Below are 70,330 nucleotides of genomic sequence, written 5' to 3'. Positions count from 1 at the left end.
TCTCCTCCCAAGAGTCACTGTCACTTATTTTTGGTGATAACTGTCTTCTGTTTCCTTTTTGAATATTGTTGCCATAGTTCCCTCATGTTTGGATGTGTATTGGCTTCTAGAATCCTGTGAAAGTAGTGGCAAAACTTTAAAAGTTGGTTCATTTCCTCCCCTCTGTTCTGGATTTAGAACTGGATTCAGATTACTGAAGCCCATGCACGGACTTCTGCTAGCACCACAAGGCTTCCCACCTCCCCCATCAATGGCTCTGGGGTAGTACAGCATGCAGCGAGCAGGGAGAAGGGGAGATCCACCAGGCAAGCAGGAATTCCATCAATGCTGCTGGGTTGTTTGGAACAACACAGCATTGAATTCCTCTCAGTTTGTACAGTAGCTAGAAACTACAGCATCACAGAGATTGGTGCATAGTTTTGATACCCTGTTCTTTCGAAGCAAGTTTTATTTAACAGGCTTTTTTGGGGAAAAAATCCAGAAGCTACTGTTTTTGTCCATCTATTCCAGACTTCCATGCCATAGCACAGAACTGCACTTTGAAAGTCCTCCTCAGTTTTGCAAGCAGTTGCTCATGTACAATGGGGAGCTGCTGCCTGAGAAACTCAAACCCACAGCCTCCTGGGTGTGCTGAATTAATTGTGCAGTTCTTTAGATCTCAGTCAGCCCTTGTGTTTAAAGTAGAGCTCTTAATTAAAATTCTGCTGTGTTATTCCCAAGGGTAGCTTTTATGTTCTATGTCTGCTATTTGATTGCTTAGATAGTTTGTAGTCAGAATGTAATCTCTGAGCATGACCTTTACAATGCACACTAGCCATTGCAGTTTTTCAAGCTATCCCAAGATTTTTCAAGCACAAAAATATTTTTTACATAGGAACTTTCCTTCTTTTACAGTCATTGAAGAAAAAAGAAGGAAAGAAGAACTTCTCGCTAAACGTGTAGAGCTGAAACATGACCGAAAAGCAAGAGCTATGGCTTCACGGACGAAGGACAATTTCCGTGGCTATAATGGCATTCCTGTTGAAGAGAAGCCTAAAAAGAGGCAAGGCCGTGAAAACAGTTCTGAAGGGAACACAGAAGGAGGTGAATGCATGACAGGTGATGAAATGGAGCAATTTGAATATGATCAGACAGAATCTGAGCATGAAACGGAAGAATGTGAAGAAAAGCCATCCAAAGCACCAGTGAAGCCAAAGGTGCCTCCCAAAAGTGCACCTCCAACATTGAACTTTAGGGATCTTTTAAAGCTGGCTGAAAAGAAACAGTATGAACCAGTTGAAATAAAAGTTCCTCTGAAAAAGACAGAGGAAAGACCCATGACAGCAGAAGAACTGAGAGAGCGAGAATACTTAGAGCGGAAACACAAAAAGGGGGTTATACTAAAAGAGAAAAAAGCTGGGAAAGAAATAAAACAGGTCACTATGTCAAATTCTTCCAAGAAGGAATTTTTACAGAAGGAGCACATAAATGCTAAGCCCAGTAAGCATTCAGCAGACAAACATTCCTTGTCGAAAGGAAGCCTTTCCTCTCAAAGTGGTACTGACAAGAAATCCAAGGGACCAGCTTTAAATGAAAAGCATTTGAAGTTGTCATCTGCCTCCAAACCCAACCCTTCTGAGAAAGCAAAACCTGCACATAAGGTCCCATTGAAAAGCCCATCGAACAGCAGTCAAATTAAATCAGCATCTAATGGGGGTGGGAAATCTGGACCTAACTCCCATACCCCAACTTTGAAAACGACTGCAAATGGAATTCTCAGGCATCCATCTACTAAAGAAACTGGTCTGAAAAAAACTACTAGCCAAACAAAACCATCTGGTGCGGTTCCTTCCCAGCATGAAGGTGTTAAAAATGTCAGCTCCAAGCAAGCAAGCCGCAATTCAGATGCAGGAGGACCTCTTCCACGAGCAAAGAGCAGCTTGAGTACAGGTCCAGGTCGGCCAAGCAGCAGTTTGATTGTTGGACGTGGACCACAGGGCAATAGTTCAGGCATGGGACCTGGACGATTAGGTAGCGGCTCGGGAACAGGGCAACGAAGCAGCAGCTCAAGTGCGGGACTTGTACGGCCAGGCAGTAACTTAGGTGTGGGGTCTAGCAGACCAGGCAACAGTTCAGGACCAGTGCGTTCTGGAAGTAGTCAAAGCATAGGACCCGGGCGACCAAATACCGGTAGTCTAAATGCAGGACTGGCAAGAGGTAGTAACTCGGGATTGGGACCAGGCCGGCCAAGCACCACTTCTGTTGGAACTCTGAAACCAAAGTGTACGGTAGTATCAGAAACGATCTCTTCTAAAAATCTGGTACCACGACAAGGTAGCGGACAAATGAATGGAATGAGGCCATTTCCACAGCAGAGACCCAGGATCCCCCCACAAGGTATCTTTAAAGTTTGAACAAAAAATAAATAAATGAAAAAAATCCTTCCAGTAGCACCTTAGAGACCAACTAAGTTTGTTCTTGGTATGAGCTTTCGTGTGCATGCATACCTCTTCAGAAGAAGTGTGCATGCACACGAAAGCTCATACCAAGAACAAACTTAGTTGGTCTCTAAGGTGCTACTGGAAGGATTTTTTCATTTTGTTTTGACTATGGCAGACCAACAGGGCTACCTACCTGTAATTTAAAGTTTGAGTTTATGAATAGTTTGATATGTACTCTTTGTTTCATTCATACATTTGTTGTCTCACTGTAGCTGTTTTGACTTGGGGTTGCATATCTTCCAATCCAGTGCATGTTGCTTGAATGTGAGTTCCATTGAGTTCAGCGGTAGTACAGTACTCCGAGAGTTTGTATAGGATCTCATTCTACTATGAACTTTGTAAACAAAAAAAGCAAAGCAAAACATGGACTGTTTTTCAAACTACTTTGATTGCTCCTCACAAACATATGTATGGTAGAGTGTAGGAAACGTTGGACAAATTTTATGATCTTGTTAATGTCGGGTACATTTATGTGATTTCTGGCTTCTACAAGTTCATGCAAATTCAGTGTGAACAGGAAAGGCTGTAACAGAGATACTGTGGTTGATATTATTTCCATGATTGATTTAAGGGTAAGAAGCTCCCTTGATCTGAAGCATAGGAATCACTCCAGTTGGGGGAGAGCAGAGTTGAGCTTTATTTTTCTTGGAGCAATCCTTTGCCAAGGCAGACGGGATTTCAGCTTAATCTTTGCAGCAGTCAGTAGCCCTTACTCTCCCATAACAAAGGTTTTCTTATTCTAGATTAGCTTGCTGCAACTCCAGTGCTTGTGCTGTATGAAGAAGTGATGTCAACCATTTTGGAGAGGGAGACAGTGCTGGAATGCTGTAGATGTACACAGATAATGCTTTGCTGCTAAGCACAAATCATCCTTCGCCTTACCCTACTTTTCCAAATCTGGGCCTAACATGTCAAGCAGATGGAATTAAGTGCAGATTTTGTGTTGTAGTGTAGAGAAACTGCATGGGAATTATCCCCCCCCCCCAATAACCCAGGGCTATTCAACTAACCTGAATGTTGGAAGATTCAGGACAGAGAAAAGAGAACTACTGCATACAGCACATAGTTGAACTATGGAATTCATTTCTATAAGATGTGATGGCCACCAACTTAAATATGTTAAAAGTGAATTGGAAGCATTAATGGAGGATAGAGCTCGCCATGATGTTCTACCGCCGCTGTTGGAAGTGGTGCACCTCTGAATCCCAGTTGCTGAGAATCACAAGTGAGGAGAGTTCTGTTGCACTCAGGTCCCACTTGCAAACTTTCTATAAGCATCTGGTTGGTCACTGTGAGAACATGATGTTGGGCCAGTTGGGCCTTTGGCCTGATCCAGCTGGACTTTTTATGTCCTTGTGTCTGGTACATAATAATCTGTCTGGTACATAATAAGCTACCTAATAATGCTTGAAGCAAAAGGCCTGGTAAACACACCCCATTTAATATTCCTATTATGAGGAGGATTTCAAATTTGTATTCCAAGAGTAGATTTGTTGTGTTGATGCAATACGCCCTTGCATTTGAAAAGAACATTTCTTTTTGCCAAGCCGTTTACAGTGATCCAACTAAATTAGTTACTTAAATGAGTAAGTAGAGGGGATGACTAACTTGTGTGCCTTCAGATGATGATGAACTCACATCAGCCCCTGTCAGCCATGGCCAGCAATCAGAAATGATGGAACTTGTAGTCAAACAACATTTGGAGGGCCAAAAGTTAATCTGCCCCTGCTTTACAGCAATAGCTGCCCAGAATGTAACCCATGTAAAGCCTCATGAAGTGACACTATTAGCTAGTGAAAAACCAATGCAGCACAAAAAGTAAATGTTGCAGTGGGTTTGGAAGTGTGTATTACATGTCTGAATTTCACCCCTTAGGATTTCCAAGGCCATCTCTTCCACCTATTACTAGTAAAAGGCAATATGAAGATGATGAAGATGAATACGATTCTGAAATGGAGGACTTTATAGATGATGAAGGAGAGTCCCAGGAAGAAATCTCTAGACATATTAAAGAGATATTTGGCTATGATCGGGCTAGGTGAGAAAAATTACTTTGCATCATTTTATACCATTGTGTAGTTATGACAATCTCTATAACATTTATGTAAGGTGCATAAATAAAGTTTTCCCCGATACAGTTTCATAATTTAGTTGGCTTGAGTACTTTCAAAATTAATCAGGAGCTGCTTAAGAAAACATAGTTTGAGCAAAAGTTCTCAATTGTTTCTGTCAACTATAATGAAGGATAAAAAATATGAATGTGCATGTACTCAAAAAATGCAAGAAAAGGGCTGATATACTACTATATACAGCCTATTCATTTACTAGTATTTTTCCAAAGCATATGATTACTGAGACTAAAGGTCCCACCCCTGCACTGAAAGGAACTGACGTATAATTATAAGGTTACTTGAAACATATTACTGTTTTATTTAAATGCATATACGGTTCTGGTTCTGAAGCACATGCATTTATGTATTATAGCAAAAGTGAGCATATTGCATTTCCTTTTGCTTATTACCTTCAGATATAAAGACGAAAGTGATTATGCCTTACGTTACATGGAAAGCAGCTGGAAGGAGCAACAGAAGGAAGAAGCCAAGAGGTAAGCAGAAGTTAAATCTATCCACTTCACTCTCACAGATTTTGGTCATTCATCAAAAAGGAACAGTTCCATTAATGTGATTCCAAATAATGATGAGTTTGGAATCATTGTGAGCCATGGCAAGCAATGTGAGCAAAATGGTTGAAGTCCCTGTCAAGTGACCTCAAGTGAAGGGGAGGCTTTTGGGGAGAGAAGTTGTGGAAATGATTCAAAGTCAGCCATGAATATATTGGCATACTGTGGAGATCTGCACATTTTCATCACAGTGCTGTCAACCTGAAACCAAAAGCCATCCATAAAATTGAAATAAGTGAGGACAATGTGACCAACTTGGTGGAGAGATCAACTGGGATATTATTCCTGATGCATTCTTACCCATCTTTGTTAGTGCATAGACTGTAGTGCCTCATCATCCATGCTTGATTAGATGATACTCCCTGGGAAGGCTATCAAAGACTGTAGCTTCCTCAGAAAGTCAGTGATCTCCTGAAAACAGTTTTAAATATTGGGCCCAAATGGAGACAATGGTTTCCCCCCCCCCATTACAAATGTTGTTCTACTCAGCAAAGCTAAGACGATTATATGGACCAATTACTGCTATTGTAAGTTTTTAGCGTGCTTATTTAGCATATATTGAAGCTAAGACTGTAATTCTTGTACAGGGTGAGTGTAACTAAAATCTTTATTTTGCAGCTTGAGGCTTGGAATGCAGGAAGATCTAGAAGAGCTAAGACGTGAAGAAGAGGAATTGAAACGAAAGAAGCAGGCAAAGAAGCTGAGAACACATTAATCAATTTGCCATAGCTATGGTTTTCTTGTTATTCTTCCATTTCTCCCCACCCCCACCCCCATTCTGCTGCTTGTTCCAAATTTCAGCTTTAGTTGCATATGAAAGGGTAAAAACTTGAGTAGAAAATGGAAATATAGAAATATGGTTCTTTAATTTGACCCACAAATTCATATTTTTAATATTTGCCAATGCTTCCTTTTTATAAAATAAATGCACTAATTGAGAATATAGATGGAATTAAAGTGGAAATGAATGTTACTATTGCCTAAATTAGTTCAAGGATGCCAGCAGACTACTGACTGACTATGCACTGGCTTGCAAAAAGTGGGCCTTCACACCAGTACGACAGCCTGCATTCTTCATTTTACTTTAAAATGGAATAATGTTGTTTGTATCCTGAGTCAAGATTCTTAAATGTCATTCTTCCCATTCAGATAAAGCACAGATTAAAAAATTGTCACTGCTGTTCTTGATGTTGAAAGCAATATTGACCTGTATTGGAGAAGATTATTTGAAAAAGCAATGTTATCATGAAAGGTCATGAGCATTGTCTTCGCAAACTAATAGACTGAACCTATCCCCTAGAAGTATCTGTTGTGGAATAAACAGACAGCAGTGTCTGGCATGAAGAAAAAAAGAAAACAGCATCGTACATGCCAACAGAAATCTCATCCTGCCCCCCTTGCAAAACTAACTTGCTGGTTCTAGTAATATAAGGCTGTTTCTCTGGCTTCTTGAATTCAGTAGAGTCAGGCCTTGGGAAACCCTGTATCTATTCCCATGTGTTTGAAGTCTTCCTTGAGCTGATAAGAGTCAGTCCACTGCCTGATGTTTTCCTCTCCTGCTGTGCAGAAGATAGAATTGAACTACTTCGTGTCATTTAGAAATTATTTCAATAAGAAATGGGACCAAATGATGAGTTTGCCTTGTAGGTCTGGGATTTCATTGCCAAAAATAAAAATAGAATTATCTTGGGAAATGCAAACTTACATTTTATATAGATATATAATTTCTATGACTTTGGCTTAACTACATTTTAGGAATATTTTTAGAATATACCCCATTTTTTCAGTCTCCATTTCTAGATTAAGTGCATATTGCATAACAACCCCAAAGCTTGCTGGTATATATTACCAACTAGTTTATACCAAAATAGACACCAATTCAGTCTACACCCCTCTGATTGTAGGCATCTTTATAGTTATTCTGAACAGTTGTTCAATAAAGCAGCTGAATAGATTCCCCACAAAGAAACAGACCTTTAAAGTTTGTCAAGAGTTCATTTTTGTTGGTTTTTGAAAGTTTGGTTACGCACCAATTTAAAGCTACTACAAAAGTAACACAGTAATTGTATGTTACAAAAAGTTCTAGGTTTTCCATTTAAAAGAACTATGCTTTGGGATTTCAGTGTCATGTTTCATGTATTTTATTACTCTGGTGTCCATGATATGCTGTCAAATAAAAATAAAAAAAACTATTATGTTTGCTAAAAATTGCATCATCAGGCCAATAATGAAGAATATGATATTATTCTAAAAGCTAAAACTAAGGTTGGACAGTGTAGCCTGATTAGTGTTCTAGCGGAGAGGTGTTCTAGCAGAGGTTGGCTACAGTTTAAAGAATCATTGGAGGTGAAATTGTAATAAGTAACAGGAATGAATGAATTCAGCCTTCAAAATGGGAAGTGGAGTTTAATCAGGAGAATTAATGTAAAGAAAATAAAGAACCTTTGCATATAAAATCCTTCAGCCACCCCTTTTTTGTTGTTGGGTGGTGTTTGCTGAAATGAAACTATTGGGCAGTTGCTACAATTAGCATGCAGCTGAACTGGAACTCTTAACTTAAAAGTTACTGTTTTCACTTGTGCTATTTCCCCCCACTTGTCTATGTTACATCTTGCTGTGGTTAATATATACACACATGAATCTGGGAAATGCACACATTTGTCTTTTTAATTCATTCAAGGCAATGACTGTTGGAAACATGACCAAGCTGCTGTTCATTCTATAATTATTCTAATGTGAGGACGTATCTTAATCATCAGCCCAGGTACAGTCCTCAGCAAGCTGAATAATTTGTAGTACCAGAAATCTTAACAGAAATCTTCATTATTCACATGCATGTTTTAACCACGTCTTGCAAGTTCTGTTCAAGACTGTATTCTGAAACATTTCAGTGTTACTTGTCTTGTAGAAGATAACATAATCCATATTGCCAATCTTCTTTTATCACTTTAGAACTTCCAAAATAGAAACTTGCCCTGAACATGAGAGTGATCATGCATTCTAGAGAATAATTGTATTCTCTTTTGAGATGATGAGCTGTTTAACATGTCTGTTTGCATTATTTGCGTATGGCAGGAAAATATTTTTCCCGTCATTTTTCTTGGTTCTTCCCCTTAAATAAAAATATCAATTACTTAATGGTTCATTACTCAACTAGAATATTCATTTCTTCCAAGGCATATACAACACTGAAGCAAAAGAAACAAATTGAATATTTTCCTTTTGGAGGTGTCAGGCTTTTATAGAGAGGTCATAGATAGCATTAGCAGAGCTCTAGTCTAAGTTGCTGATTCTGTTCAGTGGAATATGTGCCTTTTTTTAACATACTTTAATATTTCCAGGAATGTAGGATAAAGAGAATTCTGCTGTCAAATATGTTTTGTTGATGCTTGATCATGTGAAATAGAATAGTTTGTTTATAAAGTCCTTCCAGGTCTTGTATTGCACAACTACAGTAGTTAGTATTTATTGATATTGCTGCGTAAGTAAAACTGAAGGGCACTTTGTATTTAATTAAAACTTAATTTTGCAATTTCCTTATATGTATTTTATTAAGGCTGTACTTACACTTTTTACAGCAGTATCTGACAGAAGCCAGGGCAGCAAGTTTCATGGAAAATCCTAGCAAACAACTCTGATTTACAGGTATTCTTTAATTGGGAACTCTTTCAAAATGTATAAAATATTATTTTTTACAAGCCCCTGATTTTTATCCAGCATAACTAATTTTTATTTGGCTTTGGCTTTCTGTAAATTTAATTAACCCAAAGTGTATTTCTACATATATAGCAGGAGACCAAAACACTGGAAAGAAAATACAGTCTTGAAGAGACGAGTAAATTAATTGTGATGACTATGTTGGATTTCTATTTATTTTGTTGAGTCAAAGTACTACAATCATGTGTTAGCATATAACTGAGGATGCTTCTAGATTCCATGTTCTTTTTTGTGTGAAGCTCATTGTGTTTAACACAATGTGACAAATCAGGTAAAAACTGTTAACCTTATTGTTTTTTTCTGGTGCTGTCAGAGTGTATGCTTTTGCACATTTGAAGTGCAGTTTGAAAGCAAATTATGTATATAATAAATTACAGACATTAAAACATTTTATTGAATTTTTCACTGCTTTGTGTTAATTTGTAGGATACTTTAAAATACTATGGTGTTCCTTCCACAGGACTCCTTGCAAAATAGTCTTTGATCCTTAATGTTTGCACTTTCATTCTGTTATTAAGTGTCTGAGCCACGCAGAAGCTGCTGGAATTTATTAGAGCATATTACAGAGTATCAAAATAGCTGAGTTATTAAATAGCAGATCAAATATTAAAAGTTTTAATTGGATGATGCCGTTTCTGACTACTTTTGTCATAGTCACTAATGTTAGGGAATAATATTGACTGAGTTCAGTACAAATACTGTGCTATAGTTCAGTAATGTATCTTAATGGAAAATTAAAAACTGGAAAAGGAGTTGCCCATTGAGCTGTAACACAGCATATATCTGTTGAATTTCATCTTGATGGCTTTAGCCCAGTTAATACAAAAATCAAAAACCTCACATCATGCTTGCCATATCACGACTGTACTTTGTATTCTGTAATTGCTTCCCTAAATCAGTGAGGGAGCCAAAGAATCTTAGATGTTAAACTGAAATAATCATGCAAGCCCTCAGCATGACCCTATGGCCTCTTCCCCTTCATCCACACTTTTAGCAGCTTCATTTTGGTACTCGAAGCCACCTGCCACCCCAGATACCTTCTGCACAAAACTGAGTTGAATTTATATTGGGGGGGTCGGGGGGGGAGCAAAGTGGTCATGACAAAACTATAGCTAAGCCACACAGCTAATTTTAAAGAGCCAGATGCATGTATTGAGAGTGCTGCGTTGCTTTAAGACGAGGAACCAGTTAGACATTCACAGTGTCTGCTGAAATTCTCAGAGGCTGAAGAGTTTTCCAACTAAGAATAGCAAACAAAGGAAACACAAAAGGCATCTGCAAAGACATTCTAGACTTCAGATAACTAGATACTTTGAATCATCAGGCCTCAGGGTGATGAAATTCACACCCCAAAGGATGACCATGGAAGATGTGCAGGTTGTTCCCACAGAAGATAACAGGATAGACACATTTTATTGAAGAGAAACAAAAAGACTTGATATTTTCGAGTATGAAATGACATTTTCATTAAATGAGAAAACTTCTCAAAGGTTTTCTCATGGACACCTGCTTTCTCACACAATCACCATAGACCGTAATAATGAATCCAGTCCTCCCAAGTATTTGATATGTGCCAAAATGGCACCATCTATAGACAATGGGGTATTGGCGTTCCAGGTTACACCAATATTTGTAAAGTACAAAAAAAGAGGAACGAACCAAACAGCCTTGCCCAATGAGGACTGAGTATGCTGGAATGTAGAGTCTAGGTGGTGTGGATTGAATGAAGTGTCTGACATGCTCTGCAACATTTTTCCCAGTAAAATTAGCACTACCTTTGATGATGTAGATGCAATAATCTGGACTGTTCTCTGCTAACACCTTATGCTCTGGAATTAAATAAGTATTTATTTAAGTCCATCTCCCTATAGGCTTTAATAGCCTATAGCAGGCACGTCCAACTCCCAAGAGACTGTGATCTATTCTGAGTATAAAAAGACTAGCTGTGAACTACCCGTTATCATTGCCAGGAGTTGTTGAGCTTTTTTAAGGGGAGGTTTGGCCAAAGGCGATCACTAAACTTCATGCTGTGATCTACCTGGGACACCCCCAACGATCTACCTGTTGGACATGCCTGGCCTATAGGCTATATACTCCTTTATGTGTGGCTTATTATACAATGTTTGTTTCAGAATGCTAATCAGCAGACAATAAATAGGCATGCTTTTTAAAATGTTTAAACTTTAAGAAGTTTGTTGCTTGCTATTGCAGTATTTAACTTTCACATTTTTGTGAAATGCCTTCAAATCTTCATGGGAAAGGCGGCACATGCATTAAAAGACTAAATAAATCATTCCGCAGACATTAACCTTTATGTCTTTTTCCACCCATTATATTTTCAGAATAGTGAACACCAAGTGAATTTTGCTACTGCAGGTAGTAGGCAATTTTAAAAGTACATAGTCCATCAGAAATCGTATAGGATACGAAACGTTCTATGTGATTGTCCCTTAAATAGAAGCATAATCTATTTCAAATTGCTCTTATAGCTTGAAATCCACTTTGCCCTGTGCATCGTGGAACGTGGTAACATATTTGAAGGTCCAGGTAACTTGGTCATAAACATATAACATGATGCTGTGCAATCAATTTATGTGTTACCAACAACAGAAACAATATGCTTCATTGCCTTCAGTACTGCAGTAAGCATTAGCTCCTGAAACTCCTTTCTTGCTGGTGTTTTAAATAGCACTTCTGAACTGGAACATCTGTGTCGCTCTTAAAGAAGATGGGAAGTCTGCCCTGGGTTGTGTTCCTCTAAAGGACAATGCCAGTTAATGCTTATCACCTTCGTTCTTTGCCGGTTCAGCCTGTAACCAAACAAACAGAGTATTACTGAAAAGTTTGGAGGGAAGTATTTAACTCTTCAACCAACATTCATAGAAAAAGGGCCATATGTTGAGGCTTGACTCAGAGGCTGAGTTTATGGTGTGCAGGTACAAACTGGTCTAGGGATAACACCTTCAGCTTTCCTTTTGTTCCTCTTCACTAGGCGATTCAGCATGAGAAGCAAATCAATTACCTGGACGCATTGGGTCAAGTATGCATAAGACCTTATTTGCATAATTTATGTTATTCTTATTCTTTTACATTGTTTATTCTGGTTTTCAGAAAAGAGATATGCAGGGCTTAGATACTCAGCACATCACCAGGCACTGACCACTAACTTTCAAGCTTAACAGCTTTGCAACCATTGGGGATAGAAATCAAAACTGAGACGGTCAGGAATCTGATCTGTGCCCTGTGCCATTTGTAGGTTGAAACCTGAGAAGAGCAAGTAGAATTTCACTAATGCACCAGGGCTTATCTGGCTCCCCCCCCCCCCAAGCCCCTGTGGCCTCTCAAGGGACACTCTGGAGCAACATATGGGACGAATGCAACAGGATGGGAGTGACAGAACCATGTTTAATCTGCCTGTGAGTTGTCATTAAATCAAATTTGTTATAAAAGTGATTAAATGGAAGCTTTCTGGGGCATGAATAACTAAAAAGTAGATTTAACCTATTTTGTGGGTGTGCACAAATGCAAAATATTGTACAATATTTGAAATATTTTTAAAATATTTTTATACTATGCACTTTATCCCTTCCATCTAAAGTTTACTCAGTAATTAGAGTTAACTATGATGTTGAGTTTTAAATAGGCTGCTGAACTACTTGAGGACAGACACATCTTTCCCAAACCATATCTGTGTTTCTCTTGACTGGGCCAAACATTGGAGCTCATTTGATCTGAGGATTAGTGCAGAAGGCTAATGGGACTTAGTGAGCCAAACACCTCAAATGCTAGTGGATGGAGACTAGGGGCAAAGTGTGTGTGTGTGTGTGTGTACAAACACCACACAGTTTGCCTGTGCTCACTAAAGTATCCTGCTGCCTTCAGATGTGGCAGTGTTCAAGTAAGCTGTGAAGATCTCCCTGTGCTTTTGCACCACCAGACACACAATTCTCATAAAGTTTACAAATCCCCAGATTAATGATTGAATCAATTCCACAGGACATGTGACGTATGCTGTTCTACTGTATACAAAGAATGTGTGAATCTTTGCTTGGGTGCGGACAGTCCATCATCTTCTTGCCTGGCAGTGTCTGTCCCACTCCCGCACAAGATGCAAGGAGAACAGGCTGCTTTTTGCTGTACGTCTATACCTTTCTTGAATAAATCATCAGAACTGTTCAATTTTCATGTCTTTAGAATCCTTACTCGGAATTCCCACGTATCTTGAACCCCCATGAGTTTTTCTCCAGCTCTGAGACTGTAAAGGTAAAGGTAAAGGACCCCTGACAGTTAAGTCCAGTCGCGAACGACTCTGGGGTTGTGGTGCTCATCTTGCTTTACTGGCTGAGGGAGCCGGCGTTTGTCGGAAAACAGTTTTTCCGGGTCATGTGGCCAGCATGACTAAGCCGCTTCTGGTGAAACCAGAGCAGCACACAGAAACGCCTTTACCTTCCCACTGGAGTGGTACCTATTTATCTACTTGTACTTTGACATGCTTTTGAACTGCTAGGTTGGCAGGAGCTGGGACCGAGCAATGGGAGCTCACCCCGTTGCGGGGATTTGAACTGCTGACCTTCTGATCGGCAAGCCATAGGCTCAGTGGTTTAGACCACAGTGCCACCCACGTCCCAGAATATAATAGCAAACAGTAAAATTAAATAACAGTAAATAATAATTAAACAGTTAACACTTATCAGTTACAATAAAGAATTACTGAACTGGTATAATCAATATAAAAATTGATTGTTTTTATTATCCTTCTGAACTATAAGGAAAGGGCTGTCTCACCTAGAGAAAGGCTTAATAATTAATAGGTATTTTGGAATCAATGAAATAAAGTTGTAGTTTTAAAAAGCTTTTAAAAAGCTTCAATAGTCTCCATCAACACCTGTAACATGCCTTATCAGTATGATTAGTGGAAAATGTAGGACACATCTAGTATTGCATATGGGTTGGGGCTCGTGCATATCTCCTCCTTCATGCTTAGGGTAATGTTTGGGCACTTCTTTGCTTAATACAGCACCCCATATATTCTCATTGCCACAATTCCCTGGATGGTTTACTGTGAGGTAATGTGGCTTATATAGGTTTACACACATGTTCTAAAGGCACACAAGTCTTAGCTCTATTTAAAGGGTGGGGCCATTTGTCCTGATGGTGACAGTTAAGTACCTTGGCATGATGAGGGTGCTTTCCTATTGTCTGGGTGCAAAACCACATAAAACAGTGGACTGAACACATCCTAAGTTTGTAAGAATCCAACTCTTTGGTTTTGCATCAAACAGCAAACTAGGGTGACATAGTGCAGCATTTCCAACTGGTATTTCAAAGTTTACTCACCTTAGCGTTTGGAACTCTATGCATCAGATGCAAAGCCAAAAGGAAAATCAGCCAACCAACAACAATCATTGTACAATTTCTCAGAGTTTTCCCACTTACGGAATGTGACTTGATATGGCTAATTTTTAAGGACAAAAGAAAATCACCTTTCAGCTGATTTTAGGCAGCTCAGTACTTTGGCTTTCTTGGTGGCTATTTGTGATGAGCCAGAGTGTGCAATGAACTAGATTGTGACATCATTTGTTATGTAACAATTGAGTCAACCAGGATGACATCAGCAAAATGGTTTCTCTGATAGAACCAAAGGCATTTCAGATAGATACAAGAGTTACAAAAGTTTTTGTTTAAATACACTATTTCATTTTGGTTTGGAGTTTTTATAAGCTACATTTACAGGGGTGGGGGTGGAGAATAGTTTCAAATCAGAAACAAAATTTAAAAACTTAAGTTTCCTTAAGTTAGTGGTTCCCAACATTTTTAACTCTTGGGAGTGGTCAGCCAGTCAACTTCAGTTTTCTCTCCTATTGGCCACCAGGTCCATGCAGAGAGGAGGGGCAGCAAGGTACACTTGCCCCAGGCCTTGGAGGGCTAAGCCAACCAAGGATACCTCACCAGGGACCAGCTGGCGCAATGGGCATAACAAGCAGAGCAGCTTGCTACTGGGGCTGCTGTCATTGTGCTATTTTGTGAAGCATTTTCTCTTTTCTTACCAACTATAGCACCATTCATGCTGTGGAAATGGAATGTATGGGTCTGGGGTCTGCAAGGCCTGAGCCTGTTTGTATCTTAACACAACATCTCCCATTGGGGTGTAAAAAAGCAGAGTCAGCATGAAGGCAGGTGAGGCGTTGAAAAGTGAAAAGGTGAAGGGAGTATGGAATGGTTATGGGGTTTTGACCAGCACTGCTGTTTTCTGGTGTTCCTTTCAAAGCTACCGTATTTTCCGGCGTATAAGACGACTGGGGGTATAAGACGCCCCCCCAACTTTTCCAGTTAAAATATAGAGTTTGAGATATACTCGACCGCAGAATCTCCACCCAGCGTATAAGATGACCCCCGACAGGTGCAAAAATATTTTAAATACAGTGGTACCTCTACTTACAGACGCAATCCATCCGCATAGAAAAAAAGCCGCTGGAAGGGGGAAAAGGGGAGGCAAAGCAGGCGCTTGAATGCGCCTGCTCTGCTTCCCTTTCCCCACTCCCAGCGGTTTCTTTCGGCGGGGAGTGGGCCAGTGAGGAGGGGGCGTCATGCTAGGGACAAGCGTGATGCCCCCTCCTCACTGGCCCGCCTCTCGGGCTGAAAAACAGCTGCTGAAAGGGGGAAAAGGGGAAGCAGAGCAGGTGCATTCAACCGCCTGCTCTGCTTCCCTTTTTTCCCCTTCCCGCGACTTTTTTCGGTGGGGGGGTGGGCCAGCAAGGGGGGGCATCACGCTTGTTGCTGGCATGACACCCCCTCCTCGCTGGCCCGCCCCTCGCACAGAAAAAGCCGCTTTCAGCGGCACCCACGTGCGTCGTGACGTCACGACGACGTCACGACGCACACGTTGTGCCCCTCCCCCAGGGGGGTGCCTCTGCACCACCCCCGCCCCAGGCAGCGCAGAGGCTTCCTCCGCCCCTGCATTTCCTAATATAAGAAAACAAAATAAAACCTGCATACAGCAACAGTGTTTTGTGTTGTGTAGGCTCCTATGATGTAAGTAATGGGCCCTGCCTGCTAGCCTGGTCCCTAAAATACCACTGGTTTGCTCGTGTCTATATATAGGGTGCCTACATTCTGCATGGACTGGTTGCATGGCAACATGTGCAAATGGCTTTAGATACCTATTAGGTCCATAAATTACCATATAGCATGTATTCAACACAGAAAACAGCCACAATTTGTTGTTGACAAAGGACAGCTGGACATCTAAAGGGTCCCATTACCTTCAGTAGCTTAGGGCCTCATCAAACCTAAATCCGGCTCCAGCCTTGGGTTCAAGCTCAGGCTTCGCGCCTCGCCGGGGGGGAGAAGCAACCCGCTTCCCCACAAGGTGCGGCACCGCCGCTTCCTTGGCTTAAAACCCCCTAGGCAGTCTACCTAAGCAAGGGGCGGGCCTGGGGAAAAGGAGGAACTGGGAGAGGCCGCGCGGCCGGTCGGCTCGCCTTTCCAGGCGGGCCAGCAGCAGGAAGCGGCGCTTGGGCCTCCTCCTCGCGCGGGCCGCCGGCGATGGAGTTCTCGGAGGAGCAGCTGAGGAAGTGGCTGAGCAAGGCAAGGCGGGCGGCGGCGGGATGGGCTTGCGCGGGCGCTTCTCTCCGCGCGCCGGGTGGGCGGCCCGAGGGAGCGACTCCCCCCGTCGGCTTCCCATGGGCGCCGCTTTGCCGTCGAGTCACTCGGGATGTCCCCGATGAAGAGGCTGTTGCAAGCTGCCTGCCTGCTCACCACAAGTTATATGTAGGGTTGCAACATGGCCGTGGCTGAGGGTGGCTCTTTAGACTGCCGAAATATGTGTGCCAAGTTGCCAACGCTGCCGGCAGGGATGTAAGCAAGGCCTCATCGTAGGGTGTATTTAGGGCACAGGCTTCTGCATGCAGCGCTCCTAGGTCAGCTGCCCTGGAAATGCAGAACTTGCTCCTTGACGCAGGGTGTAGGGATCTCTAGAAACCTATCGCACGGCAGCCCTAGTTGTCATTCAGGAGGGTCACAGGTTCCCCATCTCTGCTCTAGCAGCAGAATCCTATGTATGTGGCTCTGAAGGAAGCCCAGTCTTCCGTGTGTTAAATACGTGTAATCTGTGTTGCAGTTATGATGGCAATAATGTTTGGAAGGTGAGTTCAAAGCTATGGCTGCCAATGAAGAACTGGGAGTGCACTTAGAGTCATATGACATCAAGTGACTGACAGGCAGCTCTTCCTACCTGTTCAACTAGCCCTGTGGAGTAAGGTTACCAGATTTTTTTCAATGAATCCAGGGACACTTTTCAACTTCAGTGGAATTCAGTGGATTTTATCAGGGGACTGATTTGTAAATCTGGGGACTGTCCCCAGGAAACAGGAACGTCTGGTAACCTTACTGTGGAGGAAACAAAATACCCTGTAAAAAAATTCCTTCCAGTAGCACCAGATACTGGTATCTGAAGAAGTGTGCATGCACACGAAAGCTCATACCAATAACAAACTTAGTTGGTCTCTAAGGTGCTACTGTAAGGAATTTTATTATTTTGCTTCGACTACGGCAGACCAACACGGCTACCTACCTGTAACTTACTGTGGAGGGTTTGCCAATTCTGGATCTGGCCCGATTCGATTCCCCACCCCTGCTTTACATACCCGGTACTTAAAAGTGGTGTGTGCATGTTTTAAAGAACAAATGTGAGCAGAATTTTATCCATAGTGCTTTAACTCAATGCACATCTGAAAAGGTACTGCTAACAAAGGTGAAATTAAAGGAAGGTGCAGTCATTCTAATAAACGCAGATCTACACAGCATGACTTTCACATGGGAATGGGCTGTATTGATACTGAAGCGAATTAGGTTTCCAGTTCAGAAGAATCAGTGGTTTAGACTTCCAATTTCAGCTGTGAAGCTAAATTGCTTAATAACGATGACAAGTTTTAAAGGCAGGGTGCATCAATATAATATTGCTTAAAATAATAAAATTATCCTTGTTCTTTCTCCAGTATAAATTCCGAGATCTGACCATAGAAGAACTGAAGAGCATACATGAGTCGTACCCAAACACCACATTTGCCATGAATACTTACAGTAAGAGTAACGTCTATTATTTTGGCCCATTGGAAAAATGATTGTGTGAAAAATGTTGTTGTTTTGTATAGTGATTAATATAAAAGTTTGAACAGCAGTCAATGCAAGTAATTTCAAGTAAGGAATCCACTCCAGTTACTTACGTTCATTATTGACAATATTATCTGCAGCACAATCCTATGTATATTTACTAGAAAGTAAACCCACAGTATTCAGTAGGGCTTACTCCCAAGTGAGTGTGCTTTCACCTTGTGTAAAAATTTTAACCTTCAACAGTTAAGTCAGGCATCCCCAAACTCGGCCCTCAGGCTGTTTTGGGACTACAACTCCTACCATCCCTAGCCAACAGGATCAGTGGTCAGGGATGATGGGAGCTGAAATCCCAAAACAGCTGGAGGGCCGAGTTTGGGGGTGCCTGAGTTAAGTAATCACTTTACTGTTGCTCCTTTATGAAGTTTGGGGTGGTAGAGTGAGCTTTGTATTGGTTTGCTGCTACTTGCTGCCAGGAAGGAAAATAAAGCAAATAGCAGCAAACCAATGAAGTTGTTTTATTTTCCTTTCTGGCTGTATTGTATTTTACATGCTCTTTTTATTTTGCTGTCGTGATTTCTTTGTTGTTTTAAAAAGACTGGTGTGTATAAACATTTAAAATAATGAGTTATCTGGCTCTGATATCAGATGTGCCCCTTATGTGACACTCCCTCTGGCTGTGTCCTGCTGCATACTGAGATGGAGAGGGGGAGGGCACAGATCTCCACAGTACCAACCTGCTGGCAGGAGTGCCGGATACACTCCACCAGTGCTTTTGCACTGTGCCAACCTTAGCAGCGTCTCTCTCCCCCCCCCCCCCCCGGTCACAGTACACAGCAGCTGTGCAACCAAAAGGTGCTCAAGTGAGCAAGGCAGTCTCACTGTGCTGTCTGCTACTGACAAAAAATGTAATCTATAAGTGCATACAAATTAATGTTCTGAACTTTATAGCTTTTAAGGATGGTTCCCAGAAAGACCTTTTGAATTGCAGTGGCACTGTTCCAGTGAAATACCAGGGTAAGTTGTTCACTATATTTTTGTTTGCTACCCAATAATACATTGGGAAGTGCAAGTGGGATGGGATGTTTGGGGCTGGGTAGTACCTCTGGTGGGTGACACATCATGCTCCCTCTGGGGGAGTTTGTCCACCTTTGGTTCCCACCCTTTACTCATATTTCATCTGTGGCTCCTAGAAGCTGTCAGCATGAGACAGCAACCACACCCCAGGAAACAGCTTTGACTGGCCGGCTAAACCATGTGAGGACATGTGAAGCCAGGCTGCAGTGGATTGAGCAGACAAGACCAATAGTGGCTCTTAAAACCACAATAGAATAGACTAAAACAACTTAAAACTCATACAAACTTTCTAAACATCTTGTTTAAATAAGAACGTCTTCAGCAGGCACTGAAAAGAATATGGTGACGACGCCTGTTTGATATCAATTGTATATCTTTTGTAAGCTGCCCTGAAAGTATTTATAATGATGGGCTGCATATACATTCTTTAAATAAGTAAATATATCAAACCAGGAGTGGATTTTTTCTGTGTGAAAAGACTGTGAACTCAGTTCTGGCATTTAAAATAAATTTCTGGACTGTATATGTTTGCCTTCTTAGCCTATGGCTCCAGATCATGGACTTTGGGGTTCTAGTGAAAAACAAAGCACAATAGATACTACAATATGCCCACCCATGTGTGAAATTTAAGAAGTATACATGACCAGTCAAGAAGCAGTGGTTGTTGATAGTTGCTTATGTTTTGTATTTTGACAGGTAATTTGTACAACATTCCAATTTTCCTATGGATTTTAGATTCTCATCCTTTTACTCCTCCAATCTGCTTCTTAAAGCCCACTGCAAACATGGGGATTTCTGTAGGAAAGCATGTAGATGCCCGGGGAAGGATATACTTGCCCTATCTACAAAACTGGAGTCATGTAAGGGATGTCTGTGCATGTCATGTAAAATAGTATTATTGCTTTACTAAAATCGGTTTACAGTGTTTGTCTTAGTCTTAATTTAATGTCATTCATATTGTGTACCTTAATTGTGTAAAAACGTGCCTTTTAACATGAGCTGTCATCATGCCAGATGCAATGTGAGAGAAAGTAGAGGCTATTTTATTGGACTAGCAAAAGTTGTGTGTATTTATAGTGATGGCCTGCAGGTTCTCTGTCAGCAGAGGCATGGCCAACCAGCATTATTGCAGGGGGCAGTGTTTTGTCTAACAGTGCCCCCCAAACAAAGTGCTTTACTTTTTCATTTCTATGAATGACTGGCAAAAACCGCACTTGCAAAAGAAAAGGCACTCAGAGTTTCCCACGGGGATGGGTCATGATCCTCTTACGCCCCTATCCCTGTAAGAAAGGCCTGCTCCTTTCTGTGTAGCCCCTATCTTGATTCTGCTTCTCTGGGGAAAAGTTTTTAACTGGCTTATGTAGCTATGAAGGGGGAAATTTGATAAGGCCTATGCACAGTAATTGTACATAAAGTGCTTCAGATTTTCAGTCCATTTAGGCATGTGGAGAGCTGCCCTTTTTTTTCCTTTTAAGGCATTTTTGTTCGTTATCTAAAATTGTGGTACCAGGCTACGTTAAAGGCTCTGGTACTGACATATAATCTCTACAGCTTTGGACCAGGTTCCATGAAAGAGCACATTGCCCTTTACACACAAAGTGGTTAGCTGTGTTTTATGGAAGAGTCTCTCCTTTAAGTCTCTAAAATATCAGGAGCCCACAATAACTGAGAGCAGACATTTCAATGTGGCTGCCCCTGTTTTGTGGAACCAGACAGAAGGCCTTCTCAGTAGTGGCGCCCGCCCTGTGTAACACCCTCTCATCAGATGTCAAGGAAATAAGCAACTATCCTTTTTTTAAAAGACATCTGAAGGCAGCCCTATTTAGAGAAGTTTTTAAATATTTAATGGTGTATTGTTTTTAATACTCGATTGGGAGCCGCCCAGAGTGGCTGAGGAAACTCAGCCAGATGGGTAGGGTATAAATAAATTATTATTATTATTATTATTATTATTATTATTATTATTATATTGAGATACAACAGGTGCCTGCTGCCTGTAGTTTCCGGAAACTACTGAATACATTTTTGTTTCAAGAAGCTTTTCCAGCTGGATTTTTCATTCTGTTTTGTTTCTAAGTCTCTGCCTTAAAATGTTTTGTTAGTGATGTTTAGGAACCTATTTTTAGTTGCTCTTGTTGGAGGCTTGCAAATCGCTTTAAGACTTATGTGAAAGGATATCATAATAAGATGAGGAGGAGGCTAATTGTTGTTATATATGTTTCAGCCGCAGTCCATGATCATAGGGTTATTAAAGGAAATGAGCGCAAAATTTGAAGAGGAGCTCCCTCTGTTCTCATTATCATCTTCAGATGCAGCCAGACAGTCAGAGCTGCTCTCTTACATTGCAAAAATCACTGAAGGTATGCATCATCTTTGCATCATCTTTGGGAATTTTCTGTGCAGGATTCAGTCATTGATAAACGGTGGTCATTGAGGAACAATAGCAAGAGATGGCTATCATCCTCCCATTATCCCTGAAGCATCTGGCTTGCCATTGTGAGAAATGGCTGAACTTTTGGTCTGATCCAACAGGGCTCTTCTTCGGTTTGAAATTAGCGTTCATATGAAGAAGGCTGTACAATATGTCCTTGTCCTCCACAGACCACCATAGTTTCATTTAAACCTTTTTGGTTGGTTTGTTCCATTAGATCCAGTCATTTTCCATGCAACTTTCCAAGTTGAGCGCATTTGTTTATATTAATGACTATATGTTATATGTTATTTTAGGTGAAGACAACATTCAGTCCAAGGGAGAGGGAAAGAAAAATGATGGAGGATTTAACAAAGTTACAGTGATTGGAGCAGGTGATCTGGGCCTTGCTTGTGCACTGGCTATTTCAGCAAAGGTATAGATATATACTTTACGTGAAATGACCACTGTGATTGCTTCTGTAATGATTCCAAACTGGGATAAAATAATTATTCTTGAAAATATCTAGGAACGAACAACTAGTGCTCTCTTCTCCATGAAGTAGGTTTAAATTAGGATTGGAGCCGATGGATTGCCTAAGCAATTAATAGTGCCATCTTGTGTGTCTTTATTCAGAAGTAGGTGCCATATGCATTTACTTTGGAGCAGGCCTGTTGAACAGAGTGGGATGTATTTATGAGTAAGCCTACAAAGGACTGCGCATTGAGGGTCTATTTGCATAACTTCTCAGCACATGGTAACCATAGCTTTTAGTTGGCACATGCTGTCTTAAACTGTGTATTTTCCAATAGCACCAACAGAATTCAGCCTGTATGGACTTTTAGCAGGCTAAAATAAGCAGCTGGAAAGCTACTAGCACAGTTGCTTTCAGCATGGATCTGCCACTCACCTGCTGCCCTGGTGAGTTTTAGATTGCTCTGTGAATCTCTCAAGCATTTTGTCATGATCCAGGCATCCTACTGAGTTCTATGGAAAGGATTTCAGTGCATGTTTAATGCCTGCCGAATTATGCCCCTGACCATCTTCAGGAGAGCCTGGCTGCTGGATCAAGCCAAAGGCCCATTTAGTCCAGCATCCTGTTCTCACGGTGGCCAATGCAATGACTATGGGAAACCTGCAAGCAGGATCGGAGCAGAGCAGCACTCTTCCCACTTTTGATTCCCAGCAATTGGGATTCAGAGGCACATTGTCTCTAGCAGAGGCAACTTGATGCAAACAGATGACTGGTGTGATGGGAGAGAATAGCTGTTGGCTTAAATTTAACAGCAGTTTATGTAGAAAATAGGATTGTATGTCAGCATTTAAATAAATAAATCAGAGTTGTATTAAGCCCTTTCAGAACACCATTCTATCTTTTCTCCACTGAATAATTACTTCTTTGCTTTCAATTTGTACCAGGGTGTTGCTGACAGAGTGGTTGTCTTGGACTGCTCAGAAGGTACCATGAAAGGAGCAGCTATGGACCTGGAAATCTTTGCCTTGCCTAATGTGGAAATCAGCAGAGGTATTGTGTTAGTTTATGAGATGTGTGTGGTGGTCCCGTCCCGTTCCCCCCCCCCCCAATGTATACTTCAAGTGAACTTTCTAAGTAATTATTGGAATCGTTGGTAAGAACATTTCACTCGTAGCAATAATGTCTGAAAGCACATGAAGGCACCATGTGATGAAGCTAAGGAAGTTTGAGTGTAGCCAGAGCCTGGATGGAAGACCATGTGTACAGATGGGTTCCATGATGAAAGAAAGGCAGGAGATATGTGCCTGAGACACACGCCTGAGAAAGTTGTGGCACAGTGCTTAATTAGCGACTCCTTTGGCGCTGTGGGTTAAACCACAGAGTCTAGGGCTTGCTGATCAGAAGGTCGGCGGTTCGAATCCCTGCCACGGGGTGAGCTCCCGTTGCTCGGTCCCAGCTCCTGCCCACCTAGCAGTTCGAAAGCACATCAAAGTGCAAGTAGATAAATAGGGACTGCTCCAGCGGGAAGGTAAACGGCGTTTCCGTGTGCTGCTCTGGTTCGCCAGAAGCGGCTTTGTCATGCTGGCCACATGACCCGGAAGCTGTCTGCGGACAAACGCCGGCTCCCTTGGCCTATAAAGCGAGATGAGCGCCGCAACCCCAGAGTCGGACACGACTGGACCTGATGGTCAGGGGTCCCTTTACCTTTACCTTTACGCTCGTATGGGTCATATCCAACACTGCTGTTCTGCTTGCACCCTAGAACTTTCCTGTCTTCTCCTCTGCAGCACCTCTTGCATCCTCTGGGTCGGAGAACCCTTTGGAGCAGATTCTGAGGGCATGCGAGGAGAGGAGAGGAAAGGAAGGGGGAGTCCCATTGCACAAGTTGAACTCCACAGCATTGGATACGACCCTGTATCTTTAGATAAAACAAAAGTTTACGTGTCCAGTTCATGGACTTAAAAAAATAAATGAAATAGGTCTTATACTCTAGCCTTGACATGTGCAGAAATTCTTTCTTTGTGTTCTTAGATTTTTCCGCCTCAGCAGGCTCGAAGCTGGTGGTGCTAACAGTGAATTCTTTAGGCAATGCTCAGTCTTATCTGGATGTTGTACAGAGCAATGTTGAACTGTTCAGAGGCATCATTCCTTCAGTAGCACATTATAGCCAACAAAGTGTACTGCTTGTGGCTTCTCAACCAGGTATGGCAACACTTACCTTTTTATGATTTATTGCTCCCTGGATATAATGTGCTTTGTAATGAATATTCTCATACTTAATAAACATATTTATTTACAGAAACTTCAGGGTGTTGTCTGTTTGCTATCTTGTGGTCAAGTATTGTGACAATGTAGAAAACTAGGCCAGAAAGTTCCCTTTTGTGTGTTGTGTATATCTTGACACACATATGGAATAAGTCTTTTGACATTTTCCTTTAGAGAAGTGAGTAACTGGAAAACTAGTACTTCCCTGATTCAAGTTTCAAGAAAGGAGATTCCGACTGAACATCAGGAAGACATTTATGACAGTAAACGCTGTCCGACAGTGGAACACACTCCTACAAGAGGTGGTGGACTCTCCTTCCTTGGAGATTTTTAAGCAGAGGTTGGATGGCCACCTGTAACGTACGAGCTAGTTGAGATTTGCAGGGGGGTGTTGACTAGATGACCCTCAGTGTCACTTCCAACTCTACAATTCTATGGTTTTGTGATTGCAAATATTTGTATACAAGCATGTTTTGATGCAGCATGGTTAATCTCATTACTTAATCCCATAGCACTAGGAAAAGTCTCACTAAAACCAGTAGGTCTTCCTTTTGAGCAAACATGCTTCTTGGGGCATAAATTCTGAGAGATGCCAGTGAAGAAACATGTGATTCTGAAAGATCAAAGCTTATCATCATTTTTTGTTGGAATCTAATAATAATCAGCAGAAATTAACTCTACCAGAACCAAATGTTGTAGAGTGTGATTGTGTTAACCCAATTTAGTGAAATACTTAATTATATTTAAGCAGTGCAAAATAATGCACAGTCAAAGCCACGTCTCCTCGGAAATAAGTACTGTTAAATTAAATGGGCTTACTTCCAGGAAAGTGAGGTTAAGATTACAAATTTACTAAAACATCCTTCATGTTATTTGTTGGAGATGTTGCTATTATTTTTAAAATGAATAGATTTACTGATAGAAGAAGAAGAAGAAGAGTTTGGAGTTGATATCCCGCTTTATCACTACCCGAAGGAGTCTCAAAGCGGCTAACATTCTCCTTTCCCTTCCTCCCCCACAACAAACACTCTGTGAGGTGAGTGGGGCTGAGAGACTTCAAAGAAGTGTGACTAGCCCAAGGTCACCCAGCAGCTGCATGTGGAGGAGCGGAGACGCGAACCCAGTTCACCAGATTACAAGTCTATCGCTCTTAACCACTACACCACACTGCCAAAAAGATGAATGATAACTTGATTGCAAACCTTTATTCATTTGCCCTTTTCAATGTGTTTTTGTCAAATGTACAGTGGAAATAATGACATATGTATCATGGAAGATGAGTGGATTTCCTAAAAGTCGGGTTATCGGAATTGGTTGTAATCTAGACTCTGCAAGATTCCAATATATTATTGCAAACCTATTAAAAGCCCAAATCAGAGGCAAAGATAATTGGATTATTGGTGAACAAGGGGAAAACAAAGGTAAAATGATGACTTACTACTTAGTTTACTATGCAGTTTAGGGTACCACATGTGTACTTTGTATCAGAACATAATTTCAGAAAACATTGTGATTCTTTTATTTTTTAATAGAAGTACTGTATATGGAGATATTTCAGTTTAAATTACTCTTATTTATTTTATGGATAGCCAAGACAAGAGGTTTGTGGTTCTGTTCCAGAGACAGCTTCTCCAGTTCTATATTTTATGCTTACACTCCATTGCGGTGGTGGTTGCTTTGTCATTGACTTCTCATGCAGTTTCTTTGTCTTCTCTGTCAGGTTATTGCACATTCTGTGTTTTCTGTACATCTGTTATGTACTCCTCTCAATAAAATCATACAATTGGTCTCTTTAAAAGCAAAATGGAAAGCACACACTCTACAGAGAAATTATTCCTAAGATAAAAATGCAAACGTTTAAAAACAACATTGGTTGTAATTTTATCTTATTCAGTGGCAGCCTGGAGTGCTTCTAATTCAGTGACAAGTCATCAGGATGAAGATATAGCAAATCAAAATGCCCAGCATCTCTTAGCTAACAGGTAAAACACATAGACATGTGGCAGCACGATCAGAAGTAAGTCCCATTGAGTTAACTGGGACTTATTCCAATATAAATGGATATAGGAACGCAGCCTAATTCTGAATTTTAATTTACACCCTAGTAACATGATATGAAAGGGAAACTTCCATTACTGACCTATCAAACCCCATTTTTATTTGAACACGTTTTGATCAAATTCTAGTTGAAGTTTTATCTGTTAGCAGTGTTATTCTTAAAATATGTATACTTTACTCAGGGTCTTGTACCTGAGAAAGTAGCCCAGTCTAGACAGCAAACACCTTATAAACCATGAAGTAATGACTAAGGATGTTGGGGGGGGAGGGGCAGACACAAGAGTGTAAAATTCCTCACACACGCTTTGCTGCTAGTCATAAAATTAGCAACAAGTAATGTAGTTAGCCTCTGCTTGGCTCAAGAGCTGTTGCCATGAAAATGTAATCTACCGGTATACGTAACCATTTTGCTGTAACCTTTGGCTTGGTCGAAAGCCATCACATGTATTCTGATGGTTTGTTCTTGGCTTACCATTTGTGTTTTGTCTGAGGCAGACAAACCATGAGTCTGGGTTCAGATGCAGTACGAAGCCAAACAAACCATAGTTTTGCATGGCATAGCTAGTGTGGAAGTAGGACAATCATGGGAGGAGCAAAGTAGCCGCATTTTTTTTACTGCAAGTACCCTCACGCTTGCTTGTTCACATTTAGACATTTAGACAGTTTGGCTGGCACAACATCTGAACAAGGCCACTACAAAAATGTGTACCACGCTTGTTGATACGTACGGCGTGTGACGTACGGAGATTATAAAGGGGGCATATTGCTTGCTTTAAAAGTGCATTGTAAATCCTGATTCTTTTGCTTTTATATAGGGCCATGGAAGTTCTGAAAGGAAGAGGCCAAAAATCCTGGTCTGTTGGTCTATCAATAGCTGATCTGGCAGACAGTATATTGAATGATAAAAGGAAAGTACATTCCATATCAACGATGGTGAAGGTAAACATAGGACTGATCTGATTTTGCTTTTTTAGAATAGAGGAAACATTATCCTGTGGGTCCCAGGAATTCTAATATACCCAATACTATGTTTTGCCTTTTCTAGGGATGTTACAATATAAACTCTGAAGTATTTTTAAGTGTGCCTTGTGTGCTGGGAATCAGTGGAGTGACTGAAGTCATCAAACTGCTGGATAAAGGTACTGTGGCACAGGAGCTTCAGTCCACAGCTGCCTCGATTCATGATCTTCAACAGCAGCTGAAACTCTGAATACCAGCTAGGCATAACTTGGTCTCTGAGATATTTGAGAGTTGCAGAAAAGACACTATTGCCTAGGTGGCTGCTAAAAAAAGAATACCTCACAATGTTGAAGCTTTGCTAAATTTGGTGTATATTTAATTATAGGGCATGCTAAAGACCATCTGTCAATGACACTCTTATAATAAAAATGATTAGGCAAAATAGGATGGAAATATGCAAATATTTAAATTCTGTAACATGAAACTTAATTTTCCAAACTTTCTAGATCACGGGTTGTCTTTTTGCTGGATTTTGTACTCTTGGTTGTGTAATTACTAGCTGTAGTAATAAGAAAAAAACAGTATCTCTTCTTTTTCCTATATTGAATGCACAAAACTATATCAGAGTCATCACTATAATCACCACCAGCCCACTTCCTTTTCAAAGTTGCTGTAAATTGCTGACAAGAGGTATCTTTTCAATCAGAGTGACTATTGTTTTGCCATAGGTGATACAGCATTGCCATCTTGTATTTACTATAGAGAACCAGTCTTGTATATATATTACACATTGCTAAAGTCTAAACATAGATGGCCTGGCAGCAAGGTATTGCCTAAAATTAAGGGTCCGTGTTTCAGGCAATTTATAACAGAATGTTTCTACCAGCAAATCATTGCAATAATTCATCTGAAGCTGAAATTTTGGGCATTGCAGATGAATTCTATTTGCTTAGCCTTAATGTGCCGGAAAATATTTTTCTGAACTTTTTGTATGAATCATAAAAGATTTAGATATTGATGTGGGAGAGGGATATATAAAAAATAACCCTGCACTATTACACTGCTGCAGTATATAAAATGTGCATAGTTGCATCGTCGTCTTAAAGGCACATTGGCCAAAATCCAAGAGGCTTGAGGTTCTGTGTGTTCACATCCTCCTTCCTACGGCAGGTTCTTGTAGCTCCTGAAAAGCCACTCTGCAGGTTGGAGTACCCTCCAGTGCAGCTTGTGAATGAAGCAGCCGGGTGGAGCAGGAAATGTTTTGTTTCCCATATGCACACATTAGTGTTTTTGGCTCACATGGGAGGGCATACTGGATTCTGTACAATATTTACAAATTGAATTATACAGGCACTTTATATGGGGAGGACATTATAGAATATAGTACGGCACAGCAAAACATCGTGGTTTAAATGAAATGCTCCCTTTATTCCTATTACGGTATGATATTTTTTAAAAGCAGATTCTTCTCTTTCCACTCTATCATGCTATAAAATATAATAGATGAGAAAATAGTTATTGGATAGTGTTAGCCAATACTATTTCCAGGATCTAAATGATGATTTATGAACTTAGGGTAAAGAGGAGGTGGAGTAATTTTTATTTCTATCTAATGAAGTAATCTGTTTTTATTTGGTCTTTTGTTAAAATAATTGTGACTTGGCCTGAGTCCTTAGGACAGGATGGGAAGAAAAACTGAATGAATGCACTGCTCAATGTTATGCACTGATAAGGCTTAGTATGTTTGGTGTCATCAGTTGTAACACTGCAACAAGCTCTAAGCACTACCAAATATATAGACTAAACAGTCTAATGATAGTATATATAGATTTTGTACTCAGGTATGATTGCAATGAATTTTTGCCTTTTTCTTTGCATTATATATTTAAGCAAGTGCTATATGGAAAAATACTGTGATGTGTAATGTTAATAAAACGTTTATTAACTTTTAAATGCTCAGTATGTTTTTCTATTACTGTTTTACTGGTTTTAGGTTGTGTTTATGTGCTAATGCTTTAACAATATATTATGGGTATGGGGTTAGACCATACATTGCTTAGAGGTTTTTGAAGTATTAAGCAGTACATAAATGCAACAGATTAATGAAAGAATTTGCTAATATATACTAATGTATGAAGCACATGTATTGGTAGGTCAGATGATGAATTCATGAGTTGGTGTGGTGCACCATCTAACAAAGTAGTATCTTGAATCATGACAGCAAAATTTAAATTATTATTTATTAGATTTGTTGGTTTTTACCAAAAGGTCTCCAAATCTAAATTTAAGATGTACAGGAAATTTGGCTGCATGGTTGATGGTGGATTTACAAACAATTTTATTTAATGGTTTGATGGATTTAAATATGTATGTATTTTGTGAACTATTTTATTGTTTGACCCAGTTGTACACAACTTCAGAATAGTTTGTAGAATACATGCACATTCAAATCCTCAATCCATTAAATAACCTCTCTTTATTTTATGCATTAATCTGTTCCATCTGTACACAATCCTTTCCATTGTACGTAGGCTGTTTAAAATAACACTGACAATTTCAGTGACTGTAGCCAAGATTCCTGGGTACCATTTTGTTTTGTCTCCAATCTATACACTTTATGAGAGTGAAATCCAGTGTTACTATATGCTGTGTGAAGATTTCATTTTGTCTGTCTCAAACCCTTGGTCCATCAAGCTCAAGTGTTGTCTACACCAAGAGAGGGGGAATCTTTGGCCCTCCAGGTATTGTTGGACTACAGTACCCATCTTCCTTGACTATTAGCCATGCAGTCTGGGGTTGATGGGATATGTTGTTGGCATCCATCTGCCTCAAGAGAAAATGAAGTGGGCCTCTGTGGGTGAAGCTGAACTGCTGCATTTGCAGCACCAAAGTGGGTGCAAGCCTGGCAGTGTGCATGGAAGTTCTGGGCTGCCCAGATGACAAGACCCCCCTCTCAGCTTTGCTGATGTGGTCCAAATGAAAGCGGAGCAACACATTTGGCACCAGCTTGGCTGCAGGAGTTGCCAGGAGAAGGCATACAAGGCGCCATTCAACCATCTTAGAGACTCTGCTCCAGATTTGTGCGGGGTTTACTTTTCTTCTCTCGAATATATCCTGCAAGGCAGCAGAGGCTTAGGACCAGTTTTTCTTCTCCTGGAAGGGCTACCTTCCCAAGTCGACAAGCCCCATCTGCTCCTCACTTCCCTGTACAGCATGTGCAAAAAACACCTTGACAATCAGACCCACCATTGGTCTCATGTTGTTCAGCAACATCTGGAGGGGCAAACAATCCTGACCCCTGCTCTACCGTGATTGGCAGCAACCCTGCAGGTCTTTCCCAGCCTTGCATAGAGGTGCTGGGGATTGGCTTGGGACCTTTTGCATGCAAAGCATTTGTTCTCCCAATGAACTACTCTCCTTTCCATATAGCAGTCAGTGGTCCCATTGTTTTATTGAATGGCACAAATGTTACAATCAGCCACTATCATTTCTGGTACAGAGGACTTGCCATACTTTTCCGTGCATAAGACGAGGATTTTTTAACTTGAAATTAATGTTTTAAAATTGGGCTCATCTTATACATGGGTATTTTCTTAATTTTGAATCCCCCCAAATAGGGGGCATCTTATACACGGGGGCGTGTTATACATTGAAAAATACGGTACTTCTCTCTGTAAAAAACAAAGCACATACACAAAACGCTCCCAGTTGTGGAGAAAAAAAGAAAAAGGGAATGGTGAAAGTCTAATTAAATTACGCCCCCCCCCACGCCATCCCAACCGAATGATTACATTTTATGCTCCATTCCCTTTCAGTGCTTTTATACAACTGAGAATCCATATGGGGGGGAAAAGAAAAACTAGGCCGCCGCCTGCGTGACCCTCTTCACGTTGCTATCTCTATGGGCTCGTGAGTGACCGCAATCTATGCTCACGCGCATGCGGCACCTGGTCACCGGAAGTGACGTCGGGTCGCACCGCCGAGCGGAAACGGGTGGAAAGGAAGTACCGGAAGGGAGGCCGGGGCAGGTTTCCTCGTTCGCGCGAGGAGTCGGAGGAGCGGCAGGAGGGGCGCAGAACGACGACCACCGGCGGCCGGCAGGGCCCACCGCCGCCGCCGCCGCCATGGCCGTGTCGGAGAGCCAGCTGAAGAAGATGCTTGGCAAGGTAACGGCGAGGCCGGCCGGGGAGCCCCTCCCAGCGGGCTTCTGCCGGGGGAAAAACAGCAGCGGCAACCTCGGGGCTTCCTCCCCGCCTGCCCACCCGGCGGCTCGGCCTCCATCCCGCCCCTCTCTCCTCACCTCACCCCGCTTCCCGAGCGAAACTTCCTCCTGAGTCATTAGCTTTCCCTTCTTCCTGCTGCCTGGGGGGAAAAACCCACAAAAATATCCTAGCCAGACATGAATAAACAAGGCCGACTCTCTGGCAGCAGGAATGGGAAGGGTCTCTATTTCGTGGGCGCAAGTGGGTCGCGAAAATGATCCTCCTGGGAGTCCGCAAAGGGAAAGAGCGGCCGAAATAGTCCCTGGTCTGTCCAGTCCAAAAAGGGATCACGCTTAGCGCCCAACGCCTTTTGCTAACTCTTTGAGGCCTCCCTAGTTATTACAGGAAAATAATGGGCGTATTGCGACCTCTCCCAAGTTTTCAGTTGGGTGTTTTGTTTTTGTGGGTTTCCGGAATCATTTGCTGCCCTTTGCGGCTTATTTAAAGCTAAATTCCGTTCTGAAATGAGGAATATGGGTACGACTAAGCTTTTAGTCGCTAAAGGAATCATGGGAACCAGTAAGCAAGTACTTTGGGAGTTTTTAAAGTCTAAATAAACACAAATTTGGTTGTATTATTAGTTGTACAGTATTAGTTGTATTTTTACTACTACATTTTAAAAATTAAGTATGTAACTCAGCAAGTGAGCAGAGATCATTCAGGTTGTTGAAGGAGTTGTTTTGTTACCATCAGAGAATCTCAGTGATCAAGGTTCATTATAAGGTACTTGGGGCCCAAATTGTGAATTAACATAAAAACTTTGAACTTGGCCTAGTAGGTTCCAGTTTGCCTTCTGTTAGCAGCAGCTGGGTACAGTTTACTTGGGAGCTTTAATGATTCTAAGGTACTTAGCACACAGATAGTGTTAAAAACATTTAATTTTCAAACACTCAAAAGTAAGAAATTTACTATAGGATTAAATTTACTAGGTTATAATGGAAATACCTGTCTGTCGATTACAAAGAAAAGGATGCCACCCAGCCACTTAGTTCACTAATTCCTTGTATAAGCAGCATTTTTGTGCTGGGAATTTCATTTGGAGAAGGTTGTTAATGTTCTTTGTTCTGTTGAAATCAGTAGAACATAAAGGCTCTGAACATTGATGAAAGGTGACTAGATTCATGATAAAACCTGGATGAGAATGCCAAACTGGTATCAGTATCAAACCAAAGTTCAGTTAAATTGCTTTTTATGCAATGTAGGTTTGTTGTTAAATTGTTAATAAATGAAGTAGTTTCTACTGTATATTTACTTGCTGTGCTACAGTGGAATTAAGTTCATTGAAAACACAAACTCCTATTCCTTCTTTAATAATTATTAATGCATAGTACTTACAGAATAACCAAAATAGTGCCATTTAATTTTAATCTAATCTTGATTCTTACATGTGAGTAAGCTTCATTGAATTCAGTAATAATAATATTGAAAATAATAATAATATATTATTAATAATAATACCAAACCCATATGACTGGGTTTCCCCAGCCACTCTGGGTGGCTCCCAACAGAATATTAAACAGAATAAAACATCAGACATTAAAAGCTTCCCTTCACAGGGCTACCTTCAGATGTCTTCTAAAATGTCAGATAGTTGTTTATTTCCTTGACATCTGATGGGAGTGCGTTCCACAGGGTGGATGCCACCACTAAGAAGGCCCTTTGCCTGGTTTTGACTTATGAGTACAGTGGTACCTCGGGTTACATACTCCGCTAACCCAGAAATAATGCTTCAGGTTAAGAACTTTGCTTCAGGATAAGAACAGAAATCGTGCTCTGGTGGCGCAGCAGCAGCGGGAGGTCCCATTAGCTAAAGTAGTGCTTCAGGTTAAGAACGGACCTCTGGAACAAATTAAGTACATAACCAGAGGTACAATGGTAAACATGTATAGGAATTGAGCGGTAAGCATACTTAAATTTGCAGCCTTACATCTCATGTTCACTTGAGTTCAGTGGGACTTACTCCCAAGTAAATGTGTATAGAACAGCAGTCTTACTCATCCAGCTGATCCTTTAGTTCAGGAGTCACCAAACTTACCCAGGCTCAGGCTGGTTCCTCCAGTTCCGATCGCGTTGTGGGCTGGAGGGTGGGGGAGCGTGTGTGCTATTTCCGGCGCACTTTCGGGTTATGGAGTGCTGGAAATAGCTTGTGTGCACATACGCAAGCGTCATTTCCAGTGTACTTTCAGGTCTGCGGAGGCTGTACGCACGCACACAAGCTATTTCCGGTGCTCCGCCGCCCCAAATGCGGGCACCGGCAGCGGGCGGTGGGGGTCGCGAGGGGCTGGAAAACTGAGTCCCAGGCCGTATCTGGTCCACGGGCCTTAGATTGGGGAAGCCTGCTTTAGTTGGATGAAGCTAGTTTAAGTGGTCAGCAGGTTTGATGTTCATATTCTCCCCTGATTTTCTGATCCATTCTATACTTAATTGGCAAGTAAGTTGCGAAACCTTACTACTTTGTAACAAGTTGAATGAAGAGGAGGAAGTAGAATGTAAGAATGCATCATTGCCTGATTAGACACCTGTGATTTTAACCTTTAACATGCATTTCTAACTGAGGGTGGGGACAGTATTTTGTCAGTTTTTTGTAGTTAAAGGTTATAAGTAGAAGTTTGCATGTCATCTTTGTTTCTGGGCTAGCACTGTGATATTTTGGGCCAGATTCAACTAAGTGGGTGCAATAGCGGGAGCTAGCACAAGACTGGGGGGGGGGGGAGGAGAGGGCATATTGTTCTGTTCTGCAGGTAGAAAATCTTGCACTGATGGAATGTTTGTGCTAGTGTGACAATGAATTCCTCCCTTTGTTTAGACTGATTTTATCCAATTAGTGATAAACCATAGGATTGAATATTTGAACTTGTTGAAGAGCATTCTAAATGTTGTGCTAGTGTTGTGTAGAACATGGATTTTACTCATAATTCTTAAAATATTAATTCTTGCATTATTCTCTTTTTTCGTGGCTGCATAACTCTCATTGTCTTCAGATAAACAAATATATTGGTAATTAATTGGACATGAATGTTGGTGACTGCCTTAAAGGTAAAAAGACACTAGTACATTGCTAGCTGGCTCTGCACAGCTGATTTTACTTGGCCATGTTAGCAGATCACAGACTAAATCTATATTATAATGCATAAAGGCATTGCAAACTCTGGTACTGCTTTCTGCGCAGTGAGGCCACAGAAATTGACCGCTGTTGGTCTTACAGCCAAAGGCAAGGTGGTTCTTTTAAAAGGAGATTCAGAAGCAATACAAAATACACAAGTGAGGAGAAAATTACAGATTTTATTCTCAAACAGCAAGCAATGTATACATACCAAGCAAACACTTCAATCTGCCACTTGGAAGCCCTCAAGAAGTGGCAAAGCGACTCCCCCAGGTAGCCTCAGTTTGCACAGCCCTGCAGCCGATCAGTCCGTGTACGAGCTTCAAAGAAACTCTGCCCAAACCATAGATAGCAGGTGTGGCTTGCCAGACTGGCTATGTGCAGATCATCCATTAGCCACCTCCTCCCAGTGCTTTACTTTCTCAAAACAATGTCCAATGTCAAAGAAGGTTCCCAGCACTATCCTCCCAACTGATTAAGGCAGCTGGGGGGGGGGCTTTGCCTCCTCCCAACTTTCTCAGGCCATTAAAGACCATTCTCACACAATCAAAAAAACTTAACAAGAGCAAGGGAGGGGGAAGGAACAGATCACTAACTTCTGGATACATTTTTGTCTTCTGGATGCATTTCTCATACAAGGCAACCTTAAGAACAGGTAGTTGTGAACTGGGATTGCTGACGTAGGTGAGCAGAGTTGATAGTGGACTTGAAAGAGGAGCTTGAAGGAATCAGTTTGTTTGTTTTTTGCTGTCCAGTGGAAAGTGGGAGGCTACAGGGATAAGTGTGGGACATGGGAGTGCTCTGGATCAGTTGGCTGTGTGTGTGGGTGGCTGAGGTAGAGAAAGATGGTTTTTGCAGAGATGTTGGACTAAATATGTGCCTCTGTCATAGAGACACTATCCTCTATTTATTTCATTGCCATCAACAATTTTAAAAATCTGTTCAGTGGTCTACATTAATTCATAAGTGTATTCATTTTGTTTGTAGAACTGCGTCAGCTTACCACAAGATGAATAACATGTTGGCTTGTGGAAGTCTCATTTCACTTGAGCATCCTAATTGTAGAATTGAGTTTGATTCACTTTGCACCATGACATACCACTTATACTTGATCCTGGAAGGTCAAGTTTATAATCTCTGGCTGTAATTCAGCAAAGGGGTTCTATATACAAAAGTAGTTACAGTATCTTACCTGCTGTGGAAGACTGTGCAGATCTTGTTCTCTAGTCACTATAGTTGTGTTGAAGGAAGTCTAAATGTTTTCAGTGAAAGTTGTATTTAGTGGAGCTTTAAGATTTTCAAAAATCTATTTCCCCCTAGTACAAGTACAGAGACTTGACTGTTCAGGAAATTGTCAGTGTTATTACCCAGTACAAAGACCTCAAGCCTGTAATGGATGGATATGGTGAGTTTTTATGTTATGTTTTTCTTTTTTGTACAGTATTTTTGTTAGCTAGCCTATGTCCTTTTCCTATCAGTATATCATATTTTGTGTAATAAATTGTATGACAAAGAAGAAATAAGATAATGTATTATACCAGGGTAGCTAACCTGGTGTTCTCCAGATCTTGTTAGACTACAGCCAGCCTTAGCTAGCAAACCCAGTAGTCAGAGAAGATTTGAATTATAGTTAAGCAACATATGGAGGACCAAAGGTTAGCCACCCCTGTACTGTGCTGATTATTTGAGACATGCTTTTTGGCAAAATGGCAATAGGGAAACCTTTTCTTCCAAAGCCAATGATCAGGGATGATGGGATTGTAGTCCAGCAACATCTGGAGTACCACAGCCACCCCCCACCTGACATGGAAATAACATTGCTCATTTTTAGGCTTTGCTTTGAAGGCTGACAACTACAATAGCAATTTTATGGCAGCTTTATTTTTCATAGATGCTAGAATTGTATGGAGCAGATCTGCCTGTGTCACACAATAATTTGCTCACCATTTCTTATTGTGTGGTGTTATTAGTTCATTTTCCTAGAAGATGTTGCTTGTATATAGAGAAGTGTTTGAAAAAAAAGTCATCTCTAAGATTATATATTTATTTTGTCAAGCATGCATGAAACTTTTGTTATCTGACTATAAAATGAACAGGTTGCATAAGGTTGTTTTGTTTTTGTTTTGTTTTTTTGCTTTTCAGTTTTTAATGATGGTTCATCAAGAGAACTGATGAGCCTCACAGGAACCATTCCTGTAAATTACAAAGGTATGTATTTCTCTTGGGTAGATTGCCAGTACATTACTTGAAAGCATACATCATTTACTTTGATCAGCTTGGTCACTAACTTGTTCTGAATGTTGTGTTCTTAGTTTTGGACCTTTGTACAACTGTTTTGTGTTGCCATCTACAGGAGATTTTCAAAAAAAATTATGCAGCGTCCAACAAAGTTTTTTCATTAGCACAATGTGTGCAATGGAATTTCCCCTCCCTTCATTTACCCTGTTCTTTCCCCAAATCCCATCCAGAGGTATGATGGGAAAACCAAGACCAGGTTTTTTGGGGCGGGTGCGTGGGAGAGGGGCTCAAGGAGACTTCCAGAACAGTGGACTGGAGGGCAGCCTGCTTCTGTTAGTGGAGGGTAGAAGGCCTTCCATCATTCCAAGGGCAGCATTTGTAATCATTCCTATTTCACAGCATTAAAATATATTGTCAGAAGGAGAAAATAATAATGCATTCATCTTTTTTTAAAAATAACTTCTTCAGGTAACACATACAATATCCCAATATGTCTGTGGCTGTTGGATACATATCCATACAATCCACCAATCTGTTTTGTTAAGCCAACTAGTTCGATGACAATTAAAACTGGGAAGCACGTGGATGCAAATGGCAAGATATACCTTCCATATCTACATGAATGGAAACATGTAAGTACAATTATAAAATTCTTAACCATTAGCCCTAAATTATTTCACCATTTAAGTAGCAGTTTTGTTTAATATTCTGCTTTCTCCTTTGGTCATTTGTTATAGCAGAAAGATGTGACATTGGGAAACTGGGGTCTCTGTTGAGTAAAATCTTAGCACTCTTACATAGTACTAATTGTCTTACTGCTTTTGTCATATTTGATCTCCATTCATGAGACCTGCAGTTGAAATGCGGCTTGCCATAAAATGTCTAATTGCTGCCGATAATTAATGTGGGATTAGGATTCATATTCTCATCAGCACTTTCTCAGTGATATGCTGCACTTTTATTTTTATCAGTTAGTGATTGCACCTGAATTGGAATATACTTGACCAAAACCTACAAATAGAGTAACCAAATGACCACTTATAACTGACAAGGTGATGGATGCATTGTCATTGTTAATCTTTGTGGAATTAAAAAAGCAAATAGATTTTTATATGCTTTCCCCTTAGCCACAATCAGATTTGATTGGCTTGATCCAGGTGATGATTGTGGTGTTTGGAGAAGAACCTCCAGTCTTCTCTCGGCCCACCATTTCAGCAGCCTACCCACCTTACCAGGCAACAGGACCACCAAACTGTAAGTAGCTTGTACCCCATATACTTGTAAATTGCAATGAAAACAAGTAGAATAATGGCACGGTGTATTGTTGAAAGGACCTTGTTATTGTAGTATTAGTTTCTAAGAATGTAGTTATGTTGTTGGTTAAAACATAAAGTATCCCTGCTGCCAGTTGCCCAGTCCAGAGCACAAGTTGTATAGCCAATATTCATTCTGTGTAATATTTTTCAGCTACCAGCAGCTCAGAGTTTGGTTTATTTAAATGCAGAGAATTAGGCTAGATATTTTGAGCAGGTTGTCTAATAACTGTTTTGATTATAAATAAATTTCAATGAAAGATGTTCAGTTTCTTAGCACCCACACTACAAACTCAACAACGTTGCTACAATTCATTTGTTCCCTGATCTATTTTCAAACATTATTTATGCTAATATTTTGCCACTATCAATACCTTTATCTTCATATGTCATTGTTTTTGAAACTTATTTATTTTATAATGCAAGCAGAGTTATATTGGCATCCTTTATACTAATTTTCTTTTAATTGCAAATCAAATTAAAAACTCACTTTGGTATCTAATTTTTGGGTGTCTTAATAATTACACATTTATGTTCCATTGCTCTCAACTTCTGAGAAAAAGATGTTCTTACAACTGTTAATCATTTTGCAAGAATGTACTGTATTATTTTACAAGATGTGTAGAGCATTTATTTGAAATGTATACTTATACCAGTTTGAAAATGGGGGTTATTGTAGGGAAATTCATTTTATAGAACAAAAACCTGTCATTGTTTGATGTACCAATGCCGAACACTCGAGGAAAGTTAAATTTGCTTTCTTTTCTGCCATTTTAGCATTGCAAAAAGCTTTCTCATTGTACAGTACTTTTTACCACCAGAGAATATCATCTCTGCCAGTAGGTGTCAGCCAAATATAGAATAGCCAGGAGTTTGACTTCAGAACTAGTAAAGCTATATATTGCCAGCTTGAAAGTAACACTGGTGCTTTGACACCATCACTTTAAAAATCATAAGTAGCTGTCCTAGTCTTCACTGGGTGTGTGGAGTGGGGGTGTGCAAAACCACAGTTGGGAAATAGCTTCATTAGGACCCTTGGAAATGTAATTTTAGTAGTGAGCAAGTTTTCAGGTTCTCCAGAACTCTTCATTGGACTGAATGTAGAGTTGGTGCAGTGAGAGATATAACATAATGGGGAAAGCCCCAAAGTGCAGTCTTAATTGTCTTAAATTGGAGTGTGGGGTGTGTTACTTATACTTAATGAATGCAAGACACATATCACATCTAATTCATTGATTTCTCCCTCATTTCCCATGTTGGACCACTCCAGAAACTCCCTCAAATTTCAGGTGATTTTTGGAAGGGGTGTAGTGAGCTGCAGTTGGGAGGAGGGGACAAGTGGACCTTACCCCGCACAATTCTGGAACCAACTCTGTAGATCCAGCTCGTAGTATGAGCATCTTAATCTTTATTAGATTAATTGCTTCATTTTAACAATGGCTTGTTTGTAAGGACTCCCTGATTATAGAGGACTGGATTCAATTAATGTACTAAACAATTGCACTAGCAGGAGCCAGTGGAAGGACTCCCAGTAGCACAATGGGGTCTCCCCCTACTATCCGCTTTGGGAGGGGAAAAACCCAGACTGCAGGAGGAGAAGAATATTTGTAAGGAAAAAATGGGATAAATGAACACTCTGAATTGGCTTGTGCAGCGAGAGTAAAGTAACTGAAATGCATAGTAAGTGCAAGCACAACAGGGAAGACTAGGAACAGGATTGGCTTCCTGGGCTGCTGTTTGCTTATTCTGAAGGTGGGGCAGGGGTCAAGAAGACTTCTTTTTTCTTTTCTTTTGCATTTTCTTCATGCGGGCTATTAAAAAATAACCTTTACAACTGTAGAAATTACAAATGGGCTGCATCAATAGTTGTTATTCTATTAATAAAACAGCTCCTTCTGTTCCAAAAAGGGACTGAGGTTCAGTGGAGACGTGCTAGAGGAAGTTGGGGAAGTGATTATTGCCTCTTGTCTCAGCGCCAACTTCCATGGTTTTCCATAGAATACCCCCACCAGTCCTCCAGAGCAACTTTCAGGGGTCAGAAATAGTAGGAAGGAATAGGTTAAAATTGCCTCTGCCTTTTCCCCCAGAAGGTTTCTGCTCACAGGAAGTCTGGATCCAGCCTAGTGGGATGTATTCAACTAAGTTGTACTCAACCCATTGAAAGGAATAAACCTAAGTTCATTATTTCTATTCATTTGGTGGATCTACCTTGAGTAGAGGCAACCCAATTAATTTTTAACTACTTATTTGTAAAGATAATTTTATATAATTGAACAACACTATCCTAAATTGTTAAAATGCTTGAAATTGTTGTTGTGCACAGCTTCCTATATGCCAGGAATGCCAAGTGGAATGCCTCATTTCCCTCCTGGACCACCACCTAACCCAAGGTAAGCTATGGTTTGCTGAATCTGCTGATCCAATAGACTACACTGGCAATATTGGACAATGTGATGTTGTGCCCATTTCTGAAATTGAGAGTGATGGACTTTAAAAACATTAGATTTGTATTCCATTCATCTTGAGTTCAGTTTTGTCTGAGTGTTGAGTCAGAGTCTTTTATATATTGTTATTTAAATATAGTCATCAAAAACCCTGGTTGCATTTAAGGCCCCTTCATTTGAGAAAAGCAATGATTACGTGTATAGTGAACAAAATTGGTGTCATTGTAAACCTATACTTCTAAAATGACTCATGTTCTTGCCTTTTTACATAACTTATTACTTTTCAGCTTGCTTCCTGCATTCTTAACATTATTTGGCTGCATCCTCTCCTGATGAGAGCCCTTTTATTACGTTTTTTTTCCTGTCCCTGGTGTCTCTGTTCCCTCCTCCTAGTTATATGGAGGAGCCTGTGCACCTTCCGCTGAACGTGTGTAAGTTTCCCCTTCAGACTTTCTGCCCAATATGTTTAAGTCTGAGGGTGGAGCCAGCAATAGACAGTGTGGGCAGTGGTGGTGGAGCAATTCCAAAACAGACCCAGGATTAGAACCCAACGTACTGGAGCAACTGCTGCAGCCCACATGTTCTGGCAGGGCCCCATTGGAGCTGATGCCAGTCTTGCTATCACCCCCTTTGACACCCTGCCTGGAATTTCCACCACCGTTGGGATCTCTGTCTAATGCTGTTGCCACCACCAATCACTTCCCTCCACCAGCAGGTGCCATTTTCATATGGGAGCCAATCTACCACTCAACTCCAGTCCATGGTGGGTGGCCACCATCTCAGAACCCCCAAAATGCAGTGCTCACAAATGGGAGATGGCAGCCATCTACTGCTGAAGATCAGAGCTGAGTAGTACCCTGTTTTCCATCAAAAACACCGCTGCCATCTGCTGGATAAGCACAACCAGAGGGAGTGAGAAATGACTGGTGGCAGCAGAATTGGTGGGCGAAGTGCCCAATGGAAGACACATTGTTGGGCAGGGGAACAGAGAGAGGCCCAATCTGAGAGTCTACTAAAGTCTAACACCAACCTTGGTATAATACGCTGCTGCCTTTTGCATATATTCTTTTAATGTATGAAGACAGAAGAGGGCTGAGGGCTGCTTTATTCCTACACATTGGCTCATTTTCTCCCTTTAATTGTTGGCTAGTGTTGGTACAATGAATTAAACAGTAAGGCTTGTTCACGATAGACACAGTTCTGAGTGTAGAAATCCCACACATGTACTGTATTGTATCTCCCTTTTTCATTGATGGCTTATTAGTTCTGCCATCACTATATGCATTATATAACTGATGCTGAAAATGGAGTGCAGGGCACCAACTGAGTGGGAATAGAGGGCACTAACCTTTGAGGAAAGTAACGTAGCATGCAGAAACTCTGAAATGTGTACATGCTCTGGCTGTTGGAGGAGCCTGCTCAATCTCCCCTCTGCAAATGAAACCACCAAGGCAACATAGACCTTTTCTAATGAAAATAATGCAACAAAGTAAAAACCTGTTAACTGCTAACATAGAATGAACCATGAATAATTAGACTGAATGCCTCTACCTGTCTTCAGCTTTAATCCACAAATGTGAAGAAACTTTGATCAAGGAACTTGAAATTTATTTATACATATTTGAATAACATTGATTAAAACATTGATACTGCTGAAACCCATGGGTGACAACAAATTTCTCATGGTCTTGAATATTACTCTGACCATTTATATCTGCATCAGTGGCTCTTTTTTAGATTCTGTTTTTCTATTTTAAATTGTTTAAATGTTTTTTAAAAATGCTTATGAATAGAAATATTAACTAAAGAATGCATAACACCGTGTCTTTCTCCCCCTCCCCTTTCAAGTGGTTACCCAAGCTATCCTTACCCTCCCCCTAGCGGATCATTTCCACCAACAACTAGCACACAACACTACCCTTCTCAGCCTCCTGTAACTACTGTGGGTGAGTAGCTTTGAAAGTGTCTTTTTCCAGATATAATGAGATTGCTCATTCTAAATATACAGCAAAAAGCAAATCCAAATACACCTGTTTCTGAGATGGGCATTAAGTGCCTCATGGCAAAAACATCAGTTACATTACACTTTAACCATGCTAGGTGTTCATATTTTTCTCCATTGTTTGATTTATGGAACAATCATTAACTGTTTTCACTGTTCAACAAACTTCATTTTTATTGAACTGTTTTATGTAATGAAGTTCACATGTGTTTGAAAATATTATGTTTGCAGATCCAAGATAAATTAAAGCCCGAAGGCTTTTTTTTTTAAAGCCTACATATTTATTATGTTCTTATTAACTGTGGGAATGATCTTGTAGTTATGAACTTTTCAATGATGAGAAAGGGGTGGGTTTCATTTGATCACACCGCTGAATGCACCAGGAACTTGAACAGCATCATCATTTGGGCACAAGAATGAAGAGGCATGTAGCCAGCGTGGAGTAACTGCAGTCCAAGAGGCAGTACTACAGCCTATTTACAAGCCTTTTGCTATGTCAGCCAAGGATGGAGAACAGTACCTAAGGATGATGTGAACTGAAGAAACTTTGATTCCTGTCGAGTCAGTAGCACTGAAAATACAGTTGAGTTCCGTGCTTAACTGGAAGCGAACCAAGCTATCCTCAACTTCATCGTGTTTTCCAGTACACTCCGAAACTGCGATTTTTTTTCTACTCTTTTTGTGTGTGGTGCAAGTGTAGATGTGCCGTTCATGAAGTAGCCCAGCTACCATCACCAGATCTTCATCTTGTGAAGTTTGTTGATCTGTAAGCTAAAGGTGCCAATCAACAGCTTTCTTCTGTTTCACATTCAATGTAATTCTTGGGTGCTGAAATGCTTGCTCACCTGTGTTAATACTTAGCCCAGAACTACCAAACCTGTTCAGGAGAGAAGTCCTAAGAATCTGAAAGTATTGTTGCCTCTAGCGATAAGCAAAAACTTGAAAATCCTCAAAAGAGTATAATTTAGAAAGCACATGATTATTTAGCACAAAGACTGCAAGATCCCAGGCCACGTCATCGTCCACTGTTTTCTTGTCCAATGTCACATAGAATATATTTGAACTCCAAAAATTATCATCACTTTTGTTGAGCTATTACTATTATCGTTATTGTTATTTTACAGGTCTATGGACTGCTTCAGAGCCATATGCTATTGAAGCTATGTACAATAAGATCAAATACAAAAGATGCAAACTCTAAAAACAATAAAACCATTTTTACAGTTAATAGTCTATAAAATTGACTGGATTGCATGTCAGGAAAAGCCTTCATAAACAAAAACACTTTAAATAGCTGCCTAAACATCAAGACACTAGGTGTCTGTCTAATTTCAGCTGGTAACGTATTCCAGAGGGCTGAAGCTACAACACTTGAAGTGCACCCTGGAGTGTACAATATGCTCAGCAGTGCCCCATCTGATAGTACAGGTGCCATATAAGAGGTGAGGTGTTTGCTTAGGTAACAGGCCCCAAGTTGAAAATTGCAGAGGAAATGTAAAACTGATAATTTTCTGTAGTTTAATACTGGAGGTCTACGTTGTTTGGAAGAGATCAAATTAATATTCTTTCAGGGCAGTAATAGAAAATCTATCCTTAGCGCAAGCTTTCTAGCGTTTTGTTCAGAAAATGAATTTTTAGAAACAGAGGCAACAAAAATTAATGACCTGTCAGGCAAAGCATAGAATTGGTTACATAAATTTCTACATAGGATTTAATAGAGAAGTATAATTCTGCTCGCTGGGCTTTCTTAACAGTCAAAGCTTTCTCTTCTGCTTGGTCTGCTTGAAAGGTATGGACTTCTGCTCCTGACCTTTTGTTAATTTTGGAAAAAATCTGGAAGAACTTCATTCTGAGTAGAGCACACCTATGAAACCTTTATGCTTTATCAAGATCTAAATGGATTGTTAGCAACTTCATTTAGAAAAGATATTTCAGTTGCTCTTGTAAGATTGATCAAAAGGGTACATGAGCATGCATTCCTTTCCATTGATCTTATAACTTGCATACAGACATTTTTACCTGTAAACTTTACACACCAATCTTCAAATAAAGAGTTGACTTTATGGATTATTATGCCATGTATTTTAAGATAGAGGTGTCTCATGTTTTGATTTTTTACATGGAATAATTCAGACAACACTGAATAAAATTTTCAGGAGGTGCTTGGGCCACAAAATTTATGAAGCATTAATGTGTGTTTGTTCTCTTAATAGCAGATGGCAGAAGAAAGCAGAAACAGGTATGGATATGTGGTCATTCTTACGTTTTCTGGGCAGAAAAAAGAGCACGTGAAAGAAGCTTTGGCCCACAGTTGGGCATTCGACTGGAGGATGCCAAACTACATTGGCTAGGAAAGAGTGGCATGACGTGGGATCAGTTGATACCCAGCCTGTTGCACACACGGCGGCGTCTAACAGATCCTGATATATTGGTGGTCCATCTAGGAGGAAATGACCTTGGGACATATGAAGATTATTGTATCATAAGACAAATGAAGAAAGATTTAAAACATATTAAGATAACATTCAAGAACAGCATCCTTGTCTGGTCTAATATTGTACCCCGCAAAGTATGGCGCCAAGAGATGTCCCATGAATTTTTGGAGAAAAGCAGGAAGAGAGTTAATCAGGAAATCGGCAGTTTTATGGAACATATTGGAGGGATTATAATCAAACACGATTCACTTGTCCCAGAGTCTCCAGGATTGTTCCATCTAGATGGTGTTCTCTTGTCTGAAAGTGGCACAGATGTCTTCAACTTGGATTTATTAAGTGTTTTGGAGACTTTGATCTAACTGTTTCTTTGGAGAAGGAATAATAGATTTCAGTTTAAGCAAGTATGGAAGGCCTCTACAGACAGATTATTAGAAGGTTGTGAATGGTGGTAATTAGAATTTTCAGGCAGTGGAATTGCACTGTTAATATGGTGGTGGGCATTAATTTAGTAATGTAATTGCTAGTGGCATTGTTCTGCACCCACTGCAGTAAGACATTTGCCGATATATTTAACTGTTTTTTAAAATTCTGTTTACTTCCCCACCCCATTGAATTCAGTTTGCTTCTACAGTGTGCTTAAAGACACTGCCAAGCAGTTTATTAGTTTCCCTGATTGATATTCCCATCCTAAAAATGCTCAGTGAATAGCACGAGGTGATAGCTACCTAAAATATGGGTAGAGTAATAGCTTACAAAGCTATTTTATGTGGGTAGATCAGAATAAAACATCATAAAAAATATGTAACCTTGAAAAAGGTGATTCTTACTACAGCAGGAAAACAAACTGAAGCATTAGGGCTTCATTATACATGGACTCACATGTTACTCTAGTTATATGTTAATCACTTATGCTTCATAAGTGTTTATTAACATATGGCAGGCTCAGAGGTAAAATTCTTAATAAACCATAGTTCATTAAGCAAGAATAAGCATCAAGCTTATTCTCGCCTCCCCATGTGTGCCAGGTTCAGCCCTAGCTGCTTTTAAGTCACACTTTCCTCTGAAATGGGGAATTGTGGTTTAATACAAGTTTGCTAATCAGATTTCAGATGCTGGTTAGAAAATCAACATTAAACCAGTGCTCCCAATTTCAGACATAATGGGAAACTGAGTTAAAGAGCCTATGCTCGAAAGTGCTAAAACCAGCATACGACGTGCTTGCACCAGGTGCTCCTTCAAGGCTTATTCAACCAGGAATGTCACATCCAAAATCCTATATAAGTTTTAGACACTGAAAGTTTTAAATGTTACTCTGCAAGACATTCATTGCAAAAGATCATGGCTGCCCAGAGCTGTTACGGCACTTGTTAAAACTGTGTGAAGGTACATATTCTGGTTACCTTGAAGCTTGTTGAACTGTCTGACAGTGACTGTATGACAGTTTTGCCATGTTTTGCTTTGGCATTACTGTGTCACCTTTCCTGGAAAAAAAGGCAGATCGTCTGCATCAGAATTTGCTTTTAAAATATAATCTAATAGAACTACCATTTTTCACAATCACTGTTAGTACTTATTAGGAAGCAAATTACAGGGAAGCATATGCTTTTTTATTTTAAAAGAACCCTGCTGTGAACTTGATTATTCTTAAGGAGAGTTGTTTGTGAATGAAGCCATGTGAGACAATACCCTTCAGTGTTTCGGTAGCACATTTTATGTAAATTGCTCTTATGCTGTAATGTGCCTTTTAAATTCCTTTCACAAACAAGAGAGAGCTTAACTTCAGTGGCTTACTTCACCTCCCCAGCTTCTCTGAAATCAGGTCAATATCCCAACAAATTCTGGATTCGTTGGTATTGTGGTTTTAAATGGTCAATACTTCCAAATATGATATCAATCTTGGAGGTTGATGTTGGAAGCTAAAATTTAGCACAAATGTGATTCTGGAGTGCAAGGGCAACAGGAACAGAATGTAGCAGACAGATATTGATGTTGCTTCTGCTAGAATTTAACTTTACTGCAGTTTAAGATGAATGCTTGGATTACATTTATATATTTTTTTACATATCCTCTATTTGCATACCACTCTGGAAATTTTCCACTAGATTGGGGGAGAACTATATAGCCTTTGGGAGGGATAGGAGCAGATTTCTACATGTTTATAGTGTGGTCCAGCTCATTCCCTTAAGGACATGGCAAACACTTACTGGTGTTTGCAACTGACTACAGCCTTCAGCTTGAATACTTGCTTGTAGTAGGGGCGTTAAGTTCCAGTATGGATCAGGGCCTATCTTTTCTACCTTTTTCATGTTGGGCAATGCTGTTTGATCCATCTAATTTGTATAACTTGGAGATTTGTGTTCTAACAATAAAATACTAGTATTTATTTCTTAGTCCTTACATTCTTTTTTAGTGAACACTTAGTACTGAATGATGCGAATTTTATATATATATATATATATATATATATATATATATATATATACACATACACACACACACACACACACACACACACGATTGAGGAAAGATGTTCTTTGGGTTGCTAATTCTACTTGTTGAAACTCTGCTTCATTCAGCCCACAGTCAAACATCCCAGAAATGGTGATACTTTCCTCAGCCATATTTAGGTTGTATAAAAATAGTGTGTTTAAGTAAGCTACAACTACTCATAATTTTATTAAAGCAAAACTGTCAAGAGCTGCTGCTACTAGTAATTGGTGACCATTATCTACATGAGATAAAAGTAAAGCTTTGGATCCAGACTTTGTCTTACATAAGTTGAAAGGACCTCTACTTGCACAAGACAGCTCATTGATCTCCCCCTTCCACTGCATTTCCTCACCACCCATCTCATACTGTTCTTGAGGTTCCCTCTACTCTCAGGGGTGGTTTTTGGGAGAATGCAAAGGAAAGCTTTGAGGCAAAACAGTATTGCTTTTTCAATCCATGGTTTTCATTTTGTTGGGGCTGTTAAAATTCAGTTAACACTTGTTAACTGCTGTTGAGTACTGTATATGGTTTACATATGGTTACATATGGTTGGTATATAGTATTTCAAGTATGTTGCATGTTTATGAATGAGCAAGAAATATTAAGTTTGCTTTTATATTTTCATGTTAGCTCACAGTATCTCCCTTGCTCGCACATCTGTACGAACAAGATTCTTTGTTCTTGTTGGAATACTCCAGTTTCTTAGGGATACTGGAATACAGCAGTGAGCAGAGCAACATATTCCACAGGGTCTCTGGTTTGCAGACTTAATTAAGCTTTGGGGCGTAAGTAGCACTTACATAATTAGAATGGAATCCCCTAAAAAGACTAGTAGAGATGGATATCAGCGTTCATTCTTCTAAGATTTCTTTCCGTAAATATATTAACATTCAGGTGTTCAGAGTTCACTTATGTTATCATGGAGCAGGATCCCGATCTCGCAATGCACAAGTGAAAAGCACTTCTACTGGGCAAAAGGTAGAATTTCCTTCTGCTGGAAATTCCTTGCAGCTCATGGGGGCCATTATGTAGGGCACTCCAACCTTGGATGTTCTGCCGCTAGAAGGAGGGTCTGAAAAAGAAGAGACTATAGCTCAATGAGCAGATATTTTGTCTGCTGAAGATGTGTCAGGTTAAATTCCTGACGTTGCCTGGTAAAAGGTTCAGTGAAGACTGACCCCAGGCTGATATCAATGTTCTTTCCTTTCAATTTTTATTCTCAGAGAATGTTTTTTTTTTTTTGGTTTTTTTTTTTGCTCAAGGATATAAGCTGCATATTAAGGGTTTATGGCGGTGTTAATCTTAAGGTACTTAATTGGTGGGATGGGGTGGGGGTGGAGGTTACTACCTTATCTGAAGAAATATCTTATCTGAAGTTAAACTAAACAGAGGCCTAGTAAGGCAGTATTTTCTGGAAGTCATTCAAACTGGTTATAGGACCCCCAGCTGATGGACTTCCACAATGTATTAATCCTTTTAAATGGACAGTCTACTCTGGCAGTTCTGCTACAACTAAAGCAATTTAGTCTGCTTAATTTTGCACTTACATCTTTCAGTGTTAATATTTTGTCTGACATCTTACCCCTTCTGAAAAGTCAACTGAAAAGATAATTAAAATTCTTTTCTAGTTAATAATTGAGGAATACACCATTATTGCTTTGTTTACGCTACATTTCCCATTGGCCTGCTGGTGGTGATATATATTCATCATTATTAAATTAAATTAAACATTAGCTTCTTCCATTGCCATGTTGATATTTGGCTGTTTCTTTTCTGTCTGAGTCAACTGCTAGTCTGCAGTACTGTAAGGTCAGAACCATAAGGTCAGTTCTGAAACTAGACTCTGTATAGCAAAGGTTAAATGTCTGAGTTTTCCCTTGGACGTATGGCTGCATGCCAGGAACTCTTCTCTAAGGGTGGCTAATTATGGAAGTGATTGAAAATGTTAAGGGTTCATGTTCTTGAAGGTGCTCTTTAAATCAAGTGCTCCTGTTATGAATTGGTATATGGTGGTAGCCTATCTTGTTCTCTGTACATCTAAAACCACATATTTGTACATGGACACTTATTTCTCTGACTTTATTTAAGCTCTGGACAAAAGCTTCATAAATAAACAGCTTTGACCAAGAAGTTGTAACTGGTTCTAAGATATATTTATATGATACATGCTTATGGTGGAAAGAAACCTGGGGCAGAGAGAGATGGAAAATGTGGGTCTAGCTCTTGAATAGGATTTTATTTTGCTGGCTTTTTCAAGAGCATTTTCTGGATAACCATATAGGGTGATAATCCTAAATTAGCATTCAGTAGACCCACTGAAATAAATGGGCTTAAGTCCATTGATCCAAATGGGTCTACTTCTGAATGAGTAACATTGGATATCACTCATAGTTGCTTTGAACAGTGTTTACCTTCCTCTTTAGCACAGCTTACTGAGCTGAGCCAAGTGGTTTGTTCGTTTTGTTCAGGTTTTTCTTTTTTGAGGTTTTGTTCTTTTTTGCTGTTGCCCTGTTTTAATACAGTTTCTGAAGCAGGGGATTAGCAAAATAAGGTTAAGTAACTTTTTGAAACTCCCTTCATGATTTTCTTACTCTGAATATTTTGCATCAAACAGCACAAGTCTAGACAGTAGTAGAAGAAGATAAAACTTGGTATGGAAAACACAGAAATGGATAGTTACAGAACCTCCATTTATTTTGTTGAAAGTGTTATCTAGATCATTCAGAAGAAAAAGATGCAACATGTTGCAATTTAGGACCAATTTCTGCAGTAAACTCTTGCATGCAGCTGTCTTCAGGTAGATGAATATGCAACACAGGGTGAATGGGGAAGACACTTAAGAGAACCTCTTTAGTGATTTGACATGGTACTTCAAATTCAACCAAAAGTAGCCCTTGCTCTTCTTATTAGGAGCATGTGTAAGTGTGTGTTTACTTGATTGATAAGGGGGCAAAATATGAAAAGTAATCTTCAGGCACTTTGTGCTGCGTAGCTCCCAAATAGTACACATCACCTGTCAAAAACTTAGCGTATGTTATCACTATGTTGTTGAAATGGGCTCTACACATTTTCATCTGCCCAATCACCAGGCTTCCTTGGAATTTGGCAATGCATGCTGACATCACTGCAAACCTACCTTAAGTCTGCCAGAATACTTGTTTTCATTTGTCCTACCACATAGCAGCTAGTCTGGTTTTAATCTCTTAAATGCAAACTTTGATGAATTCTTAAATCAGTTGAGAGGGGTTAGAGGGTTACATCTTTTGATGTACATAAACATATTTGCTTAGATGACTTAAGTTACACTTCTATGTTTGGCTAGTTAAAACGTCTGAATGTTTGCACTTCACTCAAATCACCTGAGATTATATTATAGAGTGTCTACTACATACTGTTTTGCCTTGGGTATTTTCAGTAGTTGGGACAGCACTTGATGACACAACACATTCCATGGTGCCCCTCTAAAGCTAAAAGAATATCAAACAATATCTTGGCTTCCATCTCTGTTTTAGCCTGAATTATACTCGTTTTCTTGTTGCACGAGTATTTGAATAAATGTTTTAATAACAAGCTATGTTTTTATATTTAATGAGAATATGGCTTGTTTTAAAAGCAACGCAACAACAATTTCCAAAGATGTTGACTCTGGTCTTCACTTATTTCTTAGCTGTCATTTTGGAACCTGCAGGAATTTGTTAACATGAGTTTTGATGTCTTTGGGCTCGCCTTACAAATTGTATACATCTAGGGGAATGTATCAGTGTAACTGTATACCTGTTCATTCTTCAGAAATATGCATATAATTTGAGTTGAAACTATTAAAAGTTAAATACCAGTAATTATGTAACAGTGGGAGGCATTTTTGGAGGTGTTGGTCTTGGGAGATTTTCCAGGATGTTTGGGGGCCCCTTGTCCCATAAGAATGTATTATTAAAATCTGTATTCTTATTATACATTTAATATAATAGAAAATTAATAATGCCAATGTCTGGAGAGGTGTTTTTGTTTTGTTTTTTGGATAAAAGCTTCATGGGGAGAACTCAGATGATACGCAAATGTTTAGAATCAGCAATGTGCAGAACTCTGAGCTGTAATAATGTTTTGTGTTCAAATAATTTTTGGTTTAAATTGCTCAACATTTGTTACGCAGAAGGGTTTCTTTATTTGACACCAGTTTTCAGTGTTCCTTACATATGATACCACGCCTATGCATACTCAAGGGAAGAGCAGAAAGACTTTATGGAGCAATGATCAATATAATGGACATTAGTGTCAGACTTTGAACTTTGTTGGACATGAACCCAAGACAAGAATGGAAATGCGAGCAGATAAAAATCTGGTGTTCGCTGAAATTGGTAATTAGACTTTAAAGTACTGAAGAAATGAAATTGCGATACTCATCCATCATTAATTTTATTCTGAAGTTAAGAAGCTTATATCCATTTAACGAAAAGAAAATGAAAGCAGGAAGAATGGAATACTGAAAATGAATTAACAATGTATCCTCATAAAGTGAAATCCCAAGTCTGGAGTCGGAAGTTCCAGTCAGAGACTGTGATTCCATAAAGTTGTTTTGGTGTGAAGATCCCACCAGAGTGAATGAAGCTGCAGCGAGACAGAGCAGATCCAGAAATGACATCATGAACAGACCTTTTCCGTACTTTGCTTACTTTTGCTGAGTGGACAAAATTGCTGCAGGTGGGCTGGTCAGGAAACTGCTGGGATGGACCCATACCATACTTTCTACATTCTAAGTGCTATTTGGGACAGTGGGAACACCTCAACAGCAAAAAGAATGGACTGATAATTGTGAAAGAGACTGTAAGAAGAAGAGTTTTAATGTTAAGAGAACACATGGATGGTGGCAAATTCAAGCTGCATATGAAACCTGTGGGGCTCTTTGAGTTGGTGTGTTAAGGTAAAATACAATTTTTATACTAGAGTGCTGTTGCTAATTCTTGCTAGGTTTGATATAATTGTGATGTTTGGAACCTACACAGTTTATTAAATACTTTCTTACAATATATTTGTAGATTAGTAACGGTAGTGATTAAGACAGGGCATTCATTTTTATAAAATTTCAAGTCCTCAATGTAAGGAAACTCTTCAGGCAGTGTTGTCTGTGAGGAGACAGTGAAAAACTTGTAGATTTGAATGCAATGTGAATTCATGGATGTGAGTTTTTGGAAGGAAAGGTTTTAATAAAGAAAGACCATCCTGTATATGGCAAACATTTGGGTTTTCATGTGAACTGGTAATAAAAAAATGACTGTAGATATTTTATATGATGGTTGATGCAAAAGCAAAAGAAATATTTGTATAAAAATAAACTAGTGTTTCATTGTTTGTAGCTCAACTCAGTGTTCCTCAAACAATAACCAGGGCTATTAATCTGACAGAAGCATTCTGTGTTTTCATTAAAACATTTTGAATTTGGGGGTGTATCCAAAGTAAAGTTTGAGTGGCTGAGAGCGAAACCTGTGCTCAAGGACTTGATGTTTTTTTCATTGTGATAATTAGCCAATGTGTTAGTTAGCTAACACTTGAAAGCTCTATGGTTGCTTTAAAAATATTTGCTGGTTCAAGTTCACAGTTCCACTCTGTGAGAAGATGGGCAGAACCTCCTTAAGTAAAATAGATTATTAAGCAACTTAGAAGTTCATGGATACCGTTTGGAATGTTATGTCTGAAAATTAATCTGTTATAACATACTCTAGTTTTTTTAGCCTCAAATACCTTTGCAAACAGATTGTCATGACCTGCAAATCTCAGAGGTAGAAGGGGTTAATTCTGTGACTGAATCTTATTGTACAGGTCCCAGCAGAGATGGCACCATAAGCGAAGATACCATTCGAGCTTCACTTATTTCAGCAGTCAGTGATAAGTTGAGATGGAGAATGAAAGAAGAAATGGACCGTGCCCAGGCAGAGCTCAATGCCTTGAAGCGCACAGAGGAAGACTTGAAAAAAGGTCACCAAAAGCTTGAAGAGATGGTAACTCGCCTAGACCAGGAAGTGGTAAGCAAATGAAAAGGCTTGCCATATACCTTGTTTTTTCCTTTTAAGCAATTAAAAGCATTGGGCTCATTACTTCCCATGTCTTTTCAAACAACAACGAAGCCTGTTTGGTTGCTCAAAGCAGCTGGAGCATTTCCTTCCTTGCAGTAGCTTCTGCTGCCTGTAGCTCTTGGCATCCATTGTGTGGTAGGTAAGGCAGTTATAGGAGATGAAAAAATTAACCCTTTTCTTTCTAGCCAGCTATTCCTCACCACTGATTGATTATTTGCAGGTGAGGAGAGTGGTCTTAAAACGGCTGAGTTTCTCTGTGTTTATTTGTCCTGTGTCTAAGGTTGATAGCACAGGAATGGTGAAATTTTGAGAACACCCAAAAGCAGTTAATTGCTGTTCTCATACATAAATACTCTTAAAGCATTATGGCGCAATCCTACTAAGGCAGAGAAACTGCCACATCCAAAGTCCTGCCGGCCTTACACTGGCAGGGCAGAAGGTGGTGGTGTAGCACCCATCCTGTTTTTTTCCCTTTCGCAACTACCCTGTCCTTTGCCCAGTCTGCCTGCCACCACGTTTTCCCATCTAGTGCCAAAAGGAAAGGAAACGGAGTACCCAGCTTCAGGACAGTGTACGTCTCCCCCGTTCCAGAGGTATGTTATGGGAACAGGAGAGTTTGGGATTCAATGGATCCAAAGTTTCCCCAGGCAGACACTTTTTTTTGCTGTTATTGCCCTCAGAGCAGTATGGGGGTAATTTCTTCACATGCAATGGGAGGCGTTTGAAGACAGGAGGGAAACCTCTTTCCCATGGTGCCTGGGACTCCCTTCCATGGACTTTAAAATGAATTTAGGGTGTTGATTTAAGGCATCTTAAAACAAGCCTATAATTTTTATAAAAAATAAAAGATTCCTTCCAGTAGCACCTTAGAGACCAACTAAGTTTGTTCTTGGTATGAGCTTTCGTGTGCATGCACACGAAAGCTCATACCAAGAACAAACTTAGTTGGTCTCTAAGGCAGTGTTTTTCAACCTTTTTTGGGCAAAGGCACACTTGTTTCATGAAAAAAATCACGAGGCACACCACCATTAGAAAATGTTAAAAAATTTAACTCTGTGCCTATATTGACTATATATAAAGTAATTCTCTTGAATTTTTCAATTTTTCCCACGTGTGCCGCGGAACAGTGGTTGAAAAACACTGCTCTAAGGTATTTTTTATTTTGTTTTGACTACGGCAGACCAACACGGCTACCTACCTGTAATTGGAACTATAATTTTTATTTTATTTTTTAGGCTGAAGTTGACAAGAACATTGACCTCCTGAAAAAGAAAGACGAAGAGCTGAGTTCTGCCTTGGAAAAAATGGAGAGTCAGTCAGAAAATAATGACATAGATGAAGTTATTGTTCCTACAGCACCACTTTACAAACAAATTCTGAACTTGTATGCTGAGGAAAATGCCATTGAAGATACCATCTTTTACCTGGGTGAAGCATTGAGACGTGGAGTTATTGATCTTGATATCTTTCTAAAGGTAGGTTTGAGTAAATATTCAAAGGCATATTCATTTTTTCTGGTCCACTGAAACCAATACTAGTTGTATTCCTAGTTCTTAACTAATGCCTCTTCAAATGTAGGGAAGGAGGGGAGTGTTTTTCAAGTGCATTGGGATAGTACCAGAGTGTGACTGTAGAACAGAATAACTTGTCTTCCCATGATGAGTTGGACCACTGTGTAAATATTCTTCTTGTAACAGGTCTGAGTGAGGTATTTAATGCACCGTCTGGTCAGGTTTTGTAGGATCAGTTTCAGCTTTGGGTCCCGAGGATGTGCTTGTAGCTGTATGGGCAACCAAATGCCCTCTTTACCTTTTTCCATTTGGGCCGATTCAAGCTATTGTGTGGGTGACTGCATGTGTCTAGTAAACGTTTTCTGAAGCTTTGGTCTTCAGCTGTTGTTGGACTACAATTCCAATCATCCCTAGTTAGCAGTACCAGTTGTCAGGGATTATGGGAGTTGTAGTCCAACAGCAGCTGAAGACCCAACTTTGAGAAACACTGGTATATGTTACATGCACCATTACACAAATTTAATTTATAAGAATCTGAAAATGTCAAAATGTACACCATTGAAATTATTGGGACATCATCATCATCATCATCATCATCATATTTTATTTATACCCCACCCTTCCCGGTCCAAAAACTGGGCTCAGGGCGGCTAACAACAAATACAAAACAAATCAAACAGCTAAAAACAGCATTAAAAAACAAACATCAGTGGAATCACCAGGGTTAATTGGCCAAGTTACTCTTGCTAGGCCAGTAGGGAGACCAGGGAAGGATTTTAATATGGGGACCCAGAAGGGTTTCTTCAGAAAAAAAGGGAAGGGGGAAAAGGAATAGGGGATCAGGCTAGATTTAAGGCCAGGCGGAATAACTCTGTCTTACAGGCCCTGCGGAAGGAAGTCGGGTCCTGCAGGGCCCTAGCCTCATGTGACAGTGTTGGCTCCGACCTGGTGGAATGCTCTGAGAAAGCCCTGGCCCTTGTGGAAGATAATCTGGCTTCTTTTGATACCATTTTGATTGGCGTTTTCTCATCAACTGTATCTTACTTTTCAAGTTGTCTTTAAATTCAAAATCTGGACCTAAATATTCCTTTATCAGTAATGAAGATACCCCATTGAAGTTGATCAAATTAAAATGTTATAACTTCTGTCGGATCATGCTCAGATGATTTACCCTGGCCTGTTTTTTCTTTTCAGCATGTCCGCCTCTTGTCTCGCAAGCAGTTTCAGCTGAGGGCACTTATGCAGAAAGCAAGAAAAACGGCAGGACTCAGTGATCTCTACTGACCTATTGCTTAGGGAAGAGTGGTGTAGTCCAAGCGGTCATATCCTCATTTATTTTTCTTTTTAATCAGTAAGTGGCCAGAATAAGTTATTACATCATTCAACTTGTAAAATATTTTGAATGGATAATATATTTTCTTTTTTTCTTTTTTTGGTAAGGACTAGCTTTATTAATGCACTTTCTATTCTCTGTAAACCTTTTGCATTTGTGGGCTGATGGCTAAATAAAAATTTGTTGTGTTAACACTTTTTGGGGGGAGCTACAGACATTTGTGTAATGAATGCTACTGCTGTAGTCTCAAGTTTGTCTAATGTAGAATGTAGCTGGAAACTTCATACGTGTACTTTCAAGATTAATTTATAATAAAAGCGTAGAAGTTAGTAGCAGGTTGGGATAAAATGTGTTTGTTTTCTAGTCTCATCCTTTGCATACTTACACAGTAGAAATAAGGCCCATTTTGTTCAGGGGGACTATGCTTAGAATTACAGATCAGTTATCAACCCCCCGGTTCAAAATTACCTTGCTAGTTTAGTCAGTTATAGGACACATTGCCCATTTGATCAGATTTAGTCTCCATTATAGAATTAATTACAACAATGCATGCACTATTCCCCCCCCCCCAATTTAGCAGTATTTGGGGGCAGGAAGGAGTAATTAGTCCTTGTTGATTACTTTAAATAACACAGATCTGTTCCCTGGCTTACATGGCAATAAAGGGTCATGTGTCTATTAACTGCTGTACAAAACCTGGAGATTGAAGATTAGTCATGTTTACGGCCGACCATATAGACACAGAGAAGTAGCAGTTAACTGTTTATTTTGTTGCTTGGGCTGGTACTACAGTTAGACAATTGCATCAGTTGTAATTGTTGCATACAGAGGTTTTTTACATAACATTTAAGACACTCCTCTAGAGTACATATGGTTCTCTTGAAAAGTATGCACAAAGACGAAGGAAAAAGGACATTTAGAACAGCTCAATACTGGAGTTAAGTCATCTGTTAAGCAGAGAATATTGGTCAGTGAATCTGCCAATCCTTTTTGATCACAAAATATTCTTTGGTTTTCTACAGCTTTTGGAAGACCAAATGAGCTCTTCTCTTCTGAGTGATTAAAGTTTAGCTGAGGAAAGGCAGGAAGCTTCCATTTGGCAGTGTTGTTTCAGAGCATGCTGGATCTACTTTTACCCCACTTAACAAGAGACTAGGTTACGATCCAGTTCTTGCCACAGACCGGGGTTGTGGAAAACAGGAGCTGCAAGTTTCCTACTGGATAGAATAGGCATTTCATTTGCAAATTTAGCTCTGCATTGTGTTGGTAGTTGACACACATCGTAAAGGGAGTTGATCTATCTGAAAAGTGCAACAAGACAATCCACTAAGACCCATTAAACACTAGTTAAGCAGTGAAGTGATAGGACATCAGGCTTAAAACTGAAGTTCCTTCTGGATCCCCCAGAGTGTATCTGCACTCTTCCTCAACTTGTCTTCCTCTTCGCTCTTCAGGGTCATTTTCACCACATCTGTAATTCCTGAGTAGCCCAGGACACAAGGAACACTAAGAAAGACGTCATCTTTAATTCCATGCATGCCCTAGAAAGAACAGTAAAAAGAAAGACTTCAGCCAATTAAATAATGTGTTGTTTTGCATGTAATAAATGCATTCCCCATTAGTGGGAAGGGGGAAAAAGCACCACCCTTGCAGGGAGAATGTATGAGTTGGAGTAGCCAGTGTGGTGCTCTACAGATCCATCAACTCCATGCAGAATGGCCCACGGAGTTGCCATCAACATCTGGAGGGCACAACCTTGGCCACCTGTGATCTAGAAGATGGGCTGGTTTTGCTAGGTATTGCCTTCCCTTCCTGGCAAGCAGCTTTTTGTCTGCATGAGGAAAGGCTTCCACAATTGTCTGTTCCTTATTTAAAGCAAACTCATTTACTTGCTTTGGCAGCTACTGCCTCTGTTAGCTTGACTATGCATACAGCACAGTAATAATAAGAAAACACCTTAGCATTTGACACTGAGCATGTTTTACCTTCACCATTGTAGAAACTGGATGCACTCTCCTTAAATTCTTCATGAGAGTTTCAGCTAGATCAGCCACAGAAAGACCAATTGCCCAAGATGTGTATCCCTTCAGCTTGATAACCTCATAAGCACTGCGGGAGAACATTAAAAGAATTTAATCTTTCAGCAATTTTTTTTTAAAAAAAGAATCATGTCTATTAAGCAACAGCATAGCTGCCCATCTGAGGCTATTTATCCTCTATCTCCATACGGCATCTGTTGCAGGCATTAGATCTATTAATTTATTATTTTTACAAGCAAGCTACTAGCCTTCGCCTGTAGACATGCTGGTGCCTGCAAGGAGTGGCTTTGCTTGCACATTTTGTCAAGCCATAGTTAATATTTAAACATTAAATACAAATGAGCAGCATGCTCAAAGTTCTTGCTTTGTTCCTTCTCCCTTCCTGGCCACACCATGTGGGGGTGGGGCTGAGGTGACAAGCTACCAGCCTTGGCTTGTCACGTTGTCTAAGCAAAGTTAGACAATGGTTTGTTTGGAAAGATGCAAACCAGGGTTCAGATGATATGGCACAACAAGCCACAGCTTGTGGTTGTTGCATGTAGCGCTAGCAAGAATGAGGGAGAAGCAATCTGGATTTCTGAACGCCCACACTAGCAAGCTGCTAATTCACATTTAATGATAGTTAAACATTAACGTTAACTATTACCTAGCATGTTACGTGAACCAGGGCAGTTTGTAAATGGATCGGTCCTGCAGGAATGTGAAATGTATACACAATTTGCTTTATTTCGCTTTCTAAACATTCAAATTCCACAGTGCAGAATATAGTGATTGCTATATAGTATCTATCAACAAAGGGAAATATAAAAATGTAACTGCTGAACAGTGGTTTCCAACATTGGAAAAACACCCTTCAGTAATCTAAATCAATTTAAAAAAAACAACAACTAGACAACTGGAGATTATATTGTGGGGAAACGAATGGGTTTGGTCCAAAGTTAAGTGCATGTCATGAGGCATAAATGCTCCATTAAGATTCAGGGGACCTTGTTGAGCAGGGTAGGCTGTGGCATCCTTGAAAATGAGACAGAGGCAACTTCTGGAAGCTCAGTGGAACCCCATTTCCTCTCACACAGAGATGAGATAAAGATTACCTTTCTACCACATGCTTGTGGACTTCTTTCCAGTTCTCCTTGTCACCATCAGACCCCATCTCTGGATGCAAAGTTTTCAAAGAGACACCAGCAACATTCACGCCACTCCAGACAGGCACTGAATAAAATGCAGGAGATTTTCTGAGCCATCTGGAATGTTTTTCAACCCCACAGAATTTAAGATTCACAAGTGTTTCGCACAGATCTGAGCTGGGCAGTTAATGTAGCATGATGTTCCAAGTACAGTTTTATAATTACTAAGAATCTTGCTACACACATATACCTTCCCCTTAAACTTTGGTTAACAGGCAGTAGAGATGGATCCATGTGCTCATCCATGCTGGATTACCGGTAGCCACTGACCTGTTCCTTTTAACTCATAAACCCAGTTTTCATCCTGTTGTGGCTATGCACACACATCTTCCTAAAATGGCCCATAGCCCTTGGGGCAGAAGAAAGACTGCAGAAGTGCTGTGACCACACACACAGGGCTTGGCAACCATGTACTGCATATAATCTGTCATTCAAGGATGAGTGTGGCAGCAGCAGCAGCTGCTCACCTAAGGCAAGCAAGCAGCAAAGTACAAAGCTGAGAGCCAGATTCAATTAATGAATCCTGCTAATGGAAGCTTGTGCAAGGACTTGTGCTAGTGCACTGTGGCTCTCCCCTCTACCTCCCCACCACCACCACCAATTGGCTTAGGGTGTCAGAGAGGGAGTGAAACCCCAGAACAGTGCACTTGGGAGGGGAGAGGCAATTGTGCTTATATTCACTGCTGCGAGACGGGATAGAGGAGTAGTAGAGTAGAATTTGGAGTTTATGCATCAAAGCAGAATTCTAGTGGCAGTATTGGTGCAGGGCTGTAAGAGGGGCCAAGACAAACAACTTGTAACTGCTTTACTGAACACCAACATGCAAGGGTCTCTGACATGAAAAGGATTTACTCTGAACTCCCCAGTTAGGAGTAAAGGGTAGAATTTAGCCTGGTAGGGTTTGGCCTACTTGGATTACAAAGCTGACCTTTTGAAACAGAACTGCTCAAGTCAAATATAGACCATCTAGTGTTACTACATGCAGTAGGGACAGCTAGATTATATTCCTAACTTCCATACAGAGGGAAGAGTATGGAAACCTCTGTGGCTTTGCCCAGCGCCTAAGTCTGATGTAGTCAATGATTCTATAGCAGTCTTCAAATTTCTAAAAAGCTGTCATGGAGAGAGTGTGGAGCAGACTTGTTTCTTCATTGCTCCGGAGGGCATTGCAAGAGAAGCAAGAGGTGGAACTTGCACGAAAAGCAGGTTTTGGCTAAATAGTAGAACATAGGTAGCCAATGTGGTGGTCCCTCCAGAGTATTTGTTGGATTCCAACTCCCCATCAGCCCATCATGGTCAATGATCAGGGGTGATAAGAGCTGTAGTTCAGCAACATCTGGAGAACACCATATTACCTAACCCAGTGTTAGGAGATGCTTCCTAATGGTAAGAATTCTTCAGCAATGGAACACTTGCCTCCGGAGGCGGTGGGCTCTCCCCTTCATTGCAGGCATTTAAGTAGATAATGGATGGTCCATCAGGGATGCTGTACATGCACCCTGCATTGGAGGATCCAGCATTAAGCAGGGGACTAGCCTAAATTAACTCAAAGGTTCCTTCTAACTCTACGATTCTACATTCAAGAGCTAGATCTGAGAAATGCGCCATTACTCCTTTTCACCAGGTACCATCAGTATATTCCAATCCCACTCCCCATCTTCCAAGAACATGAAGGAAGACAGAATGCAATAGTCTGTTTCCTTTGAGAGTTGGGTAGCAAATGGATTGCGTGTCATGCTTACCACTGGAGTCTCCGTGCTCTCCAACAATCCAGCCATGGCAGCTGAGAGGGTGGATGCCCAGCCTCTCGCCCATCAGGTGGCGGAAACGGGCAGAATCCAGATTGCAACCGCTTCCAATCACACGGTGCTTAGGGAAGCCACTGATCTTCCAGGCCACATAGGTCAGAATATCCACTGTCAACAAGCAAAGTCACCTGGTTAGAAAGTGATTGTCATATGCACTATTGAAGGCAGACAAGCTTCGAGAGCACTGGGAATCTGCAATCCTCCACAAAGAGAGGCTGTTTAACTTCATCTCCAATTCTCCACAAGGCTATCTTAATGATGAAATGCCAAACCCATCCTGGCTCCAGGCAGCAGGGGGAATACTGAGGTGCTTCTTTACAATCCTCTCATTGTAATATGAGGTGCTCGGCAAGAGTGATTTGTACTATGGTACTGACTTTCCTAGATGTCCCCTGTGAGTTAACAGCACCATTCCAGAATATCTATGTCTTACATAGGACTCAGGGAGAGATATCTCACTTGGGACCAGGATATGCAGGCAGGACTGAAGCAGGACATAGCATCTTGCAAGTATCCCAACACCTCCCCAAGCTCTTACCCAGCAGAGCAACCAAAGCTCTTTCCTTTTGCCAAAGTCTCTAGTTTAATTTCATGAGCTTCTGCATCCGGACATCATGGTAAGCTATGGCTTATTGTGATCAAACCAAGACTAGCAGGCCTTGGGCTTGCACCTCTTCCCATCTTCTCCAGCACAGCCCCGAGGATAAGTTTGGAAGCCTTCACTTCCTTATTAACTACAGTTTATTTGTTCTTCTGAACCCATCACAAGGAAAGCTTTCAACCTCCTTACAAGGGCTGGGCATGGGAACATGACCCCAGGGCTCATAGGAATTCAGGAGCTGCCTTAAAAAGTTGGGGCCATGGTTCATCCAGCTTGGCACTGTCAAGGAATCTTCCTTGGTTCTATTTGGAGATGTCAGGGTTTGAACCTTTGACTTTTCTATGTTAGGAACACATGCTCCAACACTGAGCTATGGTCCATCCACCATGATTTATCAGGGCATCTGAATGCAGCCACTGTGTAAATAGATCAGAGAAGAGTGTGCAAGTGGGTTGGCACAGAGTGCAATATGGTGTAAATTAGCTATTAGCTATGTACTAGGCACCGCACCTCATTTTACATGGGGAAAGGTTAAGCGTTTCCTGCAGACTGCACCCCAACAGTCAAACATAGAAGTACTGCTATGTTTCCCATGAGACTGTGGAATGATATGATCCCTTAACTGAGGTTGAGATCGGGAGACAGCCTTAGGAATGCTTCCCACTTCTATCTTGGAAACAGATTCTCTCTCCCTGCTTTACCCAGTTAGGGAAAATTTCAGTAGCGACCCTAGCTAGGATTGTCACCACCATAGTTAATCATCGTAGATACTAGATAGCAAAATCATTCTTCAAATGAAGATCCTTATATAGCCAAAACAGCACCACCCACACTCAAAAAGGAGTTATGAGCAAATTTATGGAACCCAGAAGTCCATTAAAACTGTAGAAAGAGGAGGAGGTGACCTGTAACAGCCCAATGAAAGACAGCATAATCAGTGGGCATGGAATGATGATTGGCTGCTGAGTAGATAGGGTGGGGACATGGAAAGAGGTAAGAGAATGGAGTATTCCGGGCAAGAGCATGGCTGAATGGAACCCTGAACAGGAGCACTCCATGGGGCAATATTTAGTTGCAGGTCCCACTTCATAATCTAAACTTAAGTGTTAAACCATGATGTCTTGGTGGAATAGATATTTTCCTTTTCATGGCCAAGGGAAAACTTGGAATGCCTTCAGGATTCCCCGATTTCCTTCTTGGAAGCAGGCAATTTCTCCTTTCTTCCTTATGGAATTACGGTCCATAAGCAGTTCGAGTAGGAAATGACCAACCTGGGTTTGAAACAACAAGCAGCTTGCAGTTAGGGCTGTACTTGACAATGTTGGGAATGATGAATTTGAAGATGTTCACGTTGCGCTGAACCAAGTTGAGGCGAGACTCGCCTTCTTGCTGGCGGGCTCCAGCGGTGATGATGACCAGCTTGGAGTGTGCAGTCACAGCATAGTCTGCAAAAATAAACAAACCCATTTGTTCACGATACATTTCACAATGCATTTTACAGTTCCAGACAAATGGAATGCACAAAGCATAACTGGAAGAGAGGAATAATTTGGCCCACAGGAGGACACCTTTGAGTGTCACTGGCAGATTTATGAGCTATATAAAAGGAATTTGTGCCTCAGAGAACCTGAAGTCCTAACGATTGCTCTCCAAGAAACTAGCTGTGTTCTTCCAAATGTTAGCTTAGGGGCTAGAAACTTGTTTTTAGAGTGTTTTGGAAACTAACAGTAAAATAGCTGCTTGCACTAAATCACCTTTGTTCATCTGGGCGTAAGAGCAGATTGCTCTGAAAATAGAATGGAAGGGGAAACCATGACTAAGCTCTCCAATTTGACCATTGGGAGCAGGGAAGAAGTGCCCTTTGCAGAGCCATTAAGTGCTATTTACAATTTTATCAAAGGACTGTGGTCAGGAAATGAAGCAGAGAAGAGCTATTGTCTGCCAGTTTTAGAGCAGCAGTTTTAGCAAAAGCAACAATACACTTCTCTACATTGTAGCTCCTCTGCTTTGTGCTTTTGATTGACAAGGATTCAATTTATTTGGTATCTGGTCTCTTATGTAGGGAAACTGACATTTCCCTACACTCTTACACTTAAAACTACGGCCAGTTGTTCAACTTACTCAGTTATAAACCTTCCCAAGGCTGAAAAGCCTGTTCCCAGGGTTTTTTTGTTCAGGCATCATCTTTAGATGATGACTTTTTAAAGGAGTATAAAAAGACTAAGGGAAATCAATTCACATGCCCTACTCTACACCTCTTCTCTCTTCCTGGCCTGATCCAAGAGATGCTGTCCTAGATGCCACCATCAATGTGACAAGAGACCCTACGCCAGAGTTCTCAGGTTCTCTGCCATCCTTTAGAAACCTTATTGACCCCAAGCCAGCACTACCAGAGGAATCAGGCTATTCATTTATCATACAAATAACACCTGAACAATTCCAGCCTGGCTGAGTCTAACAACCCCACATACTACTGGAAGAAATGGCAGAATGGCCACTGCATGCAAGAACTGGCTTGGAATCTTGCAATGCTTCGTTTTAGACTGGAATGAGGACTCAACAAAAAGGAGACACCCAGTTGTTATTGCGCGTGTGCGCGCGTGTGTGTGTTTAGTTATCAGCATATTTGTCAAAATTCATTCGTTGCTTGTCACGGGTAACACGGATACGTTCAAACCTAAAAATACAATAAGCCCAATGTAAATTCATTTACAGTGCTATACTGAAGGCACCTTATCCAAAGCCCTGCCAGGCTCATGATCCTTCTTCGGCTTTAAATGTGTCTGTTTTAATGTATTCACTCACACAGGAAGCAACAGAGTGCTAACCTTTGCCAGAGACAATTTTTGGTGTCCTGAGAAAGAGGCTGCCATGCTGAAGGTCCAACATCTCTCCCTTCAGCTTGTCCTCCATGACATCAACGAGGGCAAGTTCATCAGCCAAATCCTACAAAAAGCAAAGAACAGACAGATCAACCCACTGGCTTTTTTAGAGACCTGAATTTTGTGGCTTTGGGAAGGCCTGCATAAGCAGACATACACCAAGACAAATTGCAGCCCGCCAGGCCCTTGATAATAATACAAATAAACAGTCCCCAGCAGGCAGCAAAACTAGGGAGCTTTATAGAGCTCCTGATAAACCACCATACATGGCTGTCGGGAGTGTTTGGTCTGGTGGGTCAAAATGAATTTAGCGCATGGTTACAGTAAACTAATGCTGATATTTTGAACAGATCTGAGGTGTGCAGTGCAATCTTATATACACTGATCTTGGAGTATTTCCCATTGAAGCCAATGGACTTATATCCGAAAAGACATGCATAGGCTGCACTGTTAGGATTTGTATTCACAAACTGAGTTTATTGAAACATACTTGACTGTCTATGAAAACACCTCTACCTGTGCTTTATAGAACATTTTTACAGAAAGACACAGCAATATACAGATTTAGCATTATTGTATTTGTTCATCACTTTTCTTACAAAGGAACACGAAGTGACTGACATTAAATTCAGTTAAGAACAACAACAACAACAACTCAAAACACAGCAATGCAAATAAACAGCTAAAATATTGCTAAACAAAAAGGGAGGACAACAGATCTTGCCCCACAAAACACAGAATTTACCTACCTTCATCAAAATGCTTATGGCACAAGCCATGCCAACTGCACCAACCCCAACCACAGTGATCTTGTTGTGGGCATGAGGGTGTTCCTCTTTGTGAACATTTTCAATCAGCTTTTCCTTGAGAGACATATTGTAGCTCTATAGGAGGAAACATAAGAATACAACTCATTTTCATCACTTGTTGAATTGTGCTGTGATGATGAGTTAACACAGTCCATTTCAAGTATGGATCCCATCACTAAGATACACACACCACAGAGTTTACTCTGCAAATTTGCAAGAACCTTGATTTTGCATGAATTGTTATTGCAGTATTTGAATTTTAGCAGATTCTCCTGTTTTCACAATGGGAACAAAGTCATGAGTAAATTGCCCATTGATTTACATGGGATCCAAGTTCAACCAACTAATTTTAGTGCGACTCCAACTCACTGTTGGCACATACGTATCATTCCCCCCCCCAAAAAAAATACACATTAGAAAATTTGGCAGGGTCATTGCAGGTGAGAGACAGAGGTTTTCAAGAAGTGGAATGCTAATGTACACAGTCAACACTAAACCATACAGTATCTTATCAAAGGATCTTGCAAGCTCAGGGCATTGTGCAACAAAACATTTTGTCAACTGATAAGTATGCTTTCAGGCACAAAGTCTACCCAGGGTGTGATTGAGAACTAAGAGATGCAACTGACTAACTCACTCGGAGGTAGTGAAACACTCTGCTCTTTGTTCTATATGCTTGTCTTAAAAAGTTTTTATTTTATTTCTTAAAGATGTGTGTTTTGTTTTGATTTGATTTGATTAATGTTAAAAGCTGTCTTGGGAGAGAACAGCATATAAAAACCATAAAATATTGTGCCATACTCTGGTGTTCCAAACTCTGATGTTGTGGCCACAACAACTCTGGAAATGGTGTAGCGGACAAGAGACCATGAGGCTTGGACTGAGTGAAGCACAAGCAAGATTCATATGCACTACGCACATTAAGCTCCACATCGTTCAATGAAATTGTAAATTCTTTAATCTGATCAGCAATTTTACAGCATCAGATACCTTTCCTGATATTGAAAGCCACATCTCTATAGGCAGAAATGTGTCCTGCAGAGTGTAACAAAGCAGATTTTTTTTTTGCATGTCTAATTCAACAAGCAAAATGGAAACCTGATTCCACTGCCCTGTAGGGGCCAAGGGCACATTCTGACATGAACTCTGGCATGTGGATGGTATCTGATGAAGAAGCTGAATTCAAAGGGAATATGCATGTGTGATGTTAGGAAAGCCATGGATGGTTACATGCACCTAGATTTACAAAATTTAACATGGTGGAAGAAGGAAGGGGAAATCTGGTAAATCATGTTCCTGTGACCAAACCCAGGACAAAAAGCGGAATATTATCAGAACCTGGTATCAGTGGCGCACTTCTGGAGTAATTTAAATAAGTATCATACCTATTTAAACAATGATGGCTTCCCCCAAAGAATCCTGGGAAACATAGTTTGAGTTCTGAGAGTTCCCTTCACTCTGGGAGTTGTGGCTATGTGAGAATAGGGGTCTCCTAACAACTTACAGCAGCCTTAACAAACTAGTTCCCTGGGTTCCTTGAGATAAGCCATGACTGTTTGCAGTGGTATGATACTACTTTTAAAGGTGAGATGAGGCCTTGAGTCCAATTCACAAAATCAAACTCTCACACTGAGAATGCACTGAACTATGTGCGTCCACATGAGCTGTGTGTGTGTGAGTGAGAGAGAGAGAGAATACATTCACAACTTGGTGCCATCACCACAATGCTGCCAAATGCATTTTCAGCAACAGCATGGTAAATGCACACTTGTGTTACAAGCCATTTGGTTTGTGTGCTGAAGCAACTACTTCAACTTCCTGTGTGAATTGAGCCACCCCACATTCAAGCCTAATTTAGCCCCAACTGCTGGGTCTGTAGACATTAAGTTCTTCTGCCAGCTCCCTGCCTGCCTGGAACTAACTGCAAACAGTCATAGCCATGTACAGGATCAGCCTCGTTGTGCAGCCAAGTGCTGGGCTTTGACCAGGGCTCAGATCTCAGCTCCCTAATGAAGCTAATTGGCTGCCCTTGCATATCATTTTAACCTATTTCCATTACAAGGAAGAGGCACAACTATGCTTGCTCCCCTAAGCTCGTTGCTGAAAGGGCAAAATAAACAGGTAAGAAAAACGGGAAAAAAACACTGGGGTGTTGGGAGAGAGCATCGTGGAAATATGTGAGGGGGGGTGGTGTCAATGTTGCATATAGAAAGTGATGTTATGCTGGGCAAAAAGCTGCATTCCCACTTGAGCATATGTAGTTTGGGTCCTATAGTTTGCATTCCTGCATAGTCCTAAGAATTACCCCTAATTCATCCACAAGAATCTGGAAAGTCACAACAAATTGAGGAAAAGGCCATTTTCCCCACAACGCAATGCCTGGCTCCACCTATTCTCACCGAAGAGTGAAGTGATTCACTAACATGTGTTATCTTCTCTGAGATTCTTCCGGCATCCCTTAAACTAGGTAGCAATTTGGTTTTCTGAACCAAAACTGAACTCACAGTACTTGAACTCAGGAGTCCTCTCCTGCTCAGCACACACCCCCAGCAAAAAAAACCCTAAGCTGTCTATTTTAAGCGGGAAGAAGTTTTGTTAGGGCAGCCTGAAACCCTCGGCAATCTAACGCAGATCCGTTAGAGATCAGCAGATCCAATCTACCTTCCTCCCAGTCCCACCCCTACAATAAACGGCACTATCTTCCTAAGGGGATCACCGACTGCAAGCGCAATCGCATCCAGCTACTGTCGAAATGAACTACCGCTTTATACCCCTCCCAAATAAATTTCCGGGAAGCGGGCCGTGTGAAGCACTGAATACAGTGCTGACCAGTTTTTCCGGTGCAAGATATTCAATGGTCGGACAGGGGGGAAATGCAGGCGGTGAATGTAGAGAAGCGTCCACACTTCCTCTTCCTCCGCGCGAGTCGAATGCAATCAGGTTGATTTAGTTGCCAGGGATAAAAGGCAAAGAGGAATCCCGGCTCAATGGCACGAGAACTACGCGAGTCAGAGACGGAATACAACCGCGATCTGCGAAATAACTTTGCTGCGATTGAGCTGCAAACCTCACCATGGACTAGCGACCTAGAAGTTCCAGTGGACCAAAAGCTCAATCGTCCCCGGACACCCCCCTCCCTTTTTCAATTTCCTCCCGGCAGTGCGATGACCCAGCGGTTTTCGAAAACCACCTTTTCCCTCCACTCTGTAGCGGATATTGCAGCACCGAGGGCGGAGGCGGCAAGGAAATACGACGCGTCCACAGGTCCTCGCAAAGTAACTCCGCTCTCCTCACCAGCACAGCCATCTCTTCACCCTAACACACCCAAAGCCTCGGAGCATTGGAAATCCATTAAAAAACTCCATACCTAAAACAGCTCGAATTTATTCAGGGTCCAGGGCTCGGCGTTTTCCGCTCTGACCTGTACAGAGCATCCCTTTCTGCAGCCGTCTCCCTCCACCCATCGCGTTACATAACCAGTGGTGGGCCAAAAAAAGGACCACAACAGCCTGCTTCTCTCTCTCTCTCTCTCCCCCCCCCCCAGCACACTTCCTATGAAACCATTTCCCAAACGGGACGGGGGGAGCCGGAGATTCCAATTTCCTCCTCTCACGGGTAGCCAACGTGGTGCCCTCCAGACGCCGCTGGAGGCTACAACTCTCGCATCAGCCCAAGCCGGCGTGGCCAACAGCCAGGGATGCTGGGAGATGTGGTCCCACAACGTCCGAACTCTCCACGTTGCCTTACCCCAACCTAGAGAGATCGCCTTCCTACCGACTCTGCCTCTCCTTCCGTGCGCGCCAAACGCCCGGTGTCTAAGATCCGCTTTGTAGGATCTCCTTCTATCCATCCAGCAGGGGAAAGTTCTCTTTGCAAGGCTTGCTTTACCGCGAGGATGCAAGCGGATAAAAGTGGCGTGGGGCTCTTTACACGCCTCGCCCAGCCCGCCTAGTTCTCACGAGCGCTTCCTTACCTGGGTAAGTCTAGCAAAGCGTGCGCGCAATGACCGGGCCCTCCGATTGCCGCTGCAGTACCGCGAGGGAGGAGGAGGCGGCGGGCGCTTAAGTAGGAATCCCGCGCGTGACGTCGGAGGGGGCGGTCGCCGCCGCTTGTCTGGCGGGGTTGGCCACCGTGGGACGTGCCGGCCCACACGTCGAGGGGAGCCGGGCTTCGGCGGCGGCGCGGTTCTGACTCAGGCCGGCGCAGTCACTCCGCAGCGCACAGGCGCGAAGAGTTAGGCTCCCTGGCGATCGAAGCACGTGGCGTCCCTCCTCGCTTCTTCCTAGTCAGGTCAGAGGCCGGGAGATCCTACGGAGGAAGGAAAAACCCGGCGCCGTGATGGTTGGAGCGGATTGGGGGTCGCAGCCCCAAAGAGGCCGGAGGGCACCCAGATCTCAGAAAGGCTGGGAGAGCGCACACGGAAAGGGCCTGCAAAACCATCAGCCTGATGCCCTGCGGCACAAGGCCTGAGAACCAGTGTTGCGGAGCCACTGGGGTCAACTCACAACATGGATGCCACATTTTAGTTTTTGTAGGAAAAGCAGCCGGTCGACTAGCATTGCTGGTGTGCAG

The 70,330-nt window shown here is 41.0% G+C and overlaps 4 protein-coding genes and 1 long non-coding RNA gene across 10 annotated transcripts in view; 3 read left to right on the top strand and 2 right to left on the bottom strand.

The window, feature by feature from the left end:
* The window catches only part of SPTY2D1 (SPT2 chromatin protein domain containing 1), a 17,523-nt gene extending 8,241 nt beyond the window's left edge, over positions 1 to 9,282 (top strand). Inside the window, exons 3-7 of one of the 3 annotated variants that reach the window (XR_004426996.1) lie at positions 895 to 2,376; positions 4,356 to 4,518; positions 5,008 to 5,085; positions 5,779 to 7,425; positions 7,464 to 9,282. Coding sequence is in view for 2 of the 3 variants with exons in the window: in XM_033154079.1 (XP_033009970.1) it covers positions 895 to 2,376; positions 4,356 to 4,518; positions 5,008 to 5,085; positions 5,779 to 5,875 (1,820 nt within the window). In the remaining variant the exon portion in view is untranslated. Of the gene's footprint in view, positions 1 to 894; positions 2,377 to 3,223; positions 3,468 to 4,355; positions 4,519 to 5,007; positions 5,086 to 5,778 lie in introns of those variants that run through there. The other 2 variants (XM_033154079.1, XM_033154092.1) reach the window with 2 other exon arrangements.
* A 1,905-nt stretch (positions 9,283 to 11,187) lies between these two features.
* On the bottom strand, positions 11,188 to 14,451 carry LOC117049414. The gene is made up of 2 exons (XR_004426994.1): positions 14,215 to 14,451; positions 11,188 to 11,687 (listed from the first exon to the last, which is right to left on the bottom strand). It is a non-coding gene; the product is annotated as an uncharacterized LOC117049414 (long non-coding RNA).
* Positions 14,452 to 16,365: 1,914 nt separating this feature from the next.
* UEVLD (UEV and lactate/malate dehyrogenase domains) lies at positions 16,366 to 27,629 on the top strand. 2 transcript variants are annotated; one of them, XM_033154057.1, is made up of 12 exons: positions 16,366 to 16,464; positions 17,874 to 17,958; positions 18,940 to 19,005; positions 19,762 to 19,925; positions 21,290 to 21,425; positions 21,793 to 21,911; positions 22,895 to 23,000; positions 23,982 to 24,152; positions 25,463 to 25,636; positions 26,110 to 26,197; positions 27,089 to 27,212; positions 27,319 to 27,629. In XM_033154057.1, exons 1-12 carry the CDS (start codon positions 16,423 to 16,425, stop codon positions 27,481 to 27,483), a joined length of 1,440 nt encoding a protein of 479 aa, XP_033009948.1. In that variant the 5' UTR covers positions 16,366 to 16,422; the 3' UTR covers positions 27,484 to 27,629. The 2 variants fall into 2 exon arrangements, with proteins under 2 accessions (XP_033009948.1, XP_033009953.1); XM_033154062.1 differs by lacking the exon at positions 16,366 to 16,464 and adding an exon at positions 17,003 to 17,021.
* Positions 27,630 to 31,214: 3,585 nt separating this feature from the next.
* On the top strand, positions 31,215 to 56,767 carry TSG101 (tumor susceptibility 101). 3 transcript variants are annotated; one of them, XM_033154050.1, is made up of 10 exons: positions 31,358 to 31,399; positions 35,919 to 36,003; positions 36,741 to 36,806; positions 37,305 to 37,468; positions 37,964 to 38,090; positions 40,473 to 40,539; positions 42,442 to 42,539; positions 53,335 to 53,537; positions 54,824 to 55,063; positions 56,294 to 56,767. In XM_033154050.1, exons 1-10 carry the CDS (start codon positions 31,358 to 31,360, stop codon positions 56,381 to 56,383), a joined length of 1,182 nt encoding a protein of 393 aa, XP_033009941.1. In that variant the 3' UTR covers positions 56,384 to 56,767. The 3 variants fall into 3 exon arrangements, with proteins under 3 accessions (XP_033009937.1, XP_033009932.1, XP_033009941.1); XM_033154046.1 differs by lacking the exons at positions 53,335 to 53,537; positions 54,824 to 55,063; positions 56,294 to 56,767 and adding an exon at positions 44,812 to 47,413 and having other exon boundaries at positions 31,215 to 31,399; XM_033154041.1 differs by lacking the exons at positions 53,335 to 53,537; positions 54,824 to 55,063; positions 56,294 to 56,767 and adding an exon at positions 44,809 to 47,413 and having other exon boundaries at positions 31,215 to 31,399.
* Positions 56,768 to 57,181: 414 nt separating this feature from the next.
* On the bottom strand, positions 57,182 to 69,857 carry LOC117049353 (L-lactate dehydrogenase A chain). Its single transcript, XM_033154033.1, has 8 exons — positions 69,732 to 69,857; positions 65,699 to 65,833; positions 64,896 to 65,013; positions 63,339 to 63,512; positions 61,401 to 61,574; positions 59,566 to 59,683; positions 58,418 to 58,541; positions 57,182 to 57,973 (listed from the first exon to the last, which is right to left on the bottom strand). Exons 2-8 carry the CDS (start codon positions 65,822 to 65,824, stop codon positions 57,809 to 57,811), a joined length of 999 nt encoding a protein of 332 aa, XP_033009924.1. The 5' UTR covers positions 65,825 to 65,833; positions 69,732 to 69,857; the 3' UTR covers positions 57,182 to 57,808.
* Positions 69,858 to 70,330: the final 473 nt, after the last annotated feature.

The sequence above is a fragment of the Lacerta agilis genome, chromosome 1 (genome assembly GCF_009819535.1).
Source record: "Lacerta agilis isolate rLacAgi1 chromosome 1, rLacAgi1.pri, whole genome shotgun sequence".
Lineage (NCBI taxonomy): Eukaryota > Metazoa > Chordata > Lepidosauria > Squamata > Lacertidae > Lacerta > Lacerta agilis.
The sequence above is the reverse complement of the archived record's forward strand: the minus strand, read 5'-3'. Positions and strand labels throughout refer to the sequence as shown.

Excerpts from the sequence above, each read along its gene's own strand:
- UEVLD (XM_033154057.1), top strand. The coding sequence starts at position 16,423 with ATGGAGTTCTCGGAGGAGCAGCTGAGGAAGTGGCTGAGCAAG. Across the intron at positions 17,959-18,939 it reads ATTTGCCATGAATACTTACA|CTTTTAAGGATGGTTCCCAG; the intron begins GTAAGAGTAACG and ends TGAACTTTATAG. Across the intron at positions 23,001-23,981 it reads TAATGTGGAAATCAGCAGAG|ATTTTTCCGCCTCAGCAGGC; the intron begins GTATTGTGTTAG and ends TTGTGTTCTTAG.
- LOC117049353 (XM_033154033.1), bottom strand. The coding sequence starts at position 65,824 with ATGTCTCTCAAGGAAAAGCTGATTGAAAATGTTCACAAAGAGGAACAC. Across the intron at positions 63,513-64,895 it reads AAAAATTGTCTCTGGCAAAG|ACTATGCTGTGACTGCACAC; the intron begins GTTAGCACTCTG and ends TTATTTTTGCAG. Across the intron at positions 59,684-61,400 it reads AGAGCACGGAGACTCCAGTG|TGCCTGTCTGGAGTGGCGTG; the intron begins GTAAGCATGACA and ends CATTTTATTCAG.
- TSG101 (XM_033154041.1), top strand. The coding sequence starts at position 31,358 with ATGGCCGTGTCGGAGAGCCAGCTGAAGAAGATGCTTGGCAAG. Across the intron at positions 31,400-35,918 it reads TGAAGAAGATGCTTGGCAAG|TACAAGTACAGAGACTTGAC; the intron begins GTAACGGCGAGG and ends ATTTCCCCCTAG. Across the intron at positions 42,540-44,808 it reads GCCTCCTGTAACTACTGTGG|CAGATGGCAGAAGAAAGCAG; the intron begins GTGAGTAGCTTT and ends TTCTCTTAATAG.